The sequence below is a fragment of the Diadema antillarum genome, unplaced genomic scaffold (genome assembly GCF_040938485.1).
Source record: "Diadema antillarum isolate AM-2024a unplaced genomic scaffold, OU_Dant_1.0 seq00001104_RagTag, whole genome shotgun sequence".
Lineage (NCBI taxonomy): Eukaryota > Metazoa > Echinodermata > Echinoidea > Diadematoida > Diadematidae > Diadema > Diadema antillarum.
Genome location: NW_027271920.1, coordinates 315,564 through 376,511, shown reverse-complemented (window position 1 = coordinate 376,511; position 60,948 = coordinate 315,564). Strand labels below are relative to the sequence as shown.

The 60,948-nt window shown below is 38.0% G+C and overlaps 1 protein-coding gene across 1 annotated transcript; it reads left to right on the top strand.

Annotated features, from left to right (window-relative positions):
* The first annotated feature begins 458 nt into the window (after positions 1-458).
* Positions 459-38,205, top strand: LOC139743729 (uncharacterized). The gene is made up of 5 exons (XM_071654180.1): positions 459-467; positions 2,248-2,328; positions 3,399-3,458; positions 6,643-6,711; positions 38,053-38,205. The coding sequence occupies exons 1-5, from the start codon at positions 459-461 to the stop codon at positions 38,203-38,205; spliced, it is 372 nt and encodes a 123-aa protein (XP_071510281.1).
* The last annotated feature ends 22,743 nt before the right edge of the window (positions 38,206-60,948 follow it).

Here is a 60,948-nt window from a genome sequence, read left to right as displayed (position 1 = left end):
TGGAAGTGCAAGTGGGACTCACAACTTTTAAAGAGGTGGAGTACCCTTACATATGCTGCTCAGGATCTTAAAGAAGAGACTTTAATCCATTAGAGGCTTCATCAATAAACCAGGGTTGTCTGGTTTCTTTCATATTGAGTTAGGGCAGTAATAAAATCTAAATATGAAGTCTTCAAAATATCAGTAGTATCGTTTATGTGCGACAAAAAACCCCCACAAAAACAAAACAAAAACAAAACAAACAAACAGTACAAACAAACAAAACCCAACTTACTGTACATTGTGTATAAATTTGCATCAGTTAACTTATTCTTCTTTTTTTTCTCTCTCTCTCTTCTTCTTCTCTTTCTCACCCAAACTCGGCTACTTTGCATCCTTCTGGGCCTTCATCATCAACTCGATCTGTATGATGTAATGTCAGCAGTGTCACTTCAGTGGTGAAGCCTGAGCCTGGTACCATGGATCAGGTAATTTCTGTGAAAATTATCCTGACGAGGAGAGATTTCAACCCTCATGTTTCTTGAAAAAAGTGCATTCACTCTCGAAAAAGTTTATGTTGAAGAGGAAAAGAAACAAACAAGAAATGGGTAATGTTTTCTTTCATTATAGAATATAATCTTTACCAGTTTTGGATGATAATCTAGGCCCTTACTGTAAAATTCTGTGCTTGACCCTGTCTCCCCCCCCCCCCCCCCCCAAATAAAAAAGACTCCTGTGACTTTTGCATAGTGACCATTTGCATTTGACCCATTGGTGACTAGTCCAGGAGTATACCCAGTCAGTTGTCTGTTGGAAATGTGTGAGAAATGAGAAATAGCAAAATCAGCTAGTCCTTGACAGTTTGATAGGTGCTCACGTATGCATGACCTGGCAGATCATTCTCATTTTCATACAGAAGCTAGTCAATATGTGTAGAAACATCCCCTCGAAACAATTTTGCTGAAAACCTCTTTGTTACAGAATAACATCACTTTGATTATGGGGAGTTCCTTTTTTATTGCGTAAAGATTCTGAGAAAAAGCAGATAAATACAAGTCATCCACAGCAATCAGATTTATATAGCGCCATCTATAGAGCAGCTTTGGTTAATCTAGCTAGTCTTGCCCAAAATTAGACCTACTGTTTCCTGAATCAGCAACACAGGATGTGGGGATACAGCTGAGAGAAGTAATCTTTGACTCCAGGCAAGCAATGGCACAGTTTTATGGAAAATTCAGCCATGTTATTTCCCTCTCTGATGCATTTCCTCTTGATGAGTTTTGTGTTTAAAAAAAAGTTTTTTTTTTTTGGTTTTTTTTTTTTGGTTTTTTTTTTTTTTGGTTTTTTTTTTTTTTTTTGGGGGGGGGGATAAATTAGTTATATATGTATAAAGTAGTTAAGCAGATTTTTAAAGATGTATCTGCTTTGCAAGTAAAGAAACTGAAACCCCTTGAAATACTCAGATAGTCTTAGAATAAGACAGACATGTTTCTTTCTTTTTTTTAAAAATATTTTTTGTATTCAACTCAAGTACCTGGTATGTTCCATATGTACAATGTACCTTCACTCAAAGAGTCCCTTGAGATTTTCACAAAAGCATTTTAAATTCCATATATTGTGATACATAATATTGTATATTTTGTAGAGCACTTTAAAGGGATCATATAGCTTTGGTTGAGACCTAATTTCAGGTTTCTTACATTTTGGGGTGAGATAATGAGAAACCTCTTATGAAATATGAAAGAGCATGTAATTCTATGAGGAATTCAATGTTTATTTGATGAAAATTGGTTTTGAAATGGCTGAGATATCAAAAAAAGAGCAATTCTAATATAGTGTGGGACCCACACTTTATTACAATTGCTTTGTTTTACTTTGTTTTTGGATGTTTCAGTCATTCCCAACTCGATTTTCATCAAATAAATTTTGAATTCCTCTTAAAATGGTATACTCTGTACTAGTGTTTTCTTGGTATCTCACAAAAATTTAAAAGCCCAATTTTCATCTCCACCAATACTGTACTATCCCTTTACCCACATCAAGAAGTTGAAAGCAATGATCAAGCTATCATGAAAGATAATTTTGATCATTTGACTTTGACATTTATATCAGTATCTTCAGCCTGAACTTAGTAAAAGGGATATAGTAGAAAGGTTCTTAGTATTAAATGTGTTATTGCAGACACAGTCTGCCATGTTGACCATACAATTACCAATGAAGTTGTATTTTTCATCATTTCTTCGCTCGTTTTGTCTTTTTGTTTGATAGAAGAAGCGGAAGAAGCGAAAGCACAGGCTCTCCATGGACGAGGAAAATGAGATTTCCTTTTTCGACACACTCAGAAAAAGGGTATGTGAGTCATTATAGCAGTTCAGTCATAATACATTGATTTGTAGACCAGTTTTTGCCCCTTTTGATACTGTACACTATTCGACTGTAATTGTGTTGTAAAGTTCACAAGTCACGTCTGTGCATCGATCTGTTGTCATACTAAAAAATGATAGTTTAAGTGGTAGATCAGGAAATTCTGATTAATACAATTTATAAAAAAAATCTTTGCATCTTTAAAACTAATAAGTTTAAAACACGATGAAGACAAATTTTGATTAAAGTAAAGGGATGGAATAATAAAAAATAGAAAAGTATGTCTGTTCAAACATGTAGCACCAAATTTCTCATTGGTGGTATGTCATGTACAGACATGAAAGATCAGTGTTTTTAAGTTTTGGTCTTCATCAGTGATCTATCAGGTCAGCTGCAAACAGAACTGATTTAAAAGTGTGATGAGAAGCTACATTTTCAACACTCTAAAGACCAGAACTGCACCTAGATGTCTTCTCTTGCTGTGGCAAGTTGCAGTTTCTGTTCCCAGTACCTATGACACAAATGTATGTTATGCATGCCGTCAATTTGAATCAATTACCAGAAATAAAATCTCAACCACAATGAGTGTTACATATATGTCAGAGCTCGGCATCTGCTGTGGCTCGGTGGCCAAGGGCCACCAAAAATTGATGTCGGGCCACCAAATTGCCAAGGTTGTTGAATCTTTTTGTGGAAGCCTGATCAGGCAGGTAAAATTCAAAATTAAGATTTTTATTTCCTTTTATTATTGGCCATTACATTTTTGTTGGGGGGGGGGGGGGGGGAGGGGGACACCAAAATGTTAAATTTATAGATTTTAGTGGCCCAAAGGGGCCACCAGAGAAAGGTGTTAGTGCCCAAGCCCTGTATGTACAATTGTTTTATAGTGGCTTGTTTTCTCTGGTGTAGAATTTGACTTCATCTGCCCATCTCTCCTCACCTGCTACATAAGTTTGATGTGTAGAAAATGGAAATTAGATATCAGCAATCATTGTGTCAGTGTGACAGTTACTGTCTTAACAAAAGTTCACATGTTGTTTCATTTCTTGTTCCAGAAACGAAGAAACACAGAGGAAGACGGTGATAACATAAGCATCAAGAGCTTCAGTCTGCGGGTAAATATTTCCTCTGAAAGGGAAAGAAGACTTTCTCTCTTTCTGTAGAGATCATTTTGATAATGAATTCTAAAAGTCTATCCTTGCTTTGTGTTACAAAAGTTGCCCTTGACAACCACAAAGTTTGCTAGAGGTTTGCCGTACCTAGCAACAGTAATGTTAATTCCTGCCTTTGGAACTTGATTGCAGGGAGCAGATGAATTATTTGCATCATTACTAGGCTGTATGAAAATAAACATCCATGGTTTGTACATTACAGAAACGGTCTATTTTGCTGCATCACTGTATGTTGGAAAAGCCCTAGTGTCAGAATAAAGCTTAAAGGCATGGTACAGTATTGGTGGAGATGAGAATTGGGATTTTAACTTTTTTGCAAGATACCAAGAAAGCACTTATGATATAGTACAGAGCATACCATTTTAAGAGGAATTCAAAGTTTATTTGATGAAAATCGGGTTTGGAATGACTGAAACATCCAAAAACAAAGTAAAACAAAGCAATCGTAATAAAGTGTGGGTCCCACACTTTATTAGAATCACTCTTTTTTGGATATCTCAGCCATTTCAAAACCAATTTTCATCAAATAAACATTGAATTCCTCATAGAATTACATGCTCTTTCATATTTCATTAGAGGTTTCTCATTATCTCACCAAAAAATAAAAAATCTGAAATTAGATCTCAACCAAAACGATACGATCCCTTTAAATTTGTACAAGTTTGTGCTACATTTGCATCATGATCCTGATTGCCACGGCAGTCTTGTTTCAGGCCACCATTTAGAAAATGGGATGAACATGATTGAGACAGTGCAGGGGGACGGGATGGGCAAATGTGACAATAACGAGATTGCTGTGGATGCAATATCAGATCTGTAAACTGTCCAAAAAAAAAAAAAATGCCACGGCAGTCATGGTGCTGATGAGAAACCTTGTTGGCTGTAGTAAAGTGGGATGAACACAACAAAGGTCTGTAGTTGGACATCAGGAAATATGTGTAGTCTAGCCCAAAGAGTATAGAAGCTACGCTAAAGAGGGTATACTCTCGCGATTTCGCACGCAAACTGGTGTAGTACGCCGGCGCGTGCCATGGAGCCCCAATGGAGCCCAACGGCAGCCATTTTAGTAATAATAGCGCGAGCTTCTTAACACGTGAGCCTATGGAGAAAACCCTACCTTCCTTTCATTTTCTTCATTTTAAGGAGAAACACAGTGGTAGAATTGTGTTTCAGGCCTCAAAATATCAGCAGAAGTATATTTTCTGTCGATACGTTAAAAAAAATTTGAAGAAATTTCTTTACTTTTCAATCTGTAGTCCTTCAAAGATTGCATTTGAGCTGACAAATGCCGTCTATCTCTTTCTCTCTCGGGCTACTTTAGCTCAAACTTTGTGGGACTGCATATTGGAAAATGAATGACATTTCTTCAATTGCATTTCATGGCTAGACAGGAATGATACTTGTGTATGACAAAACGAAGTCCTAATTACATCTTTTCCCCTGTATGCCTCCTAAAAAGGGGGAAAATGAATGGCAGACAAACATCACTACTATAAAATCAGGGTTATGATCACGTAAAAAATGCCCTCTATTGGTCTGTCAGCTAATGGCGTCAGTTTTTCGCCCATGAGCGTACTACGCGAAATCGCGAGAGTATACCCTCTTAGCGTAGCTTCTATTCTCTTTGGTCTAGCCTGAACAGACACTGTGAAAACAGCATCTGATAGCAGCATGTTCATTAGATCAAGGACTCGGGGCCCATTTCATGAAAGGTTTATACGATGACAACTCTTGCTGGAATTGCAATTGTCATGGTAATGACAAGAGTCCAGCTTCCTGATTGGCTGTTGCTGTTGGAAGTTGCCATACCAGCAAGAGTTGCCATCATAGCATCTTTTATGACACGGGGCCCAGTATGAACAAGACTAGAGTACAGAGGTAGAATTTAAAAAAAGGAGAATGTAGTCCCACCCACCCACCATGGACAACATTGCAGGCAAACAGGGCTGCTGTGGTCACCGCAAACATAAGGTGTGTTCGAGCACTCTCCTAAAGCGAACTGTACCGTACCGTACCCACGCCAGAGGAGCGCTCAAACGCTCCTAAAGTGTACCATACCGTACTGTACCGAGTCAAAAGTGGATCACTTCCTGATGTGCTCCAAAAGCGTACCGAAAGTTCGCTGTAAAGAATGCGCATATCATGCGCATTATGTCACAATGCAAAAATTTCATTCTCTTTGTTCGAGACAAGTGTAAGTAGTTCAAGCGCACGTGAATGACATTCTTGCCACAAAAATGTGTGACCTTTTCTAAAAATAACTCGTGAGGTACGCTTTTTCGACAGAGCGCTCGAACGCTCCAAAACTGGCACAGTTCGGTACGGTACGCATTGGTTCAGTTCGCTTTGGTTCGCTTTAGAGCGCTCGAATGCACCCATATTGTAGACAGAGCAGTAAGGAGCCGTCCCCTGCACAACTACCACAGCTTCACTTATGTGATTCACTATGTTGTTTAACCAAATATGTGCATGGTATCGGCATGAATCTTGAAGGTTGCTTACTGTGATATGGATGCACTGAAAAAAATTTTATTAGAAAGCCATGTTTACAGAAATGTCTACCGACAGCATCACTGCACTGGTGCTGTATTTTGCTTCACACAGCTTCTTATAGTCCTACTTTGGCTTCCAGTGAGGATAACATGATCGATCATGCACTGGATCTGATCCAGTGCATGAAATGTTATGTACATTATACCACGTGCAGATAACATGTACAGGTAGAAACAACACGGCGCAGTTGCAGCATATCCAACCTTATACATGTTTTGCATGTTTCATAAAAATTTTGCTCAAATGGAATGACATTGAACCTGTGGATAGGAGAAATAGAGAACAGAGGAAAACAACCCGCTGTCAAATGTTAAATCTTTTATCATTGACATTGAGTTCCCCTAGTTTTCGGAGGGTTCAGCTAACCAAAAGCAATAGAATCTGTAATTCAACCTCAAAAGACTCATGTGGCATAAATAATTTACTTTACATCATGTATTTTAAGCTCTACTTTTTACTAACTTGGTTTCATTTGTTTTGGTCAGCTTTCATACGCTTTGGTCAGCCATGTGTTTGTTCATGTGTTTTTTTCTTTCTCTAATAGTTGTCTTTATCGTTTTCATCCTTTTTCCAGTCTTCCTTTCGTCGTCGACGGGAATCTACTGTAGATCTCGACACTCTCAGTGTGCAGAGCTTTAGCATGGTGAGTGATACGATGTACATAGACTCTCTTCTATCCCCAAGGTTGTGCCATGCGCCAGACACAGATTGACAGCCAGCTGATCGCACCAATTAGAGATGCCCGACCTCAAACCTGTTCTGGGCCGTGTGCATAAAAAAATTGAGATCAGACATGTCACATATGTCAAAAAATCAAACAGAAGCCTCTAAATACTCAGCACTGATTGGCTAATTCGTGACATATGTTTGATATTCTGATTTATGTTTGAGTGCATCTTTTTATGTAGCACGGCTCTGACTGCATAACTATTATTTGAAATATGATGTGTAGAGTTGCCATATTCCTGATGTCACTTTCAGACTCTATGCAAGAAATACAAAGGAGGAGAAGTATGTGATCTAAAATTTGTGGTGCTATTCACTTGACTAATTCAGTGATGACACTGTCACTATTCGTGTACTCATCCTCTCCCCTTCACTCATCTCTCAATCATCATGAGTGCAAGTACTTGGTACACATGAAGTGAGTATACTCTCCATGAAGTCCATTTCTGTCGGTACACACATCTTTAATTAGCAGAGAGGTGAATCTTCTGGCAAAAGCCCAGAGTCAGGCCCTGGTAGTATCAAAACTAAGACCCTTTCATGTACAAAGTGCAATAGCTCTGTGTAGATGTATTTGTGTCCCTCTCTTTTATTCTAACCTGGCATCCCTGAATAAGGTATGAAATTATTTTCTGGTGTCACTGGTGCCAGCAAGAGAGGGAGAGAAGTTGTGTGTTAAAGTGCAAGAGCTTCAGGTTGTCTGTCCATTCCTGTTATTCATGCGTGTGGGGAAATGTGAGAATAGCTAAAGCTCTGAAGCCACCTGATAACGTACTCGTTAAAGGGACTGTGCAGTACTGGTTGAGGTGAGGATCAGGTTCATAACATTTTTTTAATTAGATAATGAGAAACCTCTTGCAAAATATGAAAGAGCGTGTAATTCAAGAAAGATTCAAAGTTTATTTGATGAAAATTGGCCTTGAAATGGCTAAGATATCCAAAAAAGCGATCCTAATAAAATTGACAGGCCACGACTGTTATTAGGATCTCTTTGTTTTACCTTGTTTTTAGATATCTCAGTCATTTCAAAGCCGATTTTCATCACATAAACTTTTAATTCCCCTTAGAATTGTATGCTCTTTAACAATTCATAGAGTGGTTTCTGAATATCTCGCAAAACGTTACAAGCTGAATTCTCGCCTCAACCAGTACTGTACAGTCCCTTTAATATGTGTGTACTCTGCTTTTTTGTATTTGCGTCTGAATAGTGTGTTGCCTTATTGACGACAGCAACATGTAGTACTGAATGCTGTGGTTCCTTTTTGTTCTCTTTCTCATTTTTTCACAAAGATCCTCAAAAAACAAGTTCCCGTTTTCTGTCCTTCATAAAACAAATTATAAGTATAAAAAAAAAGGAAAAAGGAGAATGAGAAAGGTGGAAACCATGTACCATTCGAAGAGCAATGGCTTCTTACAAGGTCACCTTATTATCTGAGAACGTCAGTCCATGGCAAAGGTCTTTGTTGACTACATAAAGCACAAGGGGGACCAAGTGCTGGCGTCACACTACAGACGTGACAAACCTTGATACAGTCGCCCAGTGGGCTTCTCAGGGGAAGCCACGAGTGAAGAGAAGTCCTATGCTACCACATCTTTCTCCCACTACCGTACACGTCCAAAAACCTACCTTTTTGTGAGAGGCACGTGTAAGTACATAATTCTCCCATGAGGTCGCAAGTCCAGTCAAGCCGTGCTCATGCTGGCGGTCTCCTGCTTCCTTGGTAATCAAATGTACTGCCTTTGTATGATTTATGCAACATTAGATATTGCAAATAATAGTTTTGCACCCCCACCCCCACCCCCAAGTAGTAGCAGTAGTGCGTAATGGTAAATTCTAAAGAAGACAGAGGATTAAAGATTATCACTGTTTCTCTTTCAATTTTGTTTTACTTTCATTTACTTGTTTCTGTATCATTCCAGACAGGCAAAAGGGAAAAAAAAATATGATGATCGCATGACTTCTTTTGGAATCATTGCAAGCAAAAATGTAATCAAAACTTTATAGCACTGGCTCCATGCAAAAGATACAAACATCTTTTTGTAAAGCTTTGAGGAATGATCTTCCAGTGTGGGCTATCTCAGGGGTATTCAGACTGATTGAATGTATTTACCACAAATGTAAGTGGAGTTTCCACTCGTGATCAGACATTTGTTTGAGACAGGAGTGGCCTCGTGAAAGTGGAGCTGTGATGCCATCAAGAAGAAACTCTGAAGAAAGTTAGATCTACATCTGATATGAAAGTACTCTCCTCTTTACTTCTGCAAGGAAGCTTTAGTTTTTACTGGTATCACAGCTCTCGAATTACGCTGAGGACAATGGCCATGATGTCCCGGCACCAAAATTCAGTGATATTAAGGCTGCTACTGGCTGTGACCCTTTTCCGGTGAAAGTAATATTCTAGAAAATCAAGTAGATTTCATTACAAATGCATACATTTTCCTGCCTTTCTGTAAAAGTGCGTTGTTGCACACATATATTTTACTTTCAGAATGGGGTCTAAATTATTAAATTTCTCATTTATTTCACTTTAAAAGTAAATATCAAGGTAATAGTTTACATGTACCAGTACCAAATTCTCTGACAATAGTGGTCATTTTTGTTCCCAGGCAAAGAAACACCGATCAAATTAATGTTAGTAAAAGTCACCACTTTATTTTCAGGTAAATCAGTGTTGGCCAAGATTGCTGCCCACATTAAGAGCAACTTGGGCTCATTATTAAGGATATCATGCTGTCCTTGCTTTGTTTCTCTTTTAATTGGCCTTGAATTGTATTGTTTGTCATCTGTAGCAATACATTTTTCATTTGTATCCCACGTACGTTCATCTATGATACTCTATTTGCAAATGTTGTCCTTAAGTCTTGGTTTAGAAGGACCGTCCTACAGAGTCCATAGTTCCTGCCCACTTTATCTATTTACCTGATGTGCAATGTCCCTGTGATTAGTTAGATAAAATGCATCGTTTTGTAAATGTCACAAGCAGTGTTCTCAGGAAATCTCCCACCCCCGTTATTGATGTCCCCTTATGAAAAGAATGACACATTATACAAGTGTATTCTATATGTTTGTGCTGTCAAGGTATTTAGTTGTTAAAAATGATACCTGGTTTTTAAGATCTTTATTTCTTGTAATTTTGATATCAAATACAAAATGGATGCCCTGTTGGTTTGTTTGGTAATGCTTCTGTGATTGAACTTTGTGAGAGGAATAAAATCAGGCTGAAATGCAACTTCTCTAAGTGGGTATTATGGACACATCCAAATTTTGAGCTAAAACCAGCTTGCCATTGGACCTGTAGAATTAAAAGAGATAAGCTGTTGAAGGATATCCTTGATCAAGCATTTCATCTCTAATGGGACAAATTAGTTTGCCGACTGGAAACTATTGAGACTACGTTCCATTTTCTGGATAGATTTTGCGTTTGGTTGACTGTTCAGAATTGCAAAATATTTATTGATGATTCTGTGCTGTATATATTCTTGGTGATTGCAAAGTGCATACATTGTACATGACGCAAATGAAGGCCTCGTTAAAATTGTGTAGGGGACAACATTGTTGTGGTTAAAGTATTCTTTCACCACTGTGGCGTTGAGATGTTTTGATCATATAGATCTGTTTTGGACAATACAAAAATGATGCATAACTGGTGATGCTCTTGTAGTGCTTCATGCAGCTACCACCATGAAATTGCCCTGTAGAATATATTCCTACAATTTGTATGCTGTTGTATCTGTGATGAGATACTCCATGAGATACTCTCTTTGATATGATGCCATTAAGCTGCCTTTACACCATGTTCTAAAATTATATTTAACATGATACATACTGTCATGCTCAAAATCATTACAAGCAATCAGCAAACTGAAATTGGCCCAATATGAATATTTGAAAGTTCAAATAGTTTCAATCTATACAGAACTGTATGGTTGCCCAGATAATGTTGAATATGAGTTGGGGAATTAGGACCCACTGGTTAACATTAAAGATGAAAACCACCGCCAGTATAGATAAACTTTTTAAAAAAAATTAAAAAGTCCCCGCACAACATTTTAAAAATGGCAAAAATCAGATAAGAAATAAGAACTATGACAATTAAAAAAGTTACAGAAAAAAAAAACACAATTCTTGAACAGTCCTTATGAATTCAAATGAGCGAGTTGATGTCATGCCCTCACAATTTTTCATTTACAGTCCTATGTTACATATAAAATTCAGAAAATTGTTATTTTTAGCTCATACCGGTAATAGCATATTCCTATACCAAGATATATCAGAAGTTACATTCATTCTTTTTTGTTTTGGGTGTTTTTTTAGGCAAATTTTATATTTATACAGCTGAAATATGAAATTATCATCATTTCTGTATCTGAAGTGAATAAGAAGTTGTGAGAGCATGACATCAATTTGTTGATTTGAATATTCATAACAACTGGTCAAGAAATTGTGTTTTCTGAAAAATTGTGAAATTACAGAATGTCATAACTTCCTTATTTCTAAACTTATTTTGATCAGTCCTGCAGGGAATTTTTTTTCTTTCTCTTATGCAATTGAACAAATTTTGGAGTGGATTTCTTTGTTAATGCTTGTGCTAAGTGTTGAGGGTGTCAGTTCGGTAGTCGACATGAGGAGGCCTCCAATATGTCTCTCCAGGCACTTCCGTGATACTACAAGGCCCAGATAGGCTACATTGTTGTACATGATGTGGATGTGTGCTGATTAGATTTGGGCAAATGTCCTTAAGGTCAAAGGTCAGTGGACTTCAGCTGAAAATGGCATTTGGACTGTATCTTCCTCTAGGAATTTCAGTGGTAATACGGTCTGACCCATATCATCCAGCCCTCTCTTATACAATCTTTTCTATTTGAATACCTCCAAGCAGTGAAGGCCTGAAAAAAGTGATTTCTAATACAATTAAAACTCCTACAAAACTCACAAAATTTGCCTAAGATGATTTTCCCTACAGAAACTTGTGAATTTTACAGTTAGGATGTTTGCATTTCATGAATAAATTACAATTCTGTGATTTGTAGAAATTAATTTGAAGATATTTCTTTTTATGAAGAGAAGATTAAAGGTCAATCCTTTGTTAGTGATCAAGATCAATAAGTTTTATCAAAATGTAACTGAAGGACTACATTTCACGTCAGATGAAGTGAATGTTTAAAGATCAGAGGCATCTCAATCAACTGTGTGAAACAGTTTTGCTCAATTTTCACCAAGTCAGTGTATGATAGTCCATTGTCATTCTTATTTGTCAACATTTAGGGCAAGCCCCCACCCCCGCTTTCTCCTAGATTTGGGGGCAGGTGACTATTGCATACACTTTTATTGCTATAGATTAGAAGTTGGAAGGAAGTGTATGGGCATTCTGGAAACTTGACGCACATGTTCACGTACGGTGGTGGTATATATGTAGGAACCACAAGTTCCACTCGCCAGGAAGTGATCGGGAGTAGAGAAGTGCAGAGTGCGAGTGCGTCACTTATCTCTCAAAGTCGTAAACAAAGACTGGAGCCAAATGCCCATGGACAATGGAAATTAGTTCCAAACCAAACATTTCCTCTTTTCCATGTAGTTTCAATTAAGAATCAGTTGTTAAAACAAACAAGTTAACCAAGAGCACTGTAACAGGATAGAAAATTGAAAGGCTAAAGCTGGAAGTAATCATGGTCTGTTCTATTTAAAGGTGTTATGTATTATTACTGTGAGATATAACACAGTGATATTGGTTTTGTGAAGGTTTTTTTCTTCTTCTTCTTAATAAGAGAAGGAAGGAAAGCCTGTCCATCATTAGACCTATATCAAGAGATTATATAGAAATAGGCTAACCAGTCTCTCACTACACCTTAAAGTTCACATAAGAAGCCGATCGCCAAAACTGGACTGTTTGTGTTTTTGAAAGGCTTATTAACCATACTTTCCTATCTCACATCTTTCAAACCCCTAAAAAGGTTGGTTTTTGAGGAATATGCGTTCAAATTTCGTCAAAATATCGAAGCCTTATTCCCCGTTGAGTCAAGACCCCTAGATTATGATGTCACGTAAGGGTATTCCCTCTTATGTCCACGCAAATGCAGTGCTGTCAAAGCTTTAAAATTGCGTCATATCGCTCTCTTATGATGGATTTTATGTTCTAATTTGTTTAAGAATTATTAGAAAAAAATGTTCTAGTGAACGATTTTTTGATACATCACATAATATTCAGAAAATTTAGAATTTTGAGAGGACTTTTTTAGTTTTATTTTGGTTGGAAAAATAACGTCCCGCGTAAAAGATTAATCCGCGAGTGATGCGACTCTGTACGTGCCAGCGCGCGGTACGGTGCGGACGCCAGATGCTGCCAGCAAAGAGCTACCTCTGTGTGTGTGTGTCACTACGTGTGTGTGTGTATGTGTTGTGTATGATGTGCATATCGAGGCAGGAAACTGGGCTGGTGTCGCTTGCGATAGCTCCTACAACACGCATCACACATTATAGCACGCACCCTGTACTGTACATATCGGATACAGTCACGCTCACAAATCACGTACGTCTTGCAAAACAACCAGACTAAATTTCTGTCTACTATTATTAGTTTACTTGTGGATTGGTTATGATCTTATCGTTGTTCATTTATATGGCATTTATATTTCGAAAGTGCACTCGCGATGCTCGAGTCACTGGCACTATAAAGCCGAGAAGTCGGTTGTGAATACAATCATGTCCGCTTAGCCAAAGTGCGAACGTAACCATGCTCGCCATGCCGGCTGCCCTGGCTTGCAATCGCGATGCTCTCTCGTCCGCTCGGCTCCCCGAATTTTACCGGCGGGGCTGCCTAGCTGCTGCTAGCTAGCTGCGCCTGCATACATACGCGGGGTTCGTACGTGTTGTAGGGCGCTCAATACGGTACATGTGAATCGAATGTAAACTGAATACCGAGCACGTACGTACGCACGCAGCGCACACAGGGTATGACAACACATAGGGGGAGTGGCTTCTGCGCTTGTTACGCGTATTTTCTAACCGCTGTACGCTCATTATCTGATCGCTGGAGATCCACACGCGAATGCAGTTTTCGGCGTTGTTTGCAAACATGATTTGGGTCACATTTTCATGCGTGCTCGTAAAAAAATGGGGTGATATTGCTGTGATTTCAAAGTTAAATTTCTCAAGATAGAAACATCATTTCGCCATGAAATTTGAAATATGTCTTAATGAATATGTCTAAAATCGAGACGAGGAGCATCCCCGTCGTTTGCCATTCCATCTCCATCGAAAGGCAGCGGCTCATGACAATAGGGTTGCGGCACCCGTGGCCCTGCCGCTGCTTCCCCGGCTGGATTGACGTCGACAGCACCTTGCTCTCCCACTTCTCCATCGTCCTCTCCCCAGCTTACATCTTCCCAACTTCCATCGTCCTCGTCTGTATTCTCGTCCCCTTCTCTGCTTTTGTCGCTTCATTCCTCTTCACTAACGTACTCCTCAAAGTCCATAAAAAGATCACTCTGATCTAACTCACTGTTCTCGGCCATTTTCGGAAGGAGTGAAAGCTCAAAATTGATCGACGCGAAATTTCGAAACGAACCGCTATGAAAAAGTTACGATGATACAAATGTGAACCGCACGTACGTACGTACAATGCATACGATACGAGCTGCGAGGTGATACGTCATACCGACCGACGGCCGACCGGATCTACTTTCGCACCAAAACTATGAGGAGAAAATTGTGATAATTGTGTGAAATTTGGGCTTGTTGCAGATCATAGTAATACAAAATAATTGTTTGAGAAGAAGCAGTTCATGATAATACTATTAAGTGTAGACAAACAGTAAAGAGTTGGTGTCAAAAGTATAAATAGCAGAGATTTCAGACTTTGAAAAAAAATTGACAGAAATTCTTTCCCGATGCCAAATGCTTTTCTACAGAGCATCCGGGGCCCGTGGCTCTAACTACCCTGGCGTGACGTCACAACTTTTGGAGTCCCGTACTGTGGCTGGTTTTCGAGGGGGAGGGAGGGGGATGTTTGGGACTTGCAAATAGCGGATATCTAGATGCTTGCGGGGATTTGAGCCAAACTTTTTGCATAATTGGTCAATTACCAACATATATTTTATCTACAAACGAATTTTACGAACATTTATTCCCTTCATATAGGAACTTTAAAATGATTTCTGTTTTGTGTCTTAAAGTTTATATCACAATGAAATACACTGAAATAAATGTGAGTGTATAATTAACTGTGAACTTCATTCTCTTGTGATAATCATGATAATAATCAGGATTGATTCCTCCCCCAGTGCACAAGGATATGAATATGGGGGAGGGGTGCCCCTTGCATATCATTAGACCGCATGATTATCCTGAATCTGCTTTGATATTTCCTCATATGAAACAAATTTTGCTGAATTTTGATGCATAGCAATTTTTCCCACACTAGTTATTACTAGGTTAATCAGAAATGAAGCTGTCTCCAAGCATATTTTAAAGCTCCAGTTCAACCCTTGTCCTTGTAAGCCTAGATGAGCAACGGAAATGTCTTCTTTTCACTATTTACTTGCCAGAAAGTACTCTAAAACTGTACCAACCCATATAATTACAAGTTTCAGCCCGTTCAGCCTTTAATCTAAATCCTCAATATTTGACTATGAACTAGGATTCGAATCATGTGTAACTGATATTGAATTCCATACTAAAAAAGCAGCATTATTCATAATATGGCACACTATTAATTTGTTTTGTTTCGTTTTTCCCAAGGGAAAGTATATCCATGTATATCCCCATATTATGTAATTCAGACATAGAGTAAAGAATTCTATCTAGCACAGGCCATTATTTCATGCACGGCAAGTGCCCCACCCCCTTGGCATTACATAGACCGTATAGATCCCCATTTCTGATATCCGTGTTGATATTTTGACAAGTGAGTCTCGGCGAAATATCATGACCTCGCAGGGAGATTTTGAGAGGCCCATTTCCTCACCCAGTTTAGAGAGGAAAAGGTATCAGTTGTCTTGGGCAAGTGGTAGTTGCAGTTGGCAGAAATATGGGCAACTGGTGCCTGTGACTCATGGAAGGGTGCCAAATACAATTTGACGGAGAGTATTGCAAGGGGGTAGCGTAGCCGTCTTACCGTATTTCGAACACAATTTTCCAGCAGTTTCCTCAGTTTGTTTCCAAGCATGCTCCAGCTGGCTGTCTGCAAGTGTCTTGCTATCGGGCTGTTCTGGAACAACTCGTCAAATATATTAATTCACTCTTTCTAGTCATTTCATTTTTCTCATGCTCACTCTCTCTCTCTCTCTTTCCAGCCCTCTTCTATCCATATATATATATATATATATATATTTTTTTTTTAAATATCTGTCTCATATATCTATGTTTCTAATTCTATATCTTTTTACTTATTTATTTCTCTATGTGTTTATCTGTGTGTGTGTAGACATATATCTACATTCTTTCCATCTATCTCTCTATCTTTCTATCTTTTTATCTATCTATCTATCTATCAATCTGTCTTTCCATTCATCTATCTCCCTGAATCCTCTGACATTTTGTTTTATTGCTACAATTGTATGTCCAGAGATGCCAACCAATAGGATTTTGTAACATTTAGTACGATAAACACAGTGAAATATGTACGACATCACCTCTTGATCTTTTCGTCCTTTCATCTTTGGAATAAAAAAAGAAAAAAAAATGAAGCCAAATACACTGCTGCAGAAAACTGCTTCATCACATAGAAAGCTGTACTACTAAATTCCTGCAACCCTTACAAATAGGCAGTGAGTTGGCTCAGTCGGTAGCGTGTCTGCCTCACGATCGTAAGGGCCCGGGTTCGAACCCGAGTCTGGACTGAGCAATATTGTGTGTAAGCATACCGTCCCCTCTAGCAAGAGGCAAAACACTCTGTCCCTCGGATAGGACATAAAATGGAGGTCCTGTGTATGAGAGAGTAAGAATTCATGCACGTAAAAGATCTCGCTTCATTCATTCATTGCAAAGAGTAGGGTGTTTAACCCGGTGAAGTGGTCCCACCTCACATCCAATAGGACCCCATGGAAGACCAGCTTAACGTACATGTAGCTGAATATGGGCCATCCAGCCATCTTCTCAGATGGAAATGAACAAACAAACAAACAAACGTTAAATGAGGAGTCTAAATGGGTGGGAAATATGTGGATGCTTTACAAATTTTTCATCAATGGTTCTCTAGTAGCAACATTTGTGTATTTGCTTGTTTTCGTGAGGGAGAAATTTTCTTTTTTTTGTACATTTTACCAACCCAGGGCCATCAGGCTAGTGATGGTGTCAAGATTTCATGAAAATCTGGTTTTCCTCTCAAAAATATGATTTTTTAAAGGATATTCTTTCTGTTTTTTATGTAAAGAAGTTGGCATCTCTGTTTATCCCCAATGAAAGTTAAAATCAAATAGTTGTGCTTTTAGAAGGATAGTGAATTATCCACATTTTAAGATCATACAATAGAACTTAACATTTGTAGTGCTGTACTAGTACCGTACTTCAAAGAAAATGTCCGATCTTTGCGTGAACATTGCATTTTCTTGTAACAGGGATACCAGAAGCCTGCATGTTGCAAAGGAAGTTTTGAGTAGCATTTCACTCTCTGCCAAGATCATTTGCCAGAGGAATGGACTCCATATTATCCCATCTTTCCCTATCAGAGCACCGCGAGGAAGGAAAGGCTGCTTGTTGAGAGAAAGGAAATGGATGGGGATGATCAAGAGGCGTTGTGAGTCCAGGGTTCAAGGCCTTTCAGTGCCCACGTTGTCTCCCTTCGGCTCCCCTCTCCAGCTCTGTTGAGGAGACTCTCCCAAAGGTGTCTGTCTCCCATAGGTGCCTGCAATGTCTGCAGATCCCTCCCCTTGTCAAGTACAATCATCATCTCCTTCTTAATTCCTTTACAGGTCAGGACAAGTGCAACATTGCTGTCTTCCTCTTCTGCTACACTATAGGGCTTTTTACACTTGTAAATTTTTGCTTAGTCCCGTACCAGTGGTGGGGCTAAGGGGGGGCCTTAGCCCCACCGTTGGTACGGGACTATCCTTAGCCCACTTTCTGTTTACACTCGTGTTTGCCAAAGTGGGCTAGCCCCACCGATAGTCCGGTACTACAGTATCTGGCCCTGCAAAATAGCAGGGTTAGCAGCGCAATTGCGGTGCCAAGCAAGTGAGTGTAAACAGAACGAAAAAATAATTCGGGGCTAAGCGACAGAGACGAAGTCCGACCCCCACTGACCAATCAGAAACGAGGTAATCAAGTGCTGCCGGTGCGTGCGTGTACGTGGAAAGTCCGGGGCTAAGAAATACAAGTGTAAAAGGTCAGTTTTCTCCTTAGCCCCGGACAAGAGATAGTACGGGACTAATTGGCCAGTGTAAAAAGCTGAAAAAATTGGTGCGGGACTAACGATAGTCCTGGGTCAGAGAAAGTCCGGGGTTAAGAAACACAAGTGTAAAAAGGGCTTATGGCATGCAACATTTACTGTATTCATCTCGCTTCTGAGTAGTTTGTCATTCAGGACTCTATGCATTTCTCGACAGTCCAGGGACACTCTTGACGATATATGTCTTCAGAAGGCTGTGTGTAAACCTGTGATTGTTATGTCGTAAAGTATTAGCAGGTGCTCTGTGACTGCTGCTGCCAGTGGAGCTTACTTGACTCAGTGCTGTGTAGTACAGTTTGCACTTCTGTAGGAAAGAGCAAATCAGACACTTTCAGAGGGCATTGATCATCATTAATTTCATTTTATCCCCTCTCCCCCCCCCCCCCCAAAGGGGGGGGGGGGAAATAATTGCATTTATATGGCACTTCATACTGACGTTTCTAAGCGCACTTTGCTACTCATACAAATAGACTAGAAAACACAATAACATTAACAAAATCAGCGTTAACAAAACAAAAGAAGAAGAAAGAAAAGAAAAGAAAAATACACGTGATACAATGGTACAATAATTGATAACTGTGTGCGCCTCCAGAAAAAAAAAATACAACTGATTAAACAGGTGAGTTTTAAGGAGAAATTTAAATGATTCGACAGATGAGGCATTCTGTATATAAAGAGGGAGTTTATTCCAAAGAGTGGGAGCAATGGAAGAGAAGGCTTGGTCACCATAACAGGTTTTTGTATGTGGGCCATGAAGTAATTGGAGAGAGGAAGATGAACGAAAAAAGAAGAAAATGCATGCTATCTGATAAAAGTGTGAGGTTTGTTAAAAGGAAAACTGTATTCTCATGGTGAGGGTTTAAAGGACAAGTTCACCTTCATAAACATAAGGATTGAGAGAATGTAGCAATATTAGTAGAACACATCATTGAAAGTTTGAGGAAAATCGGACAATCCGTTCAAAAGTTATGAATTTTTGAAGTTTTTGTGCAGTAACCGCTGGATGAGAAGACTACTGCAGTGTGTGAATAACTTAGATGTCACATGCGTACAACAATATAAGGAAAATATAAAGAGAATTTCACAAAATTTCATCTTATGAAAAAAGTTCACATTCCCCCGACTCGTTACCGACAAATGTTATGGGTAATATTATTCCCCCTGCCTTTAGAAAGAGCCAAGTCAAGTGCTCTTTTATTATGTGAAAAAAGTGAAAATATGTTGAATTTTCTTTATATTTTCTTTATACTGTTGTACGCATATGACTCACAAGCTGTAGTAGTCTCCTCATCCAGCGGTTCCAACACAAAAATTTTTAAAATTCATAACTTTTGCATCGATTGTCCAATTTTCCTCAAACTTTCACTGATGTGTTCTACTAACATTGTTGCATTCTCTCAATCCTTATGTTTATGAAGGTGAACTTGTCCTTTAATCTATTCAGTGTAGCAGCAGCATTTTTACATTGTGAGCCAATTGGCAATACTCATAAATCATTAATGTTAAACTGGAAATATTCTAGTGCATTTTGATTTCACAAATTTCACAAAAGCCAAGATTCATGGAATTACAGTGGTGTGAAAGTTTTTTGCCTACACTATGATGTCATTTGGTACCAATGGCAACTTGTGAAAATTTCATGCAACAAATATTTGTGTGCTGGTAAAAGCTCTTTTTATTTTTTGTCAGTGGGCATCATAAGTCTTCTGATATCATTAATCAAGCAACATTTAAAACCTTGATAGATAGCCAGTTATTCTATCAAGGGCCAACTGCTGAAGACAAATAAAGTATGAATGTAAGGATTGGTCAGCAGCGGTTGTTGTTGATGGGCAGTCAGAACTTATTTTGGGCCTAGGTAATTGGACTTGTTCATGTTTTGCAAGGGCATTAGAAACTGGGCTGCCATGATTTCTTTTGTGTTATATTATTTATCATGATTGCAACTTGAGCTTAAATCTTTGCTGAAAGAAGAAAATCATTTAGCACCGAAGCAAGGCTACACAGTGTAACTCATATGGCTGCTTTTGAGAACAAACACATGCAGCAGCAACAACAACAACATAATTTGTATTCATTACTTTTATGACAAATGAGGCTGTCATTCTGTGAGTCTCATTTAAGGGACAAGTCCACCTTCATATACATAAGGATTGAGTGAATGCAACGATGTCGTGCACATCAGTGAAAGTTTGGGGAAAATCGGACAATCCGTTCAAAAGTTATGAATTCTTAAAGTATCTGCGCAGTCACTGCTGGATGAGGAGACTACTACAGTATATGATGTCATATGCGTACTAGGATATAAAGAAAATAAAAAGAGAATTTCACAAAACTTCACTTTTTTAATACAGTGCACATTTCTTTGACTTGTTACTGACATTTAGGGGTAATGATTATTCCCCCTGCCTTCTGAAAGAGAGAAGTCAAGTGTTCTTTTGTTATGCGAGAAAAGTGAAAATATGCTCAATTTTCTTTATTCTTTCTTTATATCGTTGTACACTTGTGACATCACAAGCTATAAATAGTAGTCTTCTCATCCAGCCTTGAGTAAGCAGAAACATCAAAAATTCATAACTTTTGAATGGGTTGTCCAAGTTTTCTCAAACACTTACTGATGTGTTCTAAGTAATATTGCTGCATTCACTCAACCCACATGTCTATGAAGGTGAACTTGTCCTTTAAAAGCCTACAAGTGGGTGGGGGAGTTCCTTGATGCATCTCTGTGGAGGATAGGAGATCTGTTGTTGTTGTTTGTTTTTGTGTGTGTGTGGGTATAAAGTGAGACGAGGACAAATCTTAGGGTTGCAAAAGCTTTATTTTATCTCTGAGCATTATATATTTCATTCTTTCTTATATTTTGTTTGTTATAAAATTCAGTAACCCTAGGAGTGGGTAATTTGCTTGATTGTTGTGTATGTGTTTTCAAAGGCCTTTCTGTTTGTTTGTGAGGATGGTGGGGGAAAAGCACAGGGGATAGCTCAAATTTTCTTGAAATAAAGTTGATCTGATTATTCTTCAATTGTCTTCCCCTTACTCCCTTCAAAATATGCCTGATTCAGGGGCCCACAGTGATGAAGTGTTTGAAGACAACCCAAATCTAAACCATATATGCTTCATGAGCTTTACAAATAACACTTGCGCCCAAAGCAAAAAGCTCAAAATGATGATACACAACTGTAGGTATTAACTCATTAACAAGCGTCTTTGTCGGGGCTGGGAAGGGGGGGGGGGGCACTCCACAGTCACCCTTCCTAGCCCCATTGAAGATTTGTATGTGTGGTCGTCTATTCTTAATTGTAACCCAATCATCAATCCAATTCCTTTGGAGCCTCACCCCAAACTTTCCAACGAAACAATGACTCATAATTTGGGTTGATGAGGTGGTTAATTACCTAACCTCCTGTACGTTACCTCCTCTATGATGAGTTATATTGACACCCAGTCATCTATTACAATCCCTCTCCGCAATCAAGGGGGATTGGAAGTAAGCCAGGAGCGATTGAAGGGGGTTGAATTGTTTTGGAAAAGGGAAAGCAGCCTCACTTTCCCTGTCTGCAGCCACGCTGCTCAGACCCTCAGGATCGATATGGTGTGTGGTTCGAAGCTTTGTTTCCCTGCGCAAGGAGTGTGGCATGGGGATGTCTATCGCTGGAAGGGCTACAGTCAGCCACAGCTCTATCAGAATGTGGTGAGAACATTTTATGTGCATCGTTTTATAGCAGTAAGACTTTCCAGTAGTGCCTGAGCTCCGTTAAATTGATATGGTGGTGTGTGAAATCACTTTATAACGATTATAAGTTGTGGGTTCCCCCCCCCCCTTTGGTGTGAGATCTGCCAAAGACAATATTTGAACATATAGCAGAGCATCAACATTTCAGTAATTGCATTGTAAATGTACTTTACAGATAAGGTTTAGCTTGATGTTTTTTTATTCAAGCCTTTGGAACCACAGTTTGCAGAACTAGATCACAATAAAAATTTTCAAAATGAGTCTCAATTCTTTTAAGTTCATAGCCTATAGGGTAGACCCAACTTCATTTGTCATCATTGTTGACCTGTTAGTTTTGATATCATTACTACTCTGTTATTTTCGTTAATGTTTGTCATAATTTCCTCTTTTCCCACTTTCATGTGGTTGTCGCTATTCCATGAGTTTGACAACGAGCAGACATTTCCTCTTCTCAACATTGATTATATTAAATGTATTCATGATATTTCTAATCTTGTATGCATTGACTTGCAGCCACATAAATGATATCTCCTCAACTGTTCATGTAGGTTGTGAAAATTGTTATATTGTGTTTTTGTTTCTACAAAGCTTTGTGGTTCGAATGACAATGGGAAAAGCAGTGCACACTGAACAAAGAAATATACAGAAACAAATAATTTTATATTAAATATCTTTTATTGATGTAAAATTTACCGTTTCATGTGGGTCCATATCATGATGATTATGCATTTGCACTAGAGTGTAGCTTTTGCATCCAGAGAGAGAACTAGTCAACCTTGCCCAAGTCAAATCTATTGTGATTTAAGAAATAGCTTCAACTTAGAGAAATTTCATCTTAGGCAGTTTGTTCGACTTTAATATGCGAGGTCAACTAAAAGCAAGGTTGACTGTTCGAATTGGTAGATGATAGCTGACACCGAATTTACTTTGATATTACGGCTCTAGGATGAATGTGTTTGCTTTTCTCTGCTTGAAGTATTTGCTGGTTGAAAATGTTACTTATGCATGTCCCGGTACCTCCAATCTTAATGAAGGCTCCCCCCCCCCCCCCCCCCCATCCCCCTTCAAACAGCACATTTATTAAAATGAGACACCTTCCTCACCTGAAAAGTTTCTTGCTCTAACTCTTAATGGGTCAATTCCACGGAAAGGTTGCATTTTATGAAAATCAAACTATTGAATATAGATGATTAATGAAGCTTAATTAGATGATCTGGTATTGTTTACTCAAAGCAGCCTTTCACAACGGATATTTTGATACCTCATTTGTGAACATTGGTGAATGTGGAGTGGAGTTATGTCCGAAAAACCTTCATTTTTCATGAAAATTGCCAATTTTTGCAGAATTTATGTATCATTTCTGATACACTATTATGACCATAATACAGCTTGTGTAATTCTCAGATGGCTTATTTTCTGAATGTTCTTTGGTCAAAGATTGGTTTTATGATGTTCTAGAACTTGTTCCGGCATCAGTAAATATTATTCTCTCAATCTCAAAATGTGGTAGTTGATAGCGTCCCGTAAGTCACGTTTTTGTGTCCCATCAGTCACACTGGTTTTCCCTATCCTGCTACTGTACCAATGAGTAGATATTCATACCACTTGGCTCAGGGTGAGCACCAACCCTTTGCTACATTCAGGAAATATCTTTCCAGAGACTCTGTGTGTAAGAATATTTCAGAACTTACTTTTCCATGTGAAAAACGGTGGTCCTCAAATGTCCCATAAGTCACGACAGCAATTTTTCATTGCTGTACGTAATGCAATGATACTTTTCAAACTAAATATGGTGTTTTCATAAACTGTGATATGATGGATCTAACCATGAACTGAGAAAAATGCATTTGATGCAACTATTTTCTCAAAATACTGGTTTGAAATTGCCAAAAATTGTCACTTTGTCCCATAAGTCACAATGGAATTGACCAATGGCATTATTTACCATTTTCAGATGAAACAAAGACCCAGCTTTAGTGCTTCATATAGTTCTAAAATGTGAGTAATTTTATTCAGGATAATCAGTGTTAAGTATTATAGATACAAAATAGTTACATAGTCTCAACAATAGTTATAATAAAATTGTTTCAAGAATAAACTGTTTACAGTTATGGCTTATTGAGTAAAACAGTGATATCTCCTTATATATTAGGCTTTATTGCAAAATTTTGATGGTAGGATGTTCTGTGATACAACTGACCTACACATGTGCATCAAATGTGATAACTCAAAACATTTTTAGAATGACTGCTCCTGATGGTAAACTTGTCAAGCTGCATGAAAATTTAGATCTCTGCAATTTTATCAGCAAAGAACATAAGGGAGAGTGGGTCTGAACATCCCTTGGCATTTTTATCTTTCTCTTTTTGTTTTTAAAGGTGCTGAGAAAAGTCTGATGCATTCCTTGTGGGGGGGGGGGGGGGGGGGGGTTATAGACCGATCATTAAAACAAACTTTGAATCATCAAGTTGTTTTATGGTGCTGAAAGTGCAGTGTGTTTAAAATTCTGTGCAATGTGAAGTCACCTAAACAAATCATCATCAAAATAAATGGATCCATAAAAAAGAGTCAGTTTATCTTCTTATACTAAGGCCCATACATTGTATATCATCTTTTTTTTTTTTTTTTGCCTAAATATATCCATCTTTGTTCTAATTTAGGTACATAACTTCATGATATTCTAAGTATAAGTAATGTTGAGGAAGTATATCTCTAATAAAGTGACACCTTCCTTCAAATTGGCAGCCCTCGTAAAGGTTAATGTGCCTCACTGTCAATAATGCATCTGGGTGGTTTAGAAATGATACATTTGCATTAATACATATTTTAACCTTTCCTTTACTGATTTTTTTTTTTTTGAACATGATTTTATATGTACATGTATGCCTTCTATTTTTGGTGTCATTAATTTAAAGTATGGTGTGTTCCTAATGAGTGACCAGTCCTTGGAACCACCTGTTCTAGGGCACTGCCTATCGTGATAGCTCTCTTAATCATCTCCCGCATCCCACACCTACTCTGACTCATGCTGTAATGGGGAGGGGGGTGGGGAGAAATAGGAAGAGTCTCCCTTTTCTTTGCTTTAATTAGTAGCCTTTTGGCCTCCGTCCAATGTCATAGAGAGCCAATAGATGATCCTAGTATCTAAATGTGGGGCAGGTAATTGATCCCCGCACAAATCTGTATGATCTGGGACTGGGTGGAAGGAATACGGATCATGTCAAGATCGCTTCTTCCCACTGGAAGAAATCCCCGACATGATTGATGGCTCTGATGGTCACATCAGGAACCGCATTTAAAAGTGTTTCTAGGCCAGAATACTCTTGGTTCCCACAGGAACAAAGTTTGGCATCTACCATGGGCGGGCTGCAAAAGATGACTGATGAGTTTAATAGGTAATGACTGGAAGGCACGTTGTTTCAGAATCAGATGTGTGGCTTTATGCGCTCTTTAGTGATACAAATTAGCCACCATATCAGCACCCACATCTTGGGAGTTCCACCACTACCTCTTCACTCAAATGTTTTGCTTTGAGATTAAAATTAACTTACTCATATAAGTTGACAAGATTATGCTCAATTAATCTACCTAGTTCACTTTCCTATTAAACACCATCAAGTTTAATGTCCAGACAATTCAGTTTTTAAAGAAATAAATGAATTTATGTTGTTACATAACTACATTTTTTACAATATTATACAGTAAACCTCGCTTAAGTCGACATCGCATAAGTCGACAACTCGCTTAAGTCGACATGATAAAAAAGTCCCGATTTTTGCCTTTGTTATTCCTTGAAAATTTCTTCGTCTTAGTCGACATTTATAAGTCGACAACTCGCGTAAGTTGACCTGATTTTTGAGTGCCAACTGAGCTGAAATATGTGTTAATTCCCTCGTCTAAGTTGACATAATTTTTTTCGCTCAAAATCTTATCGCCATTCTCTGAAAAAGAATTGTTTTCCCGCTCCGATTTGCAGCATTTCTACTCTGCAATTCGCTAGTGTACGGCGCGGTAGCGTTCGCGCCAAGCGTCCATTGTCTTGTACGCCGGAATAGAAAGGGCATACACTCATTTACATTGGAGAATTACATGTAGTACCCAAAGCAGTTCACTTTCCCCCTTTTCTTCTCCTCGTTATTCTCAAAAAGCACAAATTTTGTACACCTATAGGTCCTAGCAGAGAATCTTTATCAGAACATGATAGGTTTTTCCATTTATCCGAATATTCTAATGTTAATTATTCCAAAGCGGTATTTAGAAACCTGGGCCCGTTTTTAGAAATTAGTTAAAATGCAACTACATGTAATTAAATGCAACTAAAAATCAAATGCAGGTGTATCAAATCAAATCATATCATATCAAATCAACTTTGCACATGAACGCAAGTGCATTCCTGAAAAAGGCTTGCGTTTGATAATCATATGAAACTAGAAAATAGTTGCACGAACCTGAAACTCAATTGCGTTTAAACGCAACTTTAAAAATCAAATGAAGTCCATCAAAACATGCGCAACGCTGTATTCAAACGCAAGAGCATTGCAGAGAAGACTTGTGATTTTCGTAAGAAACTAGAAACTGCGTTTAAAAGCATCTCTTAACATCTACAGAGGTGCGTTATCATCGAAAAGTCTTGCATTGTTTTTTATTTCGTACGCAAAATTAAAAATTAAACGCAACTCTGAAAATCAAATGCAATTGCAAGTCCATCATATCACATGGAACGCTGAAAAGACTTGCGTTTGATAATCATACGAAACAAGAAAATTGTAGGGAACTTTTTTTTTAAAGTTAATTGCGTTTAAACGCAACTCTAATATTTAATGAAGTCCATCAAAATAATAACGCGCAATGCTGTATTCAAACGCAAGAGCATTGCAGAGAAGACTCACGGTTTTCGTAAGAAACTAGAAACTGCGTTTAAAAGCATCTCTACACATCTACGGAAGTGCATTATTTTTTAAAAGACTCGCATTATTTCGTACGCAAAATTAGAAATTTAACGCAACCCCGAAACTCAAATGCAAGTCCATCAAATCACACAGAACGCTGAAAAGACTTGCGTTTGATAATCATCCGAAACTAGAAAATTGTAAGAAACTTGAACTCAATTGTGTTTAAACGCAATTCTAAAAATCAAATGCAAGTCCATCAAATCACAAGCAACGCTGTATTTAAAATGCAAGAGCGTTTCAGAAAAGACCTGCGGTTTTTGTACGAAACTAGAAACTGCGTTTAAACGCATAAAATTCTATACGGAAGTTTGTTATTGTTTAAAAGACTTGCATTATTTTTTATTTCGTAGCGGAACTTTCGCCGTGACCGAACTTAGTCTGCACTAGCAGGGGAAAGACATCGCAACATTTACACGTTTCAAACTACCGAAACGCATGCTGCTTCACGAAATGTCAATGAAAAAATAGTAGCAAATTATTGTTACAGTTCGCTATGCCGAAGGTTTAAATCTCAGTCCTAAGTTAAATTAGTCCGACGATGGAAAGAGATTTGTTTTTAACGAAGGTTAGTAAACATGTCGTTTTCGGATTAACAAATTTTTCTTCTTCTTTTTATTTCAGACTGGCCCGCGTCGTACAGAGCGGTAATGTTGCGAATCGGAGCGCGAGAACAATTCATTTTCAGTGTATGGCAATAGAAATTTAAGCAAAACAAATATGGCAACTTAGGGAGGGAAAATCACACATCCTATTTCAACTCAGTCGGCACTGAAAAATTATCTCGACAGAATCATATTAATTCACACGCATATCTTTGCAGCAACGCACTTCAATTTAAATCGCAAAGTTGCATGCGATTTGAGGAATATGCGTTTGATTTTTCAAATCAAATTTAAAACGTACAGTGTCTAGAAACGGGCCCAGGTTTCCGGTCCCGCTCGTCTCTCAAAATCTCTCCAGAAATTTGGAAATTGTGCGTTGTCATTACTAATCCGCGCGAGATTTATGCATGAACTAAAACATAATTGTTGCTAATGTCAGTAGGTATGTTTTGGCGGCAAAAGGAGTAAGATCTGGGTAGTGATCCGCATCGTGATCTTACTCTGTGTAAGGGAAATTAGTTTTCATTTATAAGTCGACAAAATGTTGACTTACTCGTAAGTCGACTTTTGCATAAGTCGACATGTTTTTATCAGTCCCGATTATGTTGACTTACGCGAGGTTGACTGTATGTTGTGACAGTCAGTTCACCAAAAGCATTATCTAAGGAATTTCAAGTGACTGCATTAGTTCGCCCAAATTGCATTTGATGCGTTGCCTTTGTATTTCTTCCAAAATCTCTTCCTTTTTAACCCATTCCATACTGAATTCTGAAATCCCATAGACTTAGTACCCAGGCCACCAGGTTCCCATACGGAACAGGTTAAATGCAAATTCTTTAAAAAAGAAAAGAAATGAAGATGCTAGAAGTGTACTGTTGACACAGGCAATGTTCATGTCTTATTTCATTCAAGTCAGTAACAAGTCAATGGAATGTGTCCTTTTTGTGAGAAATTAAATTTTGTGGAATTTTCCTTATATTTTCTTTGAATTGTTGTCCATAATGATGTCATAAACTGAAGGTTAGTCTTCTTTTGTAGCAATGATGGCACCAAAACCTTGAAAATTCATCACTTATGAAGCAATCGTCTGATTTTCCTCAAACTTTCACCAATGTGTCCTACTGATATTGCTGCTTTCACTCGATCCACATTTATATTTGGGCTTCAGTTTCCTTTCAATGGCAAAGTGACAGGTCTGATTACTGAGTAAAATGAACAAAGAAATATAGAAGAATTCTTCAAACAATTTCAATCATATAAGATGTGAAGATGTTGGGTATGTGAATTAACATTCAGCAGACATCACACATTTTTTTTTCCTCTTGAACAAAGAAATATAGAAAGATTGAAAAAGTTCAAACAAATTTATGTATATATATTTTTTAATAAGATAAGATCTGAAGATTTTGGGTATGTGACTTAAACATTCAGCAGAAATCACACAATTTTTTCCCTCTCCATGAGTTTACAGAGCCTTTTGCCCTAATCTTTGTTGAGCTGCCATCTCAGTGACTGCCTGTGGAGAAAATGACAGTGATATCACCTTGGCTCCTGATGCCTAGGGTTTTATTGTTCTATATGTCAGGAGCTGGGTGACGGGAGGGAGTTCCCTTCTTATTAAAGGTCTATCCTCCGAAAAAGATATTTATAATGCTATTCCAAGCATGACTGACTTGGTGGACACTCCCAAATATCCTTGTGTACCCACCTGGTTCCAAAGGGTACTTCTGTTATACTGTGATGAGGCAGGCTCTACTCTTTTGCATTATCAGATTTGGATGGGGGGGGGGGGGGGGGGGAGGAGGGGGTATGGGAACAATTTTTCAAACAGAGCAGAAATGTAACAAACAAAATAAGTGAGTGTTTTCAATGAATGATCTGTATTAATTAGTTACCTGCTGTGTGCCAGGAGGAATATTTATCAAAGATCTTTCTCTACCTCTTCAAGGTGACTCAGAGAAGGTGAACATACTTTCTGCCAACATTTTAAAGGTACTCTTCACCATTGGGAGCAGTGATTTAAAAAAAAACAGAATTTTCGAAATCACATTAGATGCATGTGTAGGTCAGTTGTATTGAACAAGACATCCTACAATGTAAACATTTTGCAATAAGCAGATATCACTATTTTTCACACTAAACCATACTGATAACTGTAGATGGTTTAGTCCAGAAACATTTTTATCATAACTATTGTTCACATTTTTTACATTTCACAATACTTTGCATCAATTATACTGATTCAAATTTTTTCATTTGCTTGTTTCTATCCTTACACTAACTCACATTTTAAAACTATTTTGAAGCACTAAAGCTGACTTTTGTTTCATCTGCAAATGGTAAATTATGCCTTTAAGAATAAAGTTTGTATTAAACACCTTTATATATATATATATTTTTTTTTTTTTCACAGCTGTGTTTGTCAGAATGTTTGACGTGAGAGTGTACGTGGGCTCCTCTTTGGAATAACCCACAGAGAGAGCCAGTGTGTGCATGTCACCCACCTCCTACCTTAGCATGTAAAAATAGGCTGATGTGAGTCTTAACTGGAAGGAGCTATAGCATTACCTGTTGGACAGGAAGAGAATACAAGTCCTTCCAGTCACAAAGGATCTTTAAGGTAAGGACAAATCTGGAAGATTAGATTTTCAGGTGTAACTCGTAGCACTTTGATGTTCCTAACCCAAGTTGGATGCGAATATACTGTAAATCGAGGAATGTTTGCGTGCATTTTAATTTTGCAAGTTTTGCAAGAGCCAAGTTTCGCGAAATTAAAATGCACAGTAAAGATCTTGTCCACACTCTATACATTGAATGTTGGAGGCAACTCGCAAAAAATTGTATGTGCGAGTAAGGCCGTCAGCTCCCATTCGCAAAAATTTCATGCCATGAAAATATTGAGTTTTACAGTATGTGATGGAAATTGCATAAGGGAATGCTGCTTTTCAAAAAAACAAGGTTTTGAAATGGTCCTGACATATTCTCCTTGCACTGAGTTACTATTCATGATTATTTCAAAGTATCAAACATACAGCTGACTGTTTTTTAAGCCTCTGTAGAATTTTTACAATATGCACTTATAGTACCCTATGGGTGGATAATGGAGAGGACCAAATTGAGATTGAAAAAAATGGGTCCATAAAAGCTGAAATGACGCTTTTTATAATAGATTTCATGCCTCCAAACATTGAATTTAGATAGAAGCTGGGTAACTGTCAGAAAAGGCTTACCCCCAAATCAGATGTGTTGCCCCAAAGTGAATAATATTCTTGCCCCCTGAAAAAATCATCCTAAAGGGTGTGACTTTTTTGTGGATTTGTGATGCAAGGTAACATAGATTATATTCAAAGGCAATAATGCAATAATATATACACTACATTATGGGAAGTAATGACAATACGATGCAAGTAGTACTATACAAGTGGATATTTTTGTGTGAGTATTTTTTTTTTTTTTGCGATGAATTTTGCATATTTTCAATTCTACAGAATTAGGACATTAACTTCTGGAACATATGACTTGCTAAAATAGTTGTATACCGGGTACTTTTATTTTCATGCTAGCTTTTGGTTGCGCAAAATGAGTGAAAATATCCACACCGAAAGTTTCTACTTCTACAGTATCTTATTCCTTGTGTTTCTCTTGTGTTTGATGACCCTTACTAATTTTGCTTTTTAAAAGTATATACATGTAGATGTAAGTATTAGAGCATGGATTACTAACAGGAGGTTCCTTTCACACCAACTTTACTTGTTGGTTACCTGCAAATTGAATTTTAGGTGATTCAAAGGGAAGAAATTATTCATGATAAGAGTAATATATTTCCTCACCTACAATTGTACCCTATGAGATGGCAATATGAAGCCCAATAGAAATCATGTGTGCAAAAACGTGGACCACTGACATTGACTAGAGTCTGTTTAAAGCACGTCACCCCCGCAGCATGGATAATGTGGCAGTGTGTCTGCCGATCACTACGCAAACAAATCTGATTGAAGGTGATATGATGCTTGTTATCTTTTTTTTTTCCCTGTGAAATTTTTTGTAAGTGTTTTCATTAGCATCTCAACATGAGTTTATTGGAGAGAGCGTTCAGCCAAAGAAATTCAGCTGGGAGTGTTGCCACTGAAAAACTGCCCGAGTCTGAAAGGGGTATGGCATGGTGCATGATTTGGCATTGATGGGACTGCATACAATAATGTGTGGGTGCAACTATTTCTCACCTAGTGAGTCTATCCAGTGACAGAGATCTCCCACCTGCAGATAATTTACTTTGAAGACGTGCACTAGGATCAGATTTAGCACAGTTCTGTAAACAGTCTTCTAAACTCCAGAGAATTCCCCCAATGAAGTTTCCTAGTATATCAACTTGTTTACCCCTCTGTACATACTGTTTTCATTGAAGTTATGTTAATTGATTTATGTACTATTTCTTCTGAAACCCTGCAAAGCTTCTTAGACAGTCTGTCAATCTTTTTCTGTCTTTCTCAAAATTACAATGCAAAACATTCATCACCTGAATATCAAAAGAAGAAGAAGAAAAAAAAAATCAAACAACCAATTTTTGTGGACAAATTGAACCCAACAACTACAGTTAACTAGTCATAATCATAAACCGGAATAGCATCATGATTTCAAGTTCTTCAATTTTTTTTTTCATTAACTTTGGACAAGTTTGCCTTCATTTCACATATACATGTGGATTATTGAAGTGAATGCAGCAATATCGGTTGAACACACCAGTGAAAGTTTGAGGAAAATTGGATAATTCATTCAAAAGTTGAAAATTTGTAAAGTTTCTGTGCAGTCATTGCTGGATGAGAAGAGTATTACCGTTTGTAATGTCACATGCACATGCACAATATAAGGAAAATTTAAAGAGAATTCCAAGAAATTTCTTTTTTTTTTTGGGGGGGGGGGGAGTAGACATTATTCCCCCTGCCTTTTGAGAGAGGCAGTCAAGTGCTCTTACATTATGCAGGAAAAGTGAACATATGTTGAATTTTCTTTTGTGCAATGAAGAGGCAAATAGTTTGCTCCTGTAAAAGTGGATATTTTCGTGCTTGCTGCTGAGTAAGCTGAATTTCCAATGTGTTTTTATTAAATGCAGAATAAAAACATTACGTAGTGGTACATATGACAAGCAGAAATATTTGCATGCTTCTGGTCGTGTGAAATGAGTGAAAATTTCCACTTGTACTGTATTTAATCAGGAAAATGTTCCCCAAATCTTGGTCTTGTTTGTGAAATAGCATTTAATTTGCAAATTAGCAAGCCATTTTTACGGTAGGGTTGCGTCTCAATCAACCCAAAATTGTCTTGATCCCATCATTCGTAATGCGTGCTGAGCCCACAGAACTGTAAGTAGAGTTCTGTGGCTGAGCGATTCAAGCCATGTAGCTGAGTAATGATGCAAGGCATGAGTGACTTCAAGCTAATTTTGGGCTAATTTCCCAAGTGGGCTGTTTTTAAACTGATGAAGATGTACATTCTTAATAGTGGGACTTCAGGACTTCCTGATATTTCCATGAGGTTAATTTGTGACCGTGGAGAACAGTACCGAAAGGAGGAATGAATATACATGCATGTCACATTCATATTGGAATCAGAGTCAATATTTTCATGTGTTTCTGAATTTGTGAATACCGCCAGAGACCCATGAAGTTCACAAAAATAAAAACCTCACAAAATATTCAGCATAAACAGTATTCTCCTAAACTGCAAAATAGCCTGCAAGTGTAAACTGCGGTCTAATGAAGACATGGTTGACGCCTATTGTGAAACACGTACATGTAGGGATTCAAAGGGGATCTCTATTCATTGGTAAAAGATTTCTAGACGTCAGTGCCATCAGAGCCAATCAGAATCACTCCTGCAGATGAGCCACTCAGCAAAAAAAAAAAGCGAAGTAAGGGTTAAAGGGATCGTATATAGTTTTGGTTGAGACCTAATTTCAGGTTTGTAACATTTTTTTTGTGAGATAATGAGAAACCTCTTATGAAATATGAAAGAGCATGTAATTCCATGAGGAATTCAATGTGTATTTGATGAAAACTGGTTTAGAAATGGCCAAGATATAAAAAAACAGAGCGATTCTTATAAGTGTGGGACCCACACTTTATTGCGATCACTTTGTTTTACTTTGTTTTTGGATATTTCAGTCATTCTAAACCTGATTTTCATCAAATAAACTTTGAATTCCTCTTAAAATGGCATGCTCTGTACTATTTCATAAGTGTTTTCTTGGTACAATGTATCTTGCAAAAAAAGTTAAAAGCCCAATTCTCATCTCCACCAATACTGTACATCCCTTTAAGATTTACTGTGCGTGATGCTGCCTAAGTAATGTCAGCTCAATCTACACGTAGGTTTCCAGTAATCTGGGAAAGCCTCTCTTCAGATGAGGGAATTGTATTTGGAGATATATGTCACAAACTTTGCAAGTGGTCTTGCATTGTTTCTGTGAAAGAATGTCACTTCCAGCTTACTAGTGTCATAATACTTCTTGTTAATAGTGAGCAAAGACACCCCTACAATGATTTCCAAGCAGTGTCACAGAATCAAAATACATGCTGATGTAAGTTGCAGCATATGGGCATTGATGGAATGTAAATTCCTTTGGTTAACTGCCCTCTCAAGGCATACAAAATATGCTGGCACCAAGTGTATACACACCACTATGGTTTCATACCAGCAGGGAAGGATGATTTTCAGGGTAGGACAAACTGTGGAAAAAATCTCCCCAAATTTTGCCCGAGCAGGTTTAGCTGTGACATCACTCCGCATAGCTCTCCACACTAGGCCTGTGCCCTCAGGTGCTCAGGTTCGTGCTTCATATATGCCGAATTATCATTATCATCATTTTGTTTTTGCTGAGTGTATAGGGCAAATAAAATTGATCTTTGCATATCGATCCAAAGATTGATTATTTCCATGGCTGAATGCGGCTTTTTGTCCCTGTTTTTAACAAAAGTTGTTGTTTTTGTATCCCCTCTCAAATTGTTTTTTTTTTTTGGCATCATTATTTTGCAGGATTTTTGTGAAATCATGACAAAAACATGAAACCCTTGTCCAAAGTGATTCAATTATCACTCTTCGTGTTCTAAGAATATCACTATGTAGGTGATAAACAAAGTTATTTTTTGTATCATTGACGTTATTGAAGAAAATTAGTTATTCTAGTGCGTGAACTGTGGTCACTCAAGCGTGTTTGGTCCATTTCTGATATTCAGTAATTGCCAATTAGAAGCCCATCATCTTTGTGCCCCTTTCAGGTGTGTGGCAACATTACTATATGTTTTCACATTGGCTTGGCTCCCGGGTTTGACACTCGTTGGCCTGTGTTCAACACAGAATTTTTAGTCCTGCAAATGTGATCACTGTGACCTGCAAGCTGTATAAACCACTGCTTTCTTGATTTGCAAGTTTCAGTCTGTGAGCTGTGTCAAAATCATCTATTTTTTTAGCACAAAAATAATTTAAAACAAGACGAGGCTCATGTTAAGCCTGTATGTTGAGACACGCAATGAAAGGTATCTATTATCAAGTTCTAGATCAAAATGATGCTCTGACTCTCATTTTGTTACACAACATTTTGTTAGTGTTAAATTCAGACGCATAAATCCACTTTCTACAGTTTGGATATAATTTTTTTGTGTGTCTGAACACTCTGATAGTCACTTGACGGGGTGAAGAATTGCATATTACTTGTGGTTACATAATACAAACTGATAATTGAATATATCACCTCTTTCATGCTTCATATTCACACTTTCGACACGTCTAGACATCTCTGCCAGGTAGAGACATTAGCTGAACGCTGGAATAGTAATGCCGTGAATGAAAGTAACTCTGACGCGATTGTTTTCCCGCAAAGTAAGGCATTTGTTTTCATAGCCTCTTTTGTTGTTGTTTTGTTTTTTCATTCACTATTGAAAAAGGACGATTCAGAATAGCTCTGTACTTGAACCTTCCCAACCACCACTTCCTCCTAAAGCGGCGCAAGGGCCTGCTGAAGGGTAGTGCCATGGACATTGAACCCTCTTTTTTCCCTTCCATTCTGAAGTCCATGTATTCCTTGGGGAGTAGATCCCTTCTTGATAGACATTATTTCCCTTGTTTTTTGATCTATTATCATTCCTTCTCGAGAGACATCATTTCCTTTTTTTTTTTCTTTTTCTTTTTTGATCTGTTATCATCACTGATAACAGCTAGTGCCATTGCTGGCAGAATTCCATTACGCTACAAGCTTGTTCTAGCATCAGACAAATTCAAAATCACTCAAGATGCCATGAGTATTCAGTGACAAGACGGTATTAATCCCAGAAGGAAATCAAAAATGTTTAGGATACCCATTGTTGCTATGCAATATGAAAAAGTGTTCCAAAAGAGACATTTTTTTGTGTGATATATTATACAGGAATTGCATGTTGTATCATGTTATTACAAATTAGAGTTCAGTGTTGTGAGGTTTCTTCATGTACATGTAGTTTGCAAATACCCTATCAGTAATTGCTAAATACCTAAGCAATACTTAAATACTTTTATAGCATGTAGAGCAGGGTAAACAGGAAAAGCACCTTGAAAACTACAACAACAACAACATATCATTGGAAAAGATGTTAAAATACAAGCAATTCACATACCAGATATGGAATGACACACTTGTCTATGACTAGGACAATCATTTTGAGGTTTATGAGGATAGCAACCATTGACCGACTGACAACCAGTCATACATAGAGTACTTTGTTTTGCTCCCCAATTTGAACGTCCATGTTCCACTTTACCATTTTTATTTGTCAAGGGAGCATCTGTTAATTTACCTGATGAAGTGGTGGTTATGGGAAGACTACAACAGTTAGTGATGTCACAGTGCAATTGTTGGTCAAAGAAATAAAGAAAGTATACAGACAAATCAGCATGATCTTAATTTTTCTAGCAACATGAAAGAGCATTTGACTACCTCTTCCAGAAAGCAAGGGAAATATTACCCTTATGTCAGTAACAAGTCGTGAATGGATGTAACGTAACAAGTTATGTCAGTAACAAGTTGAGAATGCACAGGAGTACTTTTCATTAAAGATTGTTCGCAAAATCATTTCTATTGATTCTTTTTATCTTTACATTACAATTGAATGTAGATCACGATAGTTAATGTTTTTTGTGTCACATTGAATTGAATATATTTTTGAAACCTGCTTATTGCGGGTGTGTTAGAACAGTCCTAATGAAGCGGTACAATTTTGCTTCATGTATTTCTTTACAAAACCATATTAATGACCTTTTTTTTCCCTCTCTCTCTCTCCGTCTGTCTCTGGCTGAAATTTCATAGGTGGATACCATGTTTTACTCAAAGAAGCAGAGTAGAAAGTGGATTTTGTTCACAGCGCTTGGGTGCCTCATTTATTACATACTGTATACGCTATAATTTTCGCGTACATAAATTTTCGCGAATTGCCGATGTCACACATTTTCGCGAGTGGTTAAATTCGCGATTGGGGGACCAGAGAAAATATGAAGTGGCAAAGAAAGTGTGAATTTTCAACTTACTAGCATATAAGATTAAGAATGATACTAGTTATGCACTGCATGAAAAAGACTTGCCAAACTCTGCGAACTAGTAAGTTAGAATTCAACATTTTTGAAGTGGAAAGTCTATTGCGCTAGATTTCTGACGAGTGGTCCCCTTGCGATAATGGATTGGCTCTCTACAGTATTCGTAAGTAGACGTGGACGTGCGTAAACAAGCTTAGCCAGTAGTGCCAGTATGGTCTGTTCGGTAAGCCGTGACATGGTATTCTAGTACTGAAATGTTCGTATCATCAAGGCAAGGGATTCATTTTGGAAGGTAATATTTTCGCGTGTTGTTAATTTCGCGAATAGCTCTCGACTCGCGAAATTCGCGAAAATAAAACCCCCGCGAAATATATAGCGTATACAGTATATGTTTATTCTTTGAATCTGCCTCTATAATAATGTCCCAGGATAATCAAGTAAGACACAATGATGTCAGTTGATGTATAAAAACCATCTGACGCAACTCAAATGCTGCTCCTATTTGTTTTACTGTTCTGTTTTCACATGGTTTAAGAGAGAGGAAAAAAAATATCGGAAGGGAAAATCTATCTGTGCATGCAATATCAGAAGGTGATTCAGATGGTTGCTTGTTTGTTAATGTTTTTGCCACCAGTGGTAATTTAAATGTTAATGAATTTGCTGTGATTTCTTTTAATACAGCATCCAAACCTTTCCTTCAGTTCATACCTGGCTTTTTCCTCGTTCATAGAATTTCAATTCAAACAGCTCTGAGCAGAATTGTTTGAAGTAATTAATGGCGTAACAAATAAACTAGTCTTCTCTCTCTCTCTCTCTGTCTTTACCAAAACAGCTGTGAATCCATTACAATGGGTTTTCAAAGTCTCGTAATATTCAAACCTGTTTTGCAAGTGTAATCACAAGATACATGTAGATTGATGCAAAACAACGACATTGAAGTTAATGGTTCCCCATACAGTTATTTGTTGTTGTTTTTAAGGAGACGTTAACCATAGATAATTGTTTGAATCTTTCCTCTGTCTTTTCCAGGGGACTGGATACAAGCGCAACAGGTCACTGGTCAAGGTTTCATCATTTGCCAATCTCTTGTCACCTGTATCTTCGGTCAAGAAGGTCGGGCAAGCTCTCCAGGTATGTCCACTCCAAGGAGAAATTTCATATAGTCTTGAATTTTCGCAGTGAAGTTCTATTATCCTTTCCTGGCAATTCTTTTGCAATTATTATTGACAGCAGCAGGTAAGAGTGTATGGATAGTTATGTCAACTTTTTTTTTTTTTTTGGCAGAAACTTGTTTCCCCAACAGTTTTCAGGGATTTTTTTTTCTTTTCTTTTTGAGATGAAAACACAGAGCTGATCTGATTGATGGGGTTCAGAAAGCCTTTGTGAAAACCACAAATTTGTGCTTTCCGAAACAGGTTTCAGCCAAAACCGTATTTGTAGAAGCGAGATAAACGCAAAGCTGTACTGCACACACTGTATATAGCAGCACAAATGCAGCTGCAAGGTGACAAGGCCAGTTTTCGTGTTGGCGATGAGTTCATAAATGCAGCGCATTTTGGGTGGCGTCTGCAAAGGACTTTGGAAACGACTTTTGATAGTGGATATGGAGAGCCGTTTCAAACTGAGGAAAGATGATAAACGCAGCCTGTGTTAATAGGAATCATGAAAAGGGGTGATACGGCCGGCAGAAATCAGTAGAGGATGTTTGAGAAATGACTGTTTATATCAAGAAGCATTATTGTCCCAGCATGAGTTGATCAAAACTACCTCCAGCAAGCATACTTGACACTAGCTTCGTTTGTTCAGAATTTCCACATACCCGACGAGCTATCTTACGCATGCAGCTGTGCAAGCAATGCAAAAATATATCATACAGTCAAGGAAAAACTGAACATAGGCCTATCCTACTGGGTACTTGCAAGAAAAGGTTGAGGGGTGAAGTAAAGGTTGACAGGCAAACTAAAAGTTGCCATCTCACTTATTCTGTGCTCAGAAGTGTTCCATTATTCACTCCTTAGCAGACCTAGGTGACGAGCTTACATTCAAAACATCATCCTCTACAGAAGAGCCAGTTATGCAGTATTAAAAGTGAAAGCTCATGATGCTAGAAATGCTGCAACATTGAAAAAAAAAAAATTGTGGCTTTATGGTGAAAGTTTCCAGGCAACTGTGTCATAAGCCAGAAAAATCTCACACCACACTGGGGAATCTCTGATCATTGCATACACTAATACGATGCTCTGACTGTCATTTCGTTATACATTGTTTCATTAGTCAGCGTTCAGATGTATTAATTCATTGTCTAGCTATACCGTTCTGGTATAGCTATACCGTTTCAGTATAAATTTTTTGCATCTGAACACCCTGCAAGAGGGAGAAGAGCATAAAGTTACACGCTTTTGATGATCATCTCGAGTCAGGTCGGTAACGGTGCCAAACTGAAGATTAATTACCAAACGTGAGATGTCTCTACACTGCCTTTGGCTGTAGCCTCATTTTGTGGTCATTACTGAAAAAAGCCTGTGGCTGCTACGATATTTCAAGGTGAGCCACCTTGTTATCAATCAAGTCACACGTGTCCCTCTCTGTTTGACAAAAGCAGTAAGTGACATCACTATATAAATCACATTTTTACATGATCTACAAAAGGGAATGATGTCTTGTCTACACTATAATGCGTTAGATTCTAATGGCAAATCGCAAAAATCTAATGCCACAAAAAAGGCCGTCGACTCCAATTCAATTTTATGCTGTGGTGAACAGATCTTGCTTTACAGTACCCATGCATGATACATGTATCCGTGTACATTCAGACAAGGCATGACTTTCCAATTACACACAACTCACCACTGTTTACAAACATTTGACTTTTGAGATTAAATGCTGAAGTACATGCCTTCAAATAACAGGATATTTCTGGTGATCACAGCTAAAGTTTGCACACTTCCTCAGGGTTACTATCTCACAAATCCAGTAAGTGATTGCTTCATTGCCAATAAAAGTCATTGTTCGGCCATTAATTCATGTGTAGAGGCAGTGGTCCATTAGGGCCAGGGAATCTTTGCAAATATCTCCAGCAGCTGTGTGATGTGACAATACAATGTGGATTTATTTCTTTATCATTATTATTATTATTATTATTATTATTATTTTGCTCCTCAGGAACCAATGAAGGACAGGATATCCTCTTTTAAAGCCAAATCTAAAGAAGCTACCCTAGATAAATAAGGCCATGTGATTACTGCTACTATAGGCCTACACATGCAGTTTTCCTGCATCATAACAATTTACAAAGTGTTGAAAGATAATTGCATAATGATTCACATACATGTACTACATTGTAGCGGTTAACAAATAGAAAGTGAAAACAGTGTGACGTATTCAAAACATTTAATGGTCGTATTGTGCACTCCTGTGCATTGCTGATGAGGCAGTTTGCGTCACTATATACTGTATTGGTTGGCAAGCTGTGTACACAAGGAGCATTTTTAGCATCCTTGCCTTCACATCAGATACGCCAGGGCATTAAATAGATAGTATGAAGTCAAGACTTTTACTCCTAACACATATTTGCTATTCACCAGTCTGAGGAGGATGTGTACAGTGAAGAGTGTGACATGTTGTATGTGACCCTGCATCACAAAACCAACAAAAAGTCACCAGACATGGATTTTTAGTTTAGGGGCAGATTCTGAAAGAGCAGACTCTCAGCTTTAAAAGGATGTATAATTTTATTTGAACGGACTCTCCTAACCAAATATTTGGGAAAAGGCACATACTCTAGAATAAAGTGTGAAGTGAGAAAAGAGGCTCTGAAGTAAAAGGGTCTATTCAAGCACTTTAATGTTTACCAAGCTGTGCTAGCTGTGCGATGAATGGGACAAAAAACAGGATGTAAACCACTGGAGCAAGACCAATGACAGGATTATTGGATTAAGCTGAAATTGAGCATGCTCTACCAACACATTCTGTTCAGGATTATCGACAACTTTCAAAGAATTAGCATTGTCCTTTCAAAAGTTATTAGAATTGAAAGTGAAGATTATGCAAAAGATTTTCAAGAAATGAAAAGGGGCCTCTGAGACATACCCGATCACAATTCTCTCTCTCAAATTAAAAAAAAAAAAGTGGTAAAGAAAACTGCTGAAAACACACTTTCCCATTCATATTATGATCCAAAAGTAATGAATAATGTACAGGAATAGCTCTTTCAGAAAATATGAAAAACTCAAGATTGAATAGGCTAATCTGTACCCCCTTTTTTTTTAGTCCTGGTAAAATCAAGGAGTGTGACTTTTTGTTGGTTTTGTGATGCACTGTCACAAACAGTGAAAGTGATGGCAATAACTGGTAGACCTGCAAAAATGAAAACATCCATTTTACAATGAGGATCCTTCACAAATGTCCTGTCCCTCCACCTTGCAGTGCTGATGTGCGCAGGTTTGCACAACACAAATATTTTCCGGTCTCTCTTGAACCACTCACGTCACAGGTAGTCTTGTTTTTCACGGGGACACCGTAAACACCCGTAGTGTGACGGACGACAAAAGAAAAGAGACGATTTAAAGATGGAAATGGTTCTCTTGCCCAATAGCACATTTTAGTAACAAAACAATGCTTCTCAGATTGTTTCTCTTCTTACTATTCAAGCAAGTGTGTCAGAAAACTTTGAACATGCGTCAGTCTGAGGATCTTTTTAGTTGATTTAGTTTGCACCGTGATATAATTGATGCAAAAAAAGTGTGAAATTGTGACCAGAAGAACAAAAGCAGGTAAAAAAAAAAAAAAAAATTGAGGGGAGAGATAGACACACACAAAAATAAGGAAAAGGGACCCACTTTGACTGATATACACATATCATTATGTATCTTCAAGATCTGCAAAAAAATATTCTTTTCAAACAGATGTTCACTTGCATGTCTGTCATCCGTCCATTGGAGATACTTGGCAGCATGCATATTTCCTGCAAGATTTGTATTCACAATCAAGTCTTCATGCTTGAATGCATGCAAATGACCTTGCCAGGGACAAGAAAGTTCACATTTCACAAGAATGAGGAACCACAAGTGCCAAGTTTGCAAATGAAAATATATATATATTTTTGTTCATCATATAGAGTTGAACAATACAGCAACACGAAAATGAAACAATGCATATAAATCAGTGTTGCAAATTGAGAAAAGTAATTGACAATGGTTGACATAAGATCTACACTTTAGATTTAGTCTGTGGACTTAGGCAAGCATGAAATACACCTAGAAACATACAATGTACTTTGCCCGTGTGTATGTCTACTGTCATTGTAACTTGTGTCAATTAAAATGTAATGTTGTGAAATGTAATATTTGTAATTATTGAACTGCCCAATATTCTATATGAACTTTGTGTTAGGCTGCATTTATCTAAAAATTTTCTGAGGCAGAATCACGATCCTAAACGCGTTTGAGGCATTTTCATGGGTTAGATAAACGCAACCGTGTTTTCAAACGCGTTTAGGAACGCCGTTTTGAAACGCCTTTCAAAGGGCGTTTTGAAACATGTTTGAGACCACGATCGCCGTTCTATGAGTAGATAAGCGCAATGCCGTTTTGAAACGCATTTATATCTCAAGGTCAAATCCCAGCTGTTTCCGGTTGTGCTCTCTGCCCATTATTTGTGTGTGACTGATGAGGCAGGTTTGGTGGTTGCAGTTGACCTTTACTTCCTAGGTCGAACGGCACAAAGTAGCTGCTCAGTGACAACACTCGAATCGCAATTGTATGATGGTTAGATGAATGCGGCACCCCGAGAATCGCGTTTCAAACCTCGTTTGCAAACACCGTTCAAAACACGTTTGGAAACGTGATTCTCTCTCTAAAGTTAGATAAACGCAGCCTTAGATGTATGGTTATGGTTTGTTTTTTTCCAGATATTTTCTCTATTTCATGATGTAGATCTGCAATTTAGAGAGAGAGGTAAGAGATAGATAGACAGATATATGAAATACATTGTGTGTGTTTGTGTACTGGCTGTGTATTTAGCTGGCCAGAAGATTGTGTTTCAACAATAGAAATAGCTATATTGTTGATATTATTGATCTGTCACAGATCCATAACGAGTATCGATACAAAAGTCATCACCACATGTCTATGCCATGATCATAGATGCCGTGCAGCATAGTGGATATGATGTCAAATGCAAGGAGAGAAAAGGGCACCAGACGGGCTGGTAATGTCAAAAGCAAGAAGCAAAAAACAAATAAACAAACCCCAAAAAGTCATGATTAGAATCATCATCTCTTCCTCAAGAAGGAAGGGAGGGTAATAAAAAAAAAAGGCAGAATTAGAATTTTCATAGTACTTAAGAAGGGAGGGAGGGTAATTATAAACTTATTTTGCACTCAAACAACGAATCTGTGAAGTCATACATGTAGTTATGCACGTAAATGTCTTCTCAACTAAAGTTCATGTGTCCCTTTTGCAATCCTGAAAAATATAATTTTTTCATAAGGTGGTATATTGTAGAGGTAGATACAGTTCACTAGTTCAGACCTTTCCTCAGAATGATAAGATTGGAAACTTCTTTATGATGAAGGGGGAAACAATACTAATCCAGCTGTTATTCTCAGTTTAAGAAGGGAGAGTATTCTCAAGTGACATGGGCTTGGTTTGTCATTTCTTTTTTACCTAAGTTTTGTGGTTTATTACAGTAAGATTTCAGATTTTTTTTTTTTTTTTTGAGAGAGAGAGATTATTCTTCAACCATTCAATATTTCCTGACCTTAATGCAAAAGGGATTAAATAAATAATCTTATATGATTGTGTTCTTATACAAAGTAATACACAAGAAATAGTGTCCTCGAAACTAGCGCTAGTACACTTTTATTCCGAAGAAAATTGGTGATGCATGTTTGGTATAATTTGTCAGTGAGAATTCACCACTTTTTAATTCTTAGAAACAATAAGCGGCAATGTTTCACTGGTGCCCACTCTGTAATATCTGCAACCAAAATGAAACCTGTCTCAAATTTGTTTTGAAATTATACCTAACATGGTTATAATTGTACCTATGAATATATAGACTGTTCATTTATCTCTGTATTCAGGGGCGGATCCAGGAATTTCAGAAAGGGGGAGGGGTACAAAATAAAGAAATAAAGGGGAGGGGACACCTGGTGTGTCCCCTCCTGGATTTGCCACTGGTATTATACAGCAGCATGTAGCAATGTTGTCACCTTCTAAATGATTTTTCTTATATTCACATGATTAATGTTTGTACTTTTAACCCGTATTCGCCGATCTACAGGATATCCCATAGTTTGCACAAATGCTGCAAATGGCGATCTACAGGATAATTCTTAGCAGAAATGGCTTGGACAATGACATTATTTATAGAGCTTATTATAGCCTGTTAACTCTGACCTGATATCCCACAGTCCTTTGCATCACCTCCTATTTTCATTTGGATTTGTATTCACTTTTGAGATTTACAATACAGGCTGCTGACAGAATAGGTCTACATCTATGTGAGATCAAACACTGCTGTACACATATGTATAGGTCTACTTTATTGTAGTCCCATCCATAGTGTTTATGACACACTAGTCCGCAGAGCGCAAATCTATTAAGTTTTTATTTGATATTTTTTTCATATAAATATACCATACTATAAGTTATATACCATCGGAAAGCTTGCAGGATGAAGATTTTAAACTTGATAATTGTTTTTCTGTATAAAGATTTAAAAATTGATAATTGTCTTTCTTTATAAGGGCTATCGATATTTTTCGTTAGAGGTTTCTTTTTAATTTAGCGTTCATTATTCGTAGATATGTAAATAATTTGTAAATACTGAAATCACATGACGTCACATAATTCAAGACAAGACGATGATTTACATCTTATATGAAAGACCATTACTTTCTATTTCCATTGTAGTTTTCCATAGTTTTTGTTGAGCCCACCGGAGGTGAGGGGAGACTAAGGACTCGCCTGTGGTGTCTGTCCGTCCGTCGTCCGTCCGTAACGCTACAAAAACTTGAATAACTCTCTACTGAGGACTTCAATTTCTATCAAACTTGGAGGGAAGAGTGGTTATGCAAAATAACACATTTTACCAAATGTGAAGTTCATCACAAGGTCAAAGGTCATAGACAGGGGTCAACAAACTTTTAGGGCCCAATGTTAAGATTTTACGGTGCGTTTTATTATGGCTCATAACTTTTGATCCATATGTCCGTTTGTGACCAAATTTGGCTGGTAAATGTCCCTTGCGGAGTTGAAGGTCAAAGGTCATAGGCGGGGTCAATGAACTTCCAGTAGTTAGAAAAACAATAATTTCTTCTACGTGAATGGGCGAGACACATTTTGGCACTTACCTTGTGCTAACATTGATAACTTCTTAGTGCCATTCAAAAATCAAGTGCACATATTGTCAGAAAGCATGTGAGTGCTGTGCTTACATTGTACTTCCAGCTACAGCCGTACATAAGAGAAGTTTTTTATTTAGCTTTCTTTTAGACACTACAATTTCATTCACTGCTTAAGGTCATATAGGTATAATCTTGGTACCCTGCATGGGCTCAAACTTCAATTTATGTTTTCAAGAGCATTGACGGTGCTTGGCAAGGCATTGGTTTCCTGTAGTGGTCTTGTTGATTCTTCCTGTGATTGTTCCTGCAGTGAATCACAATATGGTGTTACACTCTCACGGAACCAAAAATACATGACTAGTCATTTGGGGAATGTTCTTGAGTCGCTACCTGCTATCAAAAATGAAACAGCCCACAAATCATCCTGTATAGAGTAGATTTATCATAACACAGGAGAGGGCTGTGTTGAGATGTGTCTTCAATGCTTGATGATATATCAATGATCAGCATATTTATCAATCACTATGTTTATGGAGTACTGTAAAAGTGGAAATTTTCGCGGTGTTGAAATTTTTGCTCATTTCGCGCAACTAGAAACTAGCGCGAAAATAAAAGCACATGAATATTTTTGCTTGCCATATGTCCCTGTGTGTGATGTCTTGATTCCGCGGAATTAACAACACGCGAAACTCTTCTTACCGGGCCAAGTGCAAAAATTAGTCGCGTGAAAATATCCTCTTTTACAGTACTGTAAAACCATAAATTTTTGTGTGACCAAAACTTTCCACAAATTATGATAATAATAATAATAATAATAATAATAATAATAATAATAATAATAATAATAATAATAATAATAATAATAATAATAATAATAATAATAATAATGCCAGAAGTACTCTTAAAGCGCTCATTCTACCTAAAAAGATACTCATGGCGCTGTAGAACAGAGTGCATTAGATGTATGCATCCTGTTGCGACAGAGTATCACAGAAGATATAAGAACAACAAACAAAAAATATAAAATATGTACATATACAGGTAATAGCATTCGAGGACCTAAGATTGGCTGTAAGTAAAATGCACGCAAAAGTATTTCTCTGAGACACACTGCATTGAGTACCAGGGGCAATTCACAAAAGTTTAATGATGCAAAAAAGGCCATCAGCTCCAATTCACAAAAGTTTCATGCCACAAATGTTTCTGGTTATAAATTACAGTAGTCAAGTCCAGTGACAAAGCAATGAGACCTGTTCGAAGGTTGGAAGGTTGCTGACACACATACGGCTGTACACAGGTGTAGGAATATACTGGTACACACACATGCACACACACACGCAGACCAAGGGCTTACTAGTTGTACCACAGGCAAATGTTGTACATGCCATGTTTTAATTGTTTCTAAGAAACATTGTTTTGATAGCTTTCCCTTCATTCTTCATGGTGGAGTCAGCAATTATCATGTGAAACATAAATTGATTGTGTTGTTCTGTTGGAACGCTCTGCCTACACATGTATGATAGGTCCTGTTTACCTTCAGGAGTAGTGATTTTAAAAAGTGTTCAAGATATCACATTTGATGCACATGTGTACAGTTTTATCACAAAATATCCTATGATATAAAACTTTCTCAATAAAGCCTAAAATATGAAAGGAGATATCACTGTTTTTCTCAATTATTAAAACATAACTGTAGATGGTTTTGTCTGGAAACATTTTTGTTATAACTACAGTGTATTGCTTACATTTTTTATATCTAACAATACTTGACATCAATTATACTGATTCAAATTTTCACATTGTTTGTTTCTATCCCTAACTCACATTTTAGAACTATTTTGAAGCACTAATGTTGGGTTTTTGTTTCATCTGCAAATGCTAAATTATGCTTTTAAGGCTGATTCCAGCAATATTAGAATGTCAAAAATCACCAAAACTTTTGATAGAGATTAATGGTTCTAGGCTACTTGTTAATTGTTGTTGCTGTTGTTGTTATGTGTTCCCCTTCCTTTGTGTGAAATGAGGCCCTGTGAAATTTCACTGATGATCTGCCAGTATTTTTAATAGGGTCAGGTGTCTAGACAAGGAAACCACAGTACACCATCAACTTCCTTCGCCACTGTGTGAAAGTATTGAGTGTCAATGCAGTTCAGAGAATGTTGGCTACCAGTCATTATATATTCACTCTCCCTTTCCTCTACTTTATCACAAACGGTTGACTTTGGGAAGGTGAATATGAAGCTGCAATCGCAATCTCACTTTGCCTGTTGATGATTTCCATGACCATGAGCCATGGCCATTCAATCTCAGTGTTGTCGGTTGTTACGTTGATGTGTCTGCCATGTGTAAAAGGAGACATTTATAGGGGAGGGGAATAACAAAATCTGTGTAATTATCAAATTTTCTCCCATTGGAATTCACAACTGGTTCCCACTTGTAATGGATCAGTAGATTGGTACATCATATCACTTGGCTCAGCTAAAGATAGTTTTTACCATCGGTTGCGATGCGCTTTATTTCATATTGATATAATTTAGCAGTGCCATGACAGGCATGCACCAAAGTATTCTATTATATTTCATCATCCTGCCTGATATCATTCAGTGAGCACAGTTAGAATTTAGCTGGGTCTGTAAAAGAGGAAGTATGTATTTTAGGCTGTGTTTATCTAACTTGAGAGGGAGCATCGCGTTTCAAAACGCGTTTGGAACGGTGTTTGCAAACGTGGTTTGAAACTCAATTCTCAGGGTGGCACGTTTATCTAACCATCATACAATTGTGGTTCAAGTGGTGCCACTGCACAGCTGCTTTGTGCCATTTGACCTGGGAAGTAAGGTCAACTGCATACCACCAAACGTGCCTCATCAGTCACACACAAATAATGGGTAGAGAGCACAACCAGAAACAGCTGGGATTTGACCTTGAGATATAAACGTGTTTCAAAACGGCATTGCGTTTATCTACTCACAGAACAGCAATCGTGGTCTCAAACGTGTTTCAAAACGCCCTTTGAAAGGCGTTTCAAAACGGCGTTTCTAAATGCATTTGAAAACACGGTTGCGTTTATCTAACCTCTGAAAATGCCTCAAACGCGTTTAGGATCGTGATTCTGCCTCAGAAAATTTTTAGATAAACGCAGCCTTTATCTCTCCGTCTCTTTCTCTGCCAACCCCATATATCCTTTTTAATCTTCACTGCACACTCTGTTCGAGAGTGCTGCAACGCTCCTGATGTTTTGTTTTCAAAGTGCTAGTATTTGCAATAGTTTTGTATCAGTTAATTCACAGTGAAAACAGTAAGTTTGCCTGATAGGGATTCTGCTGCTTTCTCTACGTACCTGCTCTGTTGTTTGGTTTGTTCGGATTTTTTTTTTTTCACATAGCCTGCTGTGAGGAATTGACCAAGTGTCTGTGTGTCATCCTCAAACCCTATCAAGGTCGTTGACCCTGCAAGGGCTTAAAGGACAAGTTCACCTTCATAAACATAAGGATTGAGAAAATGCAACAATATTAGTAGAACACATCAGTGAAAGTTTGAGGAAAATTGGACAATCGATGCAAAAGTTTTGAATTTTTTTAATTTTTGTGTTGGAACTGCTGGATGAGGAGACTACTACAGCTTGTGAGTCATATGCGTACAACAGTATAAAGAAAATATAAAAGAAAATTCAACATATTTTCACTTTTTTTCGCATAATAAAAGAGCAATTGACTTGCCTCTTTCTAAAGGCAGGGGGAATAATATTACCCATAACATTTATCGGTAACGAGTCAGGGGAATGTGTATTTTTTTCAAAAGATGGAATTTTGTGAAATTCTCTTTACATTTTCCTTATATTGTTGTACGCATGTGACATCTAAGTTATTCATACACTGCAGTAGTCTTCTCATCCAGCGGGTACTGCAAAAAAACTTCAAAAATTCATAACTTTTGAACGGATTGTCTGATTTTCCTCAAACTTTCAATGATGTGTTCTACTAATATTGCTACATTCTCTCAATCCTTATGTTTACGAAGGTGAACTTGTCCTTTAATACAATCTGTACCACCCTCTTTAGACTTAGTTCATGAATCCTAGCAAATTGTAATGTTTATACAAGTATCATTGGCTTCAGGTCCAATTGAATTTCTGAGAGGGCTTCGACTTGTGGCCAGGCATATAGCTCTACAATTAGAATTTTATTTCATTTCATGTAGTTTTGTTCATGAGAATTTTTCAAATACTACTGATGTATTGTCTCGCGGAGGTCTGAAGTGACATTCAAGATACTAGGTTTGTATGGGAAAACCTCAAAGTTATTTGAATATGACACAAACTTCATGATAACAAGGCTATTTGATGAATACAGGAAATGGCAGGCTTACGATGTTATTGTACACTGCTGTTTTATATTTTACTACTTAATTAACCCCCACCCCCTTCAATAAGAACTACTTCTTTTTCCAGCTCACCTCGAAGGTTTGCCGTTGTGTGGTTGTGAATCAATTCTCAGAATGCCTTACCTGCTTCCCAAGCAACTCAGGCAAAAGCAAGAGAACTTAATTCATCCTGGCATACCACCTCCCATCCCCCCCCCCCCCCCCAAAAAAAAATAGTTATAGAAAATGCTATAATACTTGAAGCTGGGTAAGTCTTCCAAGCAATACTCCTCCCCAGCTCAGTTGGCACGCATCAGGGGCTTTCCCCACAGAGCCAAATCTTTGGTTTGGCAAGGGAAAGATGACCGTCCTCCAGAGAATATGTAATCTCCCCTAACCCTGATGTTGACTGAGAAACTCATTATAATTCAAAATCTGCAATACAATCTTCCACCTTACCCCCCCCCCCTCCAAAAAAAAAAAAAAAAAGTATGAATTTTGATATTACAGTTATGCCTTCCACAGTCTTTTCTTCATGTCATCTTAAGAAGGGGTGGTGTTGGGGAGGGGGAGGGGGTAGACGAAGGGGGTGGGGCCAGCAACCCTTAAAGAAAGAGGAGCTTCCTAAAGTGGCCTCATCTGCCATGCATGATAACTTGAATGTGACTGACGGAAGGAGCAGGCAGTTAAAAACCTGACTGACACTTGGCCTCGCTGTACCTCCTTATGTCTTCACCTAGAGGTCATTCAGCGTGCCAACCTTGACATGAGCAGTTCATACTTGTCAACGTTAAAGGTGATTCTTCAGTAAACAACAACAACTACTACAAATCTTGAAGAATAAAGAAAAGGTGTGAACTGTAAAACAAGGAGTGTTTGCGTGCATTTTAATTTTGCGAGCATCAAGATTCGCGAAATTAAACTGCATGCGAAAGTTCTTGTCTACACTATGTGCATTGAATGCCAGTGGCAATTCATGAATATTTCATGCCACAAAAAAGGCAGTCAGCTCCAATTCGTGAAAAATTTCATGCCACGAATCTATCATGTTTTCTAGTAGTGGTTCTTAGCCACAAAATAAGAAGTAGCAATTCTCACACTTCATATGGCCGGCTATTGAAATATCCTCCAGAAAGAGTACTTAGAGAGTCACATCAGACACAGTGTGGTACAGTATTCTCCTTTAGTTGGAAAATGCACACAGATGAAGAACCCTTCAGAAATATTAGACTTCATGTCATCTGAAGATGTGAAGTGTGAAAAGCATACATTTTGACCTCATTATTGACCGGACCAAGATGGTTATTTTAAGAGTTTTATATGTGGAAGTGTTTGCTGACTTACAGAAATATACCAACATTTAAGATTCTGATAGGCCTCTCTCTTGTCAGACTTTTCTTAGTGTTTTCATTGGGAGTAACTTTCCTGCTATTGACTTAATATTATGGAGAAAACTTGAAGAGATTAGGTGAAAGTTTGCTGAAACACGACAAACTTTCAAACTTCCGGAGATTTGCTTGAGGGTTCTCCAAAGTGCAAGGGCAATAACTTGCATTTTTTATTTTGGTCTGAATTCATATTGCACGAAATCTGGTGTGTTTCCATGGCTACGATGCGCAACATTTCCAGCAGTCTACACCATCTTCTACCAACTTCTGCGTCTCAAGCATGCAGGAGATGCGGGCAGACCACTTATGTAATGCTTGACAAGCTCCCTCGAGCTTTAGAAACACTCTGCTCAGATGGAAATACTGTAGGTAGATGGGGTTATTGCTCAAGAGCATTACATACCTGAAGTATAGTGAGACTGCCAAAGCATCTAAAGCAGTAGTTTCATAGAGTAGTGGGAAATGAAGAGGGAGTCCTTAAGATTTAAATGCTTGGCGGTATTTTCAAGTGAGAATAGCCTTCACAGAACTTTGGATTGAGAGTGCAGACCAGAAAACGTCTCTCCCTTCAGAATACACCTGCCCAGATCCATGTTTTATTCGTGTCTCTTGGTCTCTAGTGTACGTCCCATAATTTATACACAATGTGGAAAGTTGGCTGCCTGTGAAGGCTGTTGAAGTTGCAGTATGGAAGACTTGCAACGACCACAATCGAATGAGAAACTTGACTCTCGATCTGTTTGCATTTCCATTATATTTCACTCATGGTTCTAAGTTAAGTCAAATTATGTTGAGTCAAATAATGGCTATTAAACATCTTTAGTGTTTGCCCTGCAGTCATCAGTCAGCACTTCCGTTCTCCCACATAGTTTTAATGAGGAGACTGAGCTAGTATCCGTTCTTAGACCAATTACGCTACTGCTGGGTAACAGCTTTCACTGCGTTGGTCTCATTTTTCACCTGTAAATATTGCCCAACATCAACGGGCATGACAACTTTACAGCAACTACAAAAATTCAAGGGGAAAGTCTTTGCTGGATAGAGTACTGATTGATGAGAAGTAGGCTTACATGTAGGTGATGATGACGATGGTGATGATGATGATGATGATGATGATGATGTGTGTGTGTCACTGTGTGTGTCAAAGGGATTGCTTCACTCTAAGTGTCACAATAACTTCCAGGGATCTATTTTGCTCAAAGGAGTCTGTTCAATAAGACTATTGTTTGCTGCTGTGAGCTGCAGTTTTCAACAATAAATCAAAAGCCTTTGATAAAATTTAGTCATATTTAGGACAAGGACAAGCCATGAAAAGACTGTTCACCTTTCCCATCTAAGAATAGCTCTAATGCAAGTCAGAGGTTGAGGACAAAATTTTAACATTCAGTAGTCTTAGCTTTCATTCAAGAAATACATGTAGTTATTTTCTATTAAATAGAATACATTTTTGTTACGTCTGACTTAACAATTTACTGGATAGAGGTCTTAAAAGCTAAACTACATCTTTTTCTTGCTTTTCTTTTCTTTGTTATGAATGCAGGAGTGGTGTAAACTTTTATGACATTCACTCTTCTCCCTGAGGACTTTCCTGCCATCCTAACCCTGTTCAGTTTTTATTTATTAGCATATAAATACCAGGATGCCAATTTTTCAGTCAAAAGCCTGAATTCAGGCCCTGGTACTTTCAAAGTTCAGAACCTTAGATGTTCAGAGTACTTGTAGCTTGCATTGTATTTCAGACCCTCTCTTTCATTCTAACTGGCATCCCTGTTATACTAATAACTTGATTAGAACCTACATAGTGATAACACAATACTTTTGTGTGCATTGATTAGCATACAAGAGGATATGACCAGATTTTGGTCACCTGGTAGAAAGCAAAAGATTGTAGAATTGATAGAAGGTAAAAACCACATTTTATTCAGGGATTAAAGAAACATGGATTTTTTTAATTTTTATTATTATTATTGTTTATTTTTTATTTATTCATTTATTCATTTTTTTTTATTTTTTTTTATTATTTTTATTTTTTTTTTTGGGGGGGGGGGTCAAACTTGATATAGTACTCTTCTCATAATTGGGTAGTGTTGGGCAGAGCATTTCTTTATACCTGATTTAAAAGTGGAATACAAATACCAGATTAGCCAGAGGGCATGTTTCTTTCACATCAGAGTCACCAAACACTATGAACCTGTCGATCTGCACCACATTCACAGCAGGCACGGTACATGTCACAGCAACTTGTTTAAAGATGCATCTCTATGTATAGCCTTCACAGAAACCCCGATGGCTTTTGTAATGGTTTCAAGGAAAATAATATCCAAACCCAATGGAATTATCATGTTTTCCTTTACCTTGTTGATGACCAACTGCAAGGGGTAGGCCCTACTAATAAACGGTAATCCATGCTGAGGCACTCCTTGCAAGAGTGCAGACTTTCCAGTCATAAAAGTATATTGTACATTGGACAAGTCATATTAACATGACATATTAGAATGCACCTTAACTGACATCATAAACTTTGCATGCAGCCGTAAATTCCGTTTTCCCCATTAATAGCGATCGTAAGTTCATTTTTCCATGAACATTTCAAAGAAAGGGTAGAGTCTTAATGGAGCTACCTTATTTTTTGTTTTTTGTGGAGTTCTGGCTAGATATGTTTCATGATGTGTCAGGACAGGCTGCTTTTGCCACGACACGCATCTCCCGTAGACACTTGCCCAAATATGCTCGGGACTTGTCCTCAATGGGTTTAGTGTGTCACTGTGTGTATAGGAAGGGCAGAATGTATGATGCTGGTGTAATGGCTTTATATAAAAACACACATTTCAAAGACTTTATGTGGGAAACAATGAAAATAGATGAGGCTTGTCTGCTCATTCTCTACCTGTCTACCCAAAGATGCCTAACCGCTTATCCAGTAAATATAACATGCATTGGAACTGTCTGTTTACTTAGTATGTCATTTATTAAATGCAGCAATACCTGATTGTGCAGAGACTACTGTACAATCAAACCTGTCTACAAAGGCCGTTCAAGGGAAACATGAAACATTGCCTCTGTGGACAGGTTGAAGAAATCCCAATGAATCTGATCAAACTTGGCAGAGACATGATAGCAGATACACATGATTCAGAAGTATGATCTTGGAATAGATTGCGTATGGCTTAGGTGTTAGTATAAGATCATGAAACAGCAACATGTACTAAACATCATTTGTTTTTGTTTTTTGTAGGATCATTTGTAGGGACATGGTTGTTGACACTTTGATCAAATCAAAGGATTTGTACTGATAGCAATAAATATCTTGGTGTGGTGTCCCATCTGGGCAGAGCAGTGAACCAATTTGAAGGGCCAACTTGGGAAATCCCCCTATTGGAAAAAAAAGAAAAAAAAAGAAGAAGAAGCAAGAAATAGTATGGCTATTGCTGACTTTTGTGCAATATCAACACACACAAAAAAACAAGAAAAAGTTCAGAACAATTTATCAAAGTGCAATGGCAGTTGAATTCTTACATTAATCAATCATTGTACCACCTGTTTTATTCAAAACTGTGCTTTACTACATCTACATGTATACCATAGCACAATACGGTCTGGCATGTTCACCTTCTGGGGGGAATGGATGTATAGACAAGTGACCCTGTTGCCAACTTTCATTTGCTAATAAACTAAACTCTCATGATAAGATTTTAGTTATCACCTCTTAAAGGCATAATTTACCATTTGTAAAACAACAACCCAGCATTAGGGCTTCAAAATAGTAGTTCTAAAATGTGAAATAGGGATAGAAACAACCAATGCAACAATTTAATCAGTGTAATGGATTTTAAGCATTGTTAAATATACAAAATGTGAACAATAGTTATGATAAAAATGTTTCCAGACTAAGCAGTCTACAGTTAAGGTTTACTGAGAAAACAGTGATATCTCCTTATACTTTAGGATTTATTGCAAATTTTGTATAAGGTAGGATGTTCTATGATACAGCTGACCTTCACATATATGTGACCCTGCACCTCAAAACAAACAAAAAGTTGCCAGACATGAATTTTTAGTTAAGACCATATTCTGAAAGAGCAGACTTTAAGCTTTAAAATGATGTATAACTCAAATCAAATGAACTCTCCTAACCTAAATATAAGAAAGCACAAACTCAGGAAAAGTGTGAATTGAGAAAAGAGGCTCTGAAGTACAGTGTCTATTCAAGCGCTTAATCTTTACCAAACCGAGCTGGCTGTGCGATGAATGGGACAAAAAACAGGAAGTAAACCACCAAAGTAACAACAATAAAAGGGATTATCAGATTAAACTGAAATTAAGCATGCCTCATTAACATATTCTGTCCATAATTAATGCCAACTTTCAAAGCAGTAGCACTATCCTTTCAAAAGTTATTAGAGTTGAAAGTGAAGAGTGTGGACAAGGTTTTTCAGAACTGAAAAAGGGATTCTAAAGACACACCTAATCACACTATTCTACCAAAAATGTTCGAGATAAACTGCTAAAAAAACACACTTTCCTGCCCGTTTTATGATACCAAATTTTAGCATAATGTAAAAGAAGACCCGCTCTTTCAGAAAATATGAACAAGTCAAGTTCGGCTAGGTTGACCCATTTCACTTATTTTCAGTGCGACTTTATGTTCGTTTTGAGGTGCACGGTCACATATGTATCAAATGTGATATATATTGAACACTTTTTAAAATCACTGCTCATAAAGTTAAACAGGACCTTTAATGTTGTAGAGGCTATATATTCATTTTGTATACAACCCCCCCCCCCCAAAAAAAAAGGGCCTACATGAATGTAAAATCATTCATTGCGGACATGACACACGCTTGAAGAAAATTTCTCTTATTGCAAACTACTAGCTGCAGTGGCATTGCTGTAAGGGCACGATGTCATTTCATCTGCAGGCATTGAGCCAAGTGCAGTGATAACTTTTTGAGCCCATGCACCTCAGTGAGAGATTTACCACTGCCCCCAGCACACACTGCAGCTGTTTCATATCTCTCATAGATACTACAAGACTGGCACAATAGCCTTGAAAGGTAAAAAAAAAACAAAACAATAACATACACTTCTCATTGTTTTGAAAATGAAAACATTGAATTGACCATACTGAACTGTAGTATTAAAGCATGCAACAATGACTTTGTTTTCTCTTTTTTTGGGGGGGGGGGGGGGGGAGAGGGGGGGGGGCGCTTGTCTTTCAAGTTAAATATCCTTGGGGAAAAAAATCTTTTGGACTTGAAGGACATGTCAACCTTGATACATACATGTAGATTGAACATATGCAGCAATATCAGTAGAACACATCAGTGAAAATTTGAGAAAAACCGGACAATCCACTCAATGTTTATTTTTTTTAATGAATCTTTAAAGTTTCAGTGCCACCATCATTGGATGAAAAGACTACCACAGCTTGTGATGTCACTTGCATAGAATGATGTAAAAGAAAATAAAAAGAACATTCAACATATTTTTACTTTTCTCACATAATGATAAAGACCACTAGACCTGCCACTTTTAGAAGGTAGGGAAAATGATTATTCTTAACATGATCAGCAACAAGTCGAGGGAATATGTACTTTTTCCAAAAATATGAAACTTTGCGGAATTCTCCTTGTACACTGTACTTTCCTTTTATTATTCAATGCATTTGGCAGCACAAACTGTAATAGACTTGTCATCCAGCAGTGACTGTGCAGAAACTTTGAAAATTCATAACTTTTAAACAGAACATCGGATTTTCTTCAAACTCTCATTGATTTGTTCTACTAATAATTGTTGCTTTCACTCAATCCACATGTATAAGATGAACTTGTTCTTGAAATTCTGTGCTATGCTATCGTCAAAAATCATATAATACAAATAAGAATGCTGCCCCTATGTAAAATGTAAGTGCAGTTGCATTATCACATATGCATCCTTTGAACTTTAAGTTACCTAATTCTTTTTATCAAAGAGGGAGAGTTCACAGAAATGTAGGTGAGAAATGATATGGCTTCATTAGGCTGTGTTTTTCGTACTCTTGTGGATGTTTTCCTCATTGCAGCTGTATAAAATATCGTTGACCATACTTAGCTCCAACACATTTCCGGCAATGCTGTTTGGTTCATCATCTGCCAATTGCGGCTAATTACTCCCATGTATTACTCATTCATGGATGGTGCAACGCCCTTTCTGTCCTAACTGACCGTACCACGACTGCTGTTCGATGGGTCGCCCATTCTTTTCTCTTTGGCGTACAGCTGGAACCTTTTCACACTTCATATCCGGAATGGTCATGTGGTGAAGTTAAAGGTTATATGTCTACTACATCTCATCGATACATTCCAAAGTAGCATGGTGGTTAATGATGACATGTGTCTATGCATTGTAAATTGATTAGCAAAATTTCAATTTTTACAATCTTTCGCATCTGGTTCATGAATAATTCATGAAGCCATGAAGATGCAGCAGCATCAACTGATTAAGAGAGCTAAAGTAAAGTAACAGGTTCAGACTTTCTAATCATTTCTACTATTTCATGCAATGTGCTGCTAATTTGATGCTTTTAACTATATGTGTCAAAGCGCTTTTAATCAAACCTCTACGTTTTGACCCAAATTCACAAAGGTTGTTTAAACTTTAGACCATGGTATAGATTTAGACCATGGTCTAAAATAAGCATTCTTTTGCTCGTGGACATCGGTTGGCATGCGTAATCAGTCAATCGTATTTATGCAGAAGAAATTTGCATAAACCATGGTGTAAATAAAATAAACCACCTTCGTGAATTCGGGCCATTGTGTTTAGCCGCACTTCCAAACCTAAGCCCTACCTCTCCCTTCTCCCTACTTGTTGAAAAAGTTCAGAGCCTGGAAAGCATTCAATGCTAGTGGAGGGATCGTGGAAGCAATTGGTTAGCAGTTCACTGGAACGCCGTTTGACTCTGGGAGGGCAATGTGCTCTCGTGCCTGCTCCCAACTGGGCAGCTGCTGCAACCGCAAAAACCATGCGTCTGGCTGTCTGCTGTTGTGTATCGTGGCTGGAATTTAACCCCTCCACTCCCCCCCCCCCCCCCCCACCTCGTATGAATCAGTGTTGCTCAATATTGTTGTGACATAGTAGTATCATCTAGCCTTAATGCCCTATTGCTTCCCATTTCTCTATACCCTTCCTTGTTGATGATAACCAAATCCAAGATACACACACACACACACACACACACACACTCACACACGCACCGTCCAAGGCATCTTTTAATAATACAGCATTTTTGTTATTCAAACACTGCGAGATTTGTATGCAGTCTGGTTTGTGCGATATCTATGTGGTTCATTAGTTTATTACTCATCTATTTTTTTGTACTGGCGTAATTTTTGTTGGTCAAGACAAACATATCCGTTCTCCGTGCAAAATTATATGCCTATGAACTCGGGAACCTACAGTTTTACAAGCTTTAAAGCTTTTATGTAGGCCCCATCATATTTCTTATGCTTACTAGTGACATTTTCATACGATGTGACCATGTATATTTGTGTCAAGTATATTTTCTTTTTCTTTTTCTTCTACAATCAAAAGACATGATTGTATATATTTTGTACTCTTGTTTTGTTGTCAATAATTTTGTAATGTCATCATTGAGAAAATGGAAATATGAAATAAATTTGAACTGAACTGAACTGAACTGAACAAGGCACGTTCAAATTGGAGTCTGGAATACGATAGAAGAAGAGAAATGAACAATTCTACTTCCTCTCTGTCATGCCTTTAGAAAAGATTGTTTGGTTTTCACCAATAATGCAATGATGCATCATACTGTGAGGTACTGTGGATTGCAAGAAGGTCTCATCTGACATTAGTGTCGTCATTGAATTTTAGAGTAACAGGCTGTTCAGGCACTAAAGAGCCTCCAGGTACGCTACAAGCAGCAGATGACATTTCATACAGCAGTGCGTCAATCAAACAGCTCTTAGTACTAGTTGCATACGGGCAAAAGTTCTACCACAGACACGCAGACAGACGCCGCACACACACATACCCGTAGCGGTGTTATGTGCAATAAATTTTACGCATGTGCAGCTTGTCAGCACAAGTGAACGTAAAGTCAAACTAATTCTCTCCGTGTCCTCAAATGTGTTGCAGCAGCCCAAAGCCATTCAGATGACCAATGCACATTCAGAAGCAAGCTCATTATGGCTTTGAACACCTCTGGACAATGGTTTGCTAACTATTGTATTTGAGAAATGAGAATGAAAATTTTGCCATTACACTTTTAAAAGAAAGAGTGTTCTCACTGAATATCAAACTCATTCATCAATGAGTTTATAAATTTGCTAATAGCCATGACACAAGCCTCTTTTTTTCTTGAAGTTGCTGCATATTGTTTGGTTTGTTTGGTATCATTTGGTTTCAAATTTCACATACAGCATATATAGTACCATACCATTTGTGTCTCACAGAAATTCTACTTTAAAAGAGTAAAAGCATAGGTAGGTTAGATAAGGTGACATTACATGGCATTTGCCAAACCCTGATTTGAATTGTTAAGTCACCTTGAACTGCTACATGGAATGAATCATCACATGTCCTGCAACTCCAGTTATGGTTATGGTTATGGCATAGGTGGACAGTGAGAGAGCTATAGGGACTAGGGTGGGCTGGTGTGAAAGACCGGAATCTTCACTGAGCGGCACTCATCAACAGACAGAGGTCATGTGACACCCATTCAGTTACTCAGCAGACCAGCTAGAGGTCATGTGATACTCATTCTGTTACTCCTTGTGGGCAAAGTGCTGGTAGTAGGACCTATATTCCAAGGCCTTCCCTACCTGTGTGTGACCTCATTTCCTAAGGGCTTTTTACACTTGCGTTTCTTAACCCCAGACTTTCTCTGACCCAGGACTATCGTTAGTCCCGTACCAATTTTTTCAGCTTTTTACACTCGCCAATTAGTCCCGTACTATCTCTTGTCCGGGGCTAAGGAGAAAACTGACCTTTTTACACTCGTATTTCTTAGCCCCGGACTTTCCAAACCACATGAATATTCATAATTACGCTGTGTACTGTACACGTACACGCACGCACCGGCAGCACTTGATTACCTCGTTTCTGATTGGTCAGTGAGGGTCGGACTTCGTCTCCGTCGCTTAGCCCAGGATTATATTTTCGTTCTGTTTACACTCACTTGCTTGGCACCGCAATTGCGGTGCTAACCCCTGCTATTTTGCAGGGCCAGATAGTACAGTACCATCGGTGGGGCTAGCCCACTTTGGCTAAAACGAGTGTAAACAGAAAGTGGGCTAAGGATAGTCCCGTACCAATGGTGGGGCTAAGGCCCCCCCCCCCCCCCCCCCCCCTTAGCCCCACCGTTGGTCCGGGGCTAAGCAAAAATTTACAAGTGTAAAAAACCCTCTACTGTACCAGATTTTGACTCCTGCCAGAATGACATTTAAACTGCATTCACATTGCCCACTTGTCATGGCGCTGTATCGGTGTTGTACCTCAGTGGTACCGGATGGCAATGTGAATGTGCACCTCAGTTACAAACTTGTCCAGTGCAGTTTGTTGCGATACAGTCCTGTTACAAATTGATAAGGGAAGATTCTTGTAAAACAGAATGATTTATACTAAGCCCTAATTTCAAGCTCCTCTTTATCATCGTTTATACATTCTAAAATACAGTCTCCTCTGTTATACTTCTGCCTCATGTGTGTTGATTCTGACTTTTCATTGCCTCTTCCTTTGCCCTTTCCCCGTCCACTTTGTCAGTCTCAGTCTGTTATTCCTTCTACACTTCATCCTTTTGTTTTCTTTTTTTCCAACAACAGAGCTGCC

What these genes read in the sequence shown, in the direction of transcription:
- LOC139743729 (XM_071654180.1), top strand. An exon ending in TCGACACACTCAGAAAAAGG is followed by an intron (nt 2,329 to 3,398) that starts GTATGTGAGTCA and finishes TTCTTGTTCCAG; the next exon opens with AAACGAAGAAACACAGAGGA. An exon ending in GTGTGCAGAGCTTTAGCATG is followed by an intron (nt 6,712 to 38,052) that starts GTGAGTGATACG and finishes TGTCTTTTCCAG; the next exon opens with GGGACTGGATACAAGCGCAA.